The sequence below is a fragment of the Jaculus jaculus genome, chromosome 10 (genome assembly GCF_020740685.1).
Source record: "Jaculus jaculus isolate mJacJac1 chromosome 10, mJacJac1.mat.Y.cur, whole genome shotgun sequence".
In the NCBI taxonomy this organism is placed as follows: Eukaryota; Metazoa; Chordata; class Mammalia; order Rodentia; family Dipodidae; genus Jaculus; species Jaculus jaculus.
In genome coordinates, this window is record NC_059111.1 from 27,102,932 (window position 1) to 27,161,792 (window position 58,861).

Genomic DNA, 58,861 nt, shown 5'->3' on the forward strand with positions numbered 1-58,861 from the left:
AATAAAACAAATAAAAACAGTTAAAAAAGCAGAGAAGCAAGAACACTGTGAGGGTGAAATTTGCCTAAGAGCTCACCTGCCTAGGACCTGTGCTCATGGTCCGGGATTCTGCTTAGCACTGAGAGGGAAACATTTGCTGGCTCCTGCCTGCACTAGTCAGGCACCACCCTGAGGGCTTAATGCCTTCACGCTTCCAGACACATGGACCAGAACTGATGCAAGAGGGCTGGTTGCAGTCACATTCGCATTGCTGGCAGAAAACACCTGACCAAGAGTAGCTGGCGGGGGTGGGGGAAGAGGGCATTTTGGCTTACAAACTCAAGGGGAAGCCCCATGATGGCAGGGGAAAACGACAGCATGAACAGCGGGTGGGCATCACCTCTTGGCCAACATTAGCTGGACAATAGCAACAGGAGAGTGTGCCAAACACTAGCATGGGGAAACTGGCTATAACACCCATATGCCTGCCTCCAGCAATATACTGCCTTCAGGTTTCAATTCCCAAATTGCCATCATCTGAAGACCTGGCATTCAGAACACCTATGTTTATGGGGGGTGGGGGGAGGCACCTGAATCAAACCAGCACGGGGCTCTTGCAAGGGTCTCACTCCAGTGTGGCATTTCAGGGAAGAAAGCTATGCAGGTGAGAAAAAGTGCTAACTAGCTTAATCTGGACATAGCCAGGACACAAGTTCCAGACTTCTGCTTTCTTTGCAAAGTCCTGAAATTGAGGGAAGTTTAGAGGGACATAGGCAGATAGGTAATGGGTCTAGGGGACTGCTGTCATAGGGGAAAGGGGGTACAGATAGTTGAGGATGTAAACAGTCTATTTATAATTAACCACAGGGGCAGAAAACCATAAAAGCAGAAGCTATGAAAGAAAGAAAGAAACTTTAAAGGGCCAGCAGTTTTAGCAGTCTGGAGGAGGTGAGGGGTAGTAATGGGGAGAGCTGAATCCTGATCCCTCATTACCATGGAGGAAGAGAAGGGAGACCAAACCCTAAAAAAACCTAGTCCCAGAGCCTACTCACAAGACCCCCAGTTCCGGGGTCCATCTCTTCTGGAAGGGAGATTATTGCTTGCAATAAAAATGATGTTTGCTACTTTTGCTTTCACTGTACTTCTAAGTCTGTCTTCACGTCCAGAGCTTCTAAATATTTGTTATCTTTACGGAAGGACCCATGGTCCCCTAGATCATTGTGGGAAGGGGAAATTTTTCTCTACAACAAGAGCTGGTGTCAATTTCCCCAGGGACTCTCTTTGCAGACTCTGTGGTGACACCAGGACATCTGATTCTGCCAGATGTGACAGGTTTGGCAAATACTTCCATACAAGAAACTTTGACTTGACTTGAAGTAGTGGCAAGGAATTGTGGTGTGGGGAAGGAAAAAAGACACATCATTCTCTACACCTACAGTTTCCCTTCCTTCCAAGAATCTTCATGTCTTATCTCATCTAATTTAGCCAGGAGCCACAAGATAGTGGGGGCTAGCTAGTCCAGGAACCATTCTGACCACATGCTGGTAAATCTGTACGGACGTGTGGGGTGGTCTCTTTTTGTACCTACATCCTGCCTGTGATGGTTAACTTCTGTTGTCAACTTGATCAGATCAGGATCAAATAAGAGATTCAGCTCTTGGGTTGGCCTGTGAGGGTGTCTTCAGGAAGGATGAATGGAGGGAGGAAAACATCCTCCAGAACGGGCGCCCATTCATGTAATGGACCAGATACAAAGAGGATTAAACCTGAACCTGGCATTGTGGCTGGTTAGCTCAGCCTCCATTCAAAACCTATGTATGACCCCAATTTGGGCCTCTCCCTTCTCAAGAGCAGGAGCTCTCTGTAGCCCAGGCTTAGCCCCCCCCCCCCACATGCCTCCTGGGCATGAGCTCTGCATTCCTTCCTTCTCTTAAATTCCATCTATAATCTAATAAAATCTCTCCAACCCTTAAAAAATAAAAAGAGGGCTGGAGAGATGGCTTAGCGGTTAAGTGCTTGCCTGTGAAGCCTAAGGACCCCGGTTCGAGGCTCGGTTCCCCAGGTCCCACGTTAGCCAGATGCACAAGGGGGCGCACGCGTCTGGAGTTCGTTTGCAGAGGCTGGAAGCCCTGGCGCGCACATTCTCTCTCTCTCTCTCTATCTGTCTTTCTCTCTGTCTCTGTTACTCTCAAATAAATAAATAATAAAAATTAAAAAATAAATAAATAGAAAGAAGGCCAGGCATGGTGGCACATGCCTTTAATGCCAGCACTAGGGAGGCAGAGGAAGGAGGATCGCCGTGAGTTCGAGGCCACCCTGAGACTATATAGTGAATTCCAGGTCAGCCTGGGCTACAGTGAAGCCCTACCTTGAAAAAATAAATAAATAAAAAGAAAGAAGGCAACTCTGGGAGAACACACAGCATTTTGCCTGGCTGCCCTTGCTACTTGCCGGAGCATGCGTCCACCCTGTAGCTGCGGTCCTGCACAGGCATCAGAGCCCAGCTTTAGCAGCCTTCCTATGTGGACTGGAGCACAGCAGCTCTGGGCATCCTCCAGGCCTGCAGTGTGAGATGGGGACTCTCAGGCTGAGGCATATGGCCTCGTGGACTGAGTAGCTACTGAGTTCTCATACTCTACAGCCTGCACACAGCTACTGTTGGACCGCCCAGTCCACATCATATAAATTCCCTTTATAATACATATTTATTTTATAAGTTCTGTTCCTCTAGAGATCCCTGACTAATACTCTCTCAGAGGACTTTTCCTCTCCAACCATGGGTGTTGCAAACTGGCTACATCCAGGTTAGTATTTAATCTCTAATGTTTACCTCTAATCCCTACCTCTAATCTTATCCCTGTCTATCTCTAATGTTTTCCTATTGCCATATTATATTTACCTCTGGATATCATGGTATATATCATTTTAGAATCCTTCCTGGAAACACCCTCTAACCTTAATAGGAAGAAATTTTAGGTCTCACCTTAGACCAACCAAATCAGCATTATACATTTTTTTGGTTTATTTTTATTTATTTATTGGAGAGCAACAGACAGAAAGAGAAAGAGGCAGATAGATAGAGAATGGGCACACCAGGACCTCCAGCCACTTCAAATGAATTCCAGATGCATGCACCCCTTGTGCATTTGGCTTACGTGGGACCTGGGGAATTGAGCCTCAACAGGCAAGCACTTAACTTCTAGCTAAGCCATCTCTCTAGCCCCAGAATTATATTTTAACAAGATTGCCAAGCCATCTACATACTAAATAGGTGGCCATTTTCTGGAATATTTTGGTGGCTACTTGAAATCTCCCACCCCTTAAGTATCTACTTGTTAAAAACATTCCCCTTGCTGTAGACCAATGCTCATATTTGTTAAAAGAAAAACTAGGGCCAGGCGTGGTGGCACATGCCTTTAATCCCAGTACTCAGGAGGCAGAGGTAGGATGATTGACGTTGAGTTTGAGGCCACCCTGACACTACATAGTGAATCTAGCTCAGGTCAGCCTGAGCTAGAGTGAGACCCTATCTCAAACAAACAAACAAAAAAGAAAAACTAGGGCTGGAGAGATGGCTTAGTGGTTAAGGTGCTTACCTACAAAAGGCCCAGGTTCAATTCTCCAAGACCTACATAATCCACATACAAAAAGGTGGCTCAAGCATGTGGAGTTTCTTTGCAGTGGCTGGAGGCCCTAGCGCACCCATTCTCTCTCTATCTGCCTTTCTCTCTCTCAAGTAAATAAGTAAAAAGTATTAAAAAAAAAAAAAAAGAAAGAAAAACTAGTTCTTACAGTTTTTACCAGGGATAATGGATGCTCATGCAGCTAACATTATTTGTGGTAGGGAGAAGGATGAAAGATGTGGCCTAGTTGGAATGTGTCCTTCCTTTATGCAGACTAAGGCTTTCAGACTTATTCTCTAGGCAACAGTGGGCAACCAAAGGCAGTTAAGCAAGTAGGTGGCATGAGCAGGGTTACTTTTAATGGATATAAGGCATGGAAGCAGGAGGATGGCCTAGGGGAGATGGTCACTCTGATATGTCATCTATGCAGTCCACTGGCTCTTACACTAAGTATAGCTACAGGAAGGAGGCCTTATCTTATTCTCAGATTTGAAGAATGGCAAGTATTTAGGAGTCACTGCAGTGTATCTATTCTACATGGTCAACATCCACAGTATCTCAACACAGATCTCCAGAATAATAGTTTTCTTTATCTCTGGGCTTTGGAAGAATTAACTAATACATTTTTTTTTCTTTGTATTTCAGTCCTAAAGAGATGATTTTTCTGTGATAAACCAAGAGTTTGCCATTTGTAGTGGTGGGTTCTTGGGGTATATTATTCACCATTGAAAGAATCCTTTGCTTTGAAAGCATACGTGTATGTGTGCTGTGTGGTGCATGGGGTGTGTGCATGTGCGGGTGTCCTTGTGGTACCCCATGTGCTTACACGTGGCAGGGGGCGCTCCAGAGCAGATTGCCAGGCGCTTCACTCCAGCAGCCTTATGCCCACTCTTGTCTCAGCAAGTCTCTTACTAACACCACAGCTTGCTGCTTTTGACAAGCCCAGGGGCAATTCCCTGGTCTCGGTTTCCCCTTGTGGAACTGGGGTTATAGGCTTGCCTGCCCACACTCAGATGCTTAGATGGATTCTGGAGATACCTGCAGTCTCAGGCCCTCACGCTTGCACAGGAAGTGCACTAGATGGCTGAGCCTTCTTCTCCAGCCCCCCTGAACAAGATTTTCAACCACTGTAATAATGTGTCTTTTTAGCTTGTAGAAATTCCGCTTCTCTCCCCTTTCTCACTGTACCTAATAAATGACATAGCCTGTCCAATTGACAAAGTTTTAAGTTTTTCTTTTACTTTTGTTTATACGATTGCAAATCACATTCTTATCTAAAGGATTGCAGTCTTCCGGGGGGGGGGGGTGTTGGCTTGTGTATGTGTAGTATGTGTGGGGTGTGCATGTAGAGCGCGTGCACATACATGTATTGCCCATGTGCACATGCATGTGGGGACCAGAGGAGAAGCCCAATGTCCTCCTCCATCACTCTTCTGCTTTGTTTCTTCAAAATAGAGATTTTGCAAACCTGGCGCTGTCACCGACCGGCTAGCCAGGGAGCCCCACTGAGCTCTCTCTGTTCACCTCCTTCCATCCTCCCACAAGACTGGGTTACAGACCTGCGGCCATGGCTGGCTTTTTCTGAGTGCTGGTGAGGCAGTTCAGGGATGGCAAGGCCCCGACGTAAACAGCTTTCTTTCGGCAACATGTGGGAATTGTCCTTGAGTCCCCAGGGGAAAATCTGGGTTGCTGCATCTTTACTTTCAGTCAGAACTGATGCCATAAGGCTCGTGCCTTTCCTTTTATCTGCCCCCCCCCCCAGGAAGTCCCTCCACTCCCTTCTGAGAAGGCCCTTCCTTGAGAATTAAAATTTCTGGCAAGATTGCTCTCTTTCAGAAATCCTGACTCCAGACACCTGATGTCTGGGCTAGACTAGCTAAACCAGCTGTTTATCCATGGGACTCATTTAAAAAAAAAAAAAAAAAAAAAAGGTGAGCCAGATGGCTTAGTGATTAAGACACTTGCCTGCAAAGCCAAAGGACCCAGGTTCAACTCCCCAGGACCCACATAAGCCAGAGGCACAAGGGGACGCACACATCTGGAGTTCATTTGCAGTGGCCAAAGTCCCTGCTGTGTCATTCTCTTTCTCTCTCTCTCTCCCCTTATCTATTTCTGTATCTCTATCTCAAATTTAAAAAAAAAAAAAAAGGCTAGACAGATGGCTTAGCAGTTAAAACACTTGTCTGTGAAGCCTAAGGAACCAGGTTCAACTCCCCAGATCCCATGTAAGCTAGACACACAAGGTGATGCATGCACATGTCATACATGGACACAAGGTGGTGCACATGTCTGGAATTCAATTGCAGTGGCTAGAGGGCCTGGTGCACCAATTCTCATTCTCTCATAAAAAAAATAATAATAATAAGCTGACAGAAAGCTAAAAGAAGCCATTCTACATGCAGTTCAATGGGAGAAAGAGATACCACCAGTGAAGATAGTCAACAGTGGACACTGCAAGCCTTATAACTGGCCAGCCAGGCCAAATGAGCCAATGGGTGCAATAGTGGCATGTCTATCATGGTGGAAACAAACTGCCCTCCAATTGGACTGGAGGTCCACTCCATGGGGGGAAAACACATTCCTGATATTAAAAACTTAAAACAGGGGTAGTCATGAGCCCTAGGGGTGTAACATCTGCTGATGTCTGGAAAAATGTATATAGTATGCTTATCAAACTGCCCAGTAAGCTCTTCTCTTAATATTTATACCCTTATATTAATGCTACTCTCACTTTGGGTAGAGAATCTTCTCTTTTCAGATGGCAGTGACCTTGGGATGACTCAGAAGGTATCATAGTGCTGGAAAGAAGTGACTGGAGTACTGGGTAACATCTCAATCACACCTTCCAAGGCTCAGGGTCCATAGCAGAAGAGGTGGCAGAAAGAATGTAAGAGCCAAAGGAAGGGTAGGACTCCGTACAATGTGCTCCCTCCAGACATAAAATGGACTGGACATCCATGACCTCACAGTGCCTGACACTACCTACACAAGACCATCATAAGAAGAGGAAAATATCATGACATCAAAATAAAAGAGAGACTACTGAGATGGGGAGGGGATATGATGGAGAATGGAATTTCAAAGGGGAAAGTGGGGGGGGGAGGGTATTACCATGGGATACTTTTTATAATCACATGGAAAATGTTAATAAAAATTGAGAAAAAAAAGAGAATAGGTGTTCAAAAAAAAGTATAGCATGGTACCTACGCCGCCATCTTAACCAGAAATCTGTTGTTACATTCTTTTTTTTTCTCAAGTTCTCAGGTTGAAAGGTGTTATAACTTAGTGTTCTTCCCTTACAGAATATGACTTCCATATTGAAGACTTCTGATTGTTCTTTGTATAGAGTGTTATATTACATTAAACATAATGTTTATTTCCATAACATTTAAAAAAATAAAATAGTATAATAAAATAAAATAAGGGCTGGAGAGATGGCTTAGTAATTAAAGTACTTGCCTACAAAGCCAAAGGACTCAGGTTCAATTCCCCACGACCCACATAAACCAGATGCAAAAATTAGCATGTGTCTGGAATTCGTTTGCAGTGGCTAGAGGCCCTGGTATGCCCATATTCTCTCTCTCTCTAATAATAAATAAAAATTTAAAAAATAATAAAATAAAAACCAACTCAACCTGAGTCTTGAGATGGGCTTCTCAAGCCTTCTCTTGCCTCCCTGGGCAAGAGCTCTGCAGTTCTCCCTTCTCTTAGGTTTTAGGCTTCTCAACCCCTTCTGGCCTCCTTTGGAAGAAGCTCTGCCTTCCTTCCCTTACGCTCCCCTTCTCTCTCTCTTAAAGCTGAACCTTATCCTCTGCTCTGTGGATTTTACTCTTCAAATTCATAAGACAAGAATCCACAGACACCCTAAAATCATCAGTGTGTTGGTGTATCATACTGGAGCATGGGAGAGGAGCCCCAAAATTCCTGTATCACTGGGGATTGAACTCAGGTCATCTCAGGCTCTCATGATTGTGCAACCAATTCTTTTACCTCCTGAGCCATCTCCCCAGCCTCTAGATCTAAAGTTTTAGATACTTCTACATATATTAAGGGTAAATTAACTCTTAAAAATGTTCTCACTCACTCTAAATCAGTTCAGTATGAGATTATTTTTGAGCCTAAAGCCTTATGAACCACTAGTAACTGATATGCAACATGATAAATAGGCCAATGGCAGAGCCTTTTAAACAAGTAAAGGAAGAGGAACCTGCAAGGGAAGCAGAGGATGACGTCAGGAAGAGACTAAGCAGTGGCAGGCTTAAGGATGCACAGGAGTTTTCCAGATGGACCAGAGAGGGCAGCACTGAGACAGAGGAAAGCATGGTCACAGGGGCAGGGGGCGGGCGCAGCCTGTGATGCTGGGGACATGGTGAAGGAAAAGATGGAAGTGGGGAGAGAGGATAGAAAAGGTGAAAGGCTTATTGCAGGGGATTTTATATACAAGGGAGGTTATTTAGCTATTATATAACTCCCTAAATACTTCAATCAGAACTGTTCAATATTAGACTCTTGCTTTAAAAGATTGCTGGGGAGGAGGGGGTTGGTTCTGGAGAGATGGCTCGGCTGTTAAGGTGCTTGCTTACAAGCCTAACAACCCAGACCCGGGTTCAATTCCCCAGTACCCACGTAAAGCCAGATGCACAAAGTGGCACATGTATCAGGAGTTCATTTGCAGTGGCTAAGGTCCTGATGTGCCCATTCTTTCTCTTTCTCTCTCCTTGCAAATAAGTAAATTAAATTAAATTAAAGATTGCTCTGAAATAAACTGGAGACCAAAGAAAAAAGCATGAAGCCTGCCTGTTTCAGCTGAGAAATGCTGACGGTTAGATGACACAGCAGCAGGATGGCAGGAAGGGAAGGACAGATGCCGATGGTGTCTTGGAGGAAAGACCAGCAGAAGCTGATGACAGGCTGGGGGTGGGGTGCAAGTCAAGAGCCATGCTCAGGAAGACCCCTGGGGGTCTGGTGATAGCACATTCCTTCCCCCACAAAATTATCTCTCCCTGGCTGTGAGGCCATCTGCCAGCGTCCAGCCCAGAGCAACTTTCATTTCCAAAACAGAACCCATAAGCAAACAGAAATAACTCCTAACTTACATCAGACAGTAAATTCCTAAAGGGCCAGAAATGAGAACCAATCAACTGAATGAAAGAATGTCACCCATAAAAGGTTCCCATTCATCAACCACACAGAACTCTAAGGTGAGTAAATGAAGCCATGGTAAGGTGGTAGAATGTTCTTGGAGACCATTTTTACCCAAACCAAGCACTTGCAAATCAGTGTGTAATAGCTGAGTTGGGAATAGAAAGATGGGTGAATTGGAGAAATGCTTGCTGCTCAGGTATGAGAACCTGAGTTTTGACCACAAGGAACCCATATGAATGCCAGGCATAGTGGCATGCACTTCCCAGCACAGGAATTGAAGACAGACATGCCCCAGTGCAAGCTGGCTAGCTGGATGGATTGAATCAGTGAGGGTTCAGTGAGGCATCCTATCTCAGTAAATAAAGGAATCAACTGAGGAAGAAAACCAATGTAATCTCTGCCCTCCATGTTTATGAATGCGTGGGCGTGCACACACACCACACTCACAGACACACATAAGAAAATACTATTAATGACTGAATCTCCATGTGCCCAGGACAGCACATGATGAAATGCAGTGTCCACATCCCCAGCGTGTTTACCTTCCTGCATACTTGTCCAAGCACAGTGCTTCAAGAATACGTAATTTGAACTGCAAAGCACAAAGAGCAACTGATCACCCGGCAGCTTAGCTGAAAATCATGCAGTGATGGCCTCCACCCGAATTCATCTTCTAGTATGCACGCATCTACTGATTCCTAAAGATAGTTTTAATGTTCAATGTGTCGTACTTTGAAACACACTCCATATTCACTAAATGTGGCACTTTGCCTCACTTTTTAAACATATTTTAGTCGTTTATTAATATTATCAGAGAGAACGAGAGAGAGAGAGGAAGAGAGAATTGGCTCACGGGAGCCCCCAGCCACTGCAGTAGAACTCCAGGCATGTGACCATCTTATGCACTTATGCAACGTTGCACGCTTGCAACACCTCGTGCGTCTGGCTCATCCGCGACCTGGAGAGCAGAGCATGAGTCCTTAGGCTTCGCAGGCAAGCGCAGCGCCTTAACCACCAAGCCATCTCCCCAGCCCACTCTGGCTCATTTTTGACAAGGGGAAAACACCCATATTTTTTCTTTACACCGGTGCCCAACACTGGGTATTTGGCTGCAGTCAAGGGGCTTAAAAGGCCAAGGAGTCTTCGTAAAGGACTTCATCCACCTTCACGTCATGTTTATCCACTGGGACCTGGAGACAGATCTGCTCTTTGAAGGCCAAAGCCAGGGTGTAGGGCTTCACTCTCTGATGCTGCAGACAGCGCTTCAGGTAGGTGTCATAGTAGCCCTTGCCCCTCCCCAGCCGGTTGCCATCTTTATCAAACCCGAGGCCTGGCATGAAGACGAGATCGAGTCCACCTGTGGAGAAGAGGAACATGTTTTGAAGTATTAATGGCTTCTGCAAGATCATTTCAGGATTGGATGTGCATTTGTGTTTCTTTCCCTGGTGACATCAGTTCTTTGATTTCTAAAGGAATATATGATCTTTGTAGAAGGTATAAAACAGAGTTGGGCAAGGAAGGACATCACAATGACTCAGCAACTAGGTCCTCCATTGATCCTTCCAGAAATCCTTCTGCATATGTCCCAAGCCCCATCCATGCCCACTTAGACATGGCCTAAGAACTTTTTGTTTGTTTGTTTCACTAGCACCCAAGTGATTTTACATACCTGTCCAGTTTGGGAAACAGTGCCCAGGATACAACAGGTGGAGGAGTGGGAGATGCTGAAGGAGAGGTAGAGAGGCTGGAACTATCTTTGTAGTCACAGAGCAGCCAGAGCAGGTGGCTTTTAAGAGCACCAAGCAGTCGGCACAGCCTGCCCCTCTTCCTTTCCCTCCCACTGACAGGAAGGCTAGGCTGCCCCAGATTCATGGTGTGACCTACCCAGGACCCCCTGTCCCATGGCTAGAATCTTCCTTGGTAACTAGAACTGGCCACCCAGCCTTGGAACAGGGAGAGCACCTGCAGCCTGAAGCTCAGGGTCTTGTAGGCCACAGAAGCCTACCCACAGTGTTGAGATGAATGGATGGCACTCCTACCAGAGAGGCAATGCAGGAGAGGAGGTGGACGGCTTCCATGGTTTTATGAGCAGCTGCCTGCAGGAAGCATGAGGTATCAGAGCTAGTGCATGGGGCCAACCCAGCTATTTGCCCTGGGGTCTTCCTGGACTGGGTCCTTGTTCTGTCCTGGGGTGGTCTAAGTGACCTACAGTTTAGTCACGGATTAACCACTCAGACAGCATGGCTGGCAAGGCATCTCACGATTGGAAGCAAAGGACTCTCTGGAACAGGGTGGCAGAAGTCGAGATATTCGGACTACCTGCTAGGCTGGCCCCTGACCAGAAGCTCTTCTGTGAGGTGGACTAAGCTTCTCCTGGCTCCCAGCACACACCCATCTGCCTGGTCTGCCAACATTGCAGCTTATGGTCGTTGCCTCCCCATTAAACCTGCCTGTACTTTTCAAACACCACGTACTAAACGCCTAGGCCACCAACTTGCCTTCCTCACTGACCCAGTGCCACTCACTTGTCTCCCTGGGAATGGACAGTGGCCTGTGCACTTGGACCTGGAGCCCTCAGGTCATTGTTCTGTGTCCAGGGCATTCTCAGGTGAGAAGTTCCTTTGCCTTCTAAACCTAGAACACCCACACATGATCTTGGATCCCTGCCTCTTTACAGGGTAAAAAGATAATTTTGCAATGTCCTGGGGCAGATGGAGGGGACACACAATCCCTGCCTTCAGGAGATAGTAGTTAACATGAAAGTTATACACATGCAATATCCAGGGCACAGCAGTACCTCTGCCCACTGCCCCCAAACTAAAGAGAGAAAGACTCTCTTGACGGAAGAAAGGTGATCCTACTGGCGTGGTAAGGTCAGGTCAGGAGGGACTCTGACTTAACCTAGATTTTTAAGAATACTTCAGAGTCACGTACATTACAGAAATCCAAAGCAGGGGGTCAGCGTGTGCTAAAGAGAGAGTGGGCATCGGTCTTGTTCACTGGGGAAGAAGGGTAGCAGAAGATAGGAGAATGGAGTTCCCCTCAGCACTGTTGGCAGAAGTGTAAAACCAGTGCAAATGCTATAGAAATGGCACACAGGTTCCCTAGAAAACCAAAAATAGAACTACCGTATGATCTAACAACCTTGCTTCTGGGTGTTCATCCAGAAGAACGGAAATCAGCACACCTCATGCACGCGTGTGTGGAGGCCAGAGAAGGACACGGGGCATGTTCCTCCATGCCTCGTCCACCAGCTTCCTTTAGTCTCTCACTAAACCCAGACCTGTCGCTGTTCAGTCAGCCTGGCTGGCCAGTGAGTGCCAGTGGTTCTCTGGCCTCGGTTCCCCACAGGATTGGGGTTTTGGGCAGCTGTTTATGTGGGTGCCGGGCAGTCAAACTCAGACCCTCCCAGGTCCTCGTGCTTGTGCAGCAAGGGTGCGTACTCTGAGCCATCTCCCAGCTCCCTCAATGAGATGAACATCCTTCCATTACACCGCAGCGTTCTGCGCAATATCAAAGTGGCAGAAAGAGCCTAAATGCTCACCATAGTAGGACTGGGTCAAGAAAAGGTGGGGCATACACAGACAGTGAACTATCACTCCACCATGGAAAAGAGGGAATTGTGAAATGCTGGACCACACTGGGCCTTGAGAACACCAAGCAGAGCGGATGCATCCGTCACACGAACACTAACAGCGTACGTCTCTATTTATACTGTGCATCTGGAGCAGTGCGACTTTCAGAAACAAAAAGTAGAATGATGGCTTCCAGAGGCTACTAGAAGGTGGGAAGGTGGAGATACGGTTCAACAGCTGTGAGAATTCACTCACAAAAGATGAGAAAGTTCTCAAGATCTGTCACATGACACTGTTTACTACAATTGGCACACAAATTTTTCAGAGAGCATCACTCCTGCTTTATATTATTTAACATAATAGGAAATAAAATTAGAAAGAAGAGACCAAACAAGAAGCCAACAAGGACAGCTAGCGTGTCCACCAGAGTCAATTCCTAAGAAACAGAAGACAGAGCTGCGGAGCATCCACAGCTAGGCTGACATGGGAAGACGATGAAGAGAAGAAACCGGCAAAAGAAAACCGTTCTCGGCCCCCGTGGGGGAGTCAGTTCCTGCTTCTCCCTGCCGCGAGGCGTCTGCTCTCCGAGTCTGCCTTGTCCTGGAGCTCAGAGTATATGTCTCTGTCACCCCTCGCTGGACAGCGCATCTCCTTGCAGGCCATAATTTTTTCCATCTCATTCTTCATGCTTGAATTTTTAACAGAACACTGGGCCAAAGAGACCCTGAAAGATGAGTACATTAATCTGCAAATGGATCAATCGTGGGATGACATCTCCCACTTAGTTAACTCCAGGGTACATATATTTGGACTAAGGATGCAACTTTATGAGGCAAAATGAACGTCTGCCCTTGCACAGCTGCTGCTCCGCGCAAGCTCCTCTGCTAAGCAGGAAGGAGATAGAGGCCCTTGCAACCCAGGGAACTGGAGGCTCTGCACTGGCCGGCCCCGGGCGGGGTTCCGGCATCCTGTCTGCGGTGCTGGACTCTTGTCCGCACTGCACTGTTGCCTCCAACCATGGAGCTGGCTGCTGCCTCGGCGTCAGTGACTTCGGATATGCTCTCTCTGGTTGGCTCCAGCTTCTGCTATGTAGTGAGCTAGTTCAAGTGTTTTTCTGAAACACATACTGCATTCCTTGCTTGACTTCACTCACTCACTTTTTAAAAAACATTTTTATTTACTTATTTTAGGGAGAGAGAGAAAGAATGGGCACACTAGGGCCTCCAGCCACTGCAAATGAGCTCCAGATATATGCACCACCTGTGCATCTGGCTCATGTGGGTTCTGGGGAATCAAACCAGGGTCCTTAGGCTTTGAAGGCAAGCATCTTATCTGCTAAGCCATATCTCCAGCCCCAACTTCATCTACTTATTATTATTGCTTTTCAAGTTCCTCCTCTGCCTCACCACCCTCCCTCTCCCTCTCCCTCCCTCTCTCTCTCTCTCTCTCTATCACACACACACACATACACACACACACACACACACACAGGGAATCCTCACACTTCCATAACACAAATGCCTGATGATTCCCTTCTCCAAAAGTGAGGAATAATGGGGCTATAAATTCACGTACGACCCTCCCAAATAAAAAGAAAATCATGAAGGAGAGATTGCGCAGATTTTCCCTCTTGGGACCTCACGCTGGGGGCATCCCCTCTCAGCTTGAGAGTTTCTCTGCTTCTGCTTCTGCTCTCTTTCTTGACTTTGCATGTGTGTGCATATGTGTGTACGAGTTGTGAACATGAGGTCTGGTCACTAATGTTGGCACCACTTTTTGAGTCTGGTTAATATGAGTGGCTTGGGAATTGAACCCCAGGCCAGCAGGTCTTGCAAACAAGCACCATTAACCACTGAGCCATCCCCCATAGTCCCTGCTTCTCTCTCTTCTTTCTGAAAAATATTTATTTGTTTGTTTCTTTGTTTGAGAGAGAAAGAGGTCCAGCATTCTTCTACAGAGTCCCGGATTGTCACAGTTTCCCGGGGGAGGGGAGTGCGGGGGGGGGGACGGGACGCTGGTTGGCTGCTAGCTTTCTGAGGCAAACATATTCAAAACTGCAAAGCTGGGGGCTAGAGAGATGACTCAGTGGTTAAGGCACTGGCCTGCAAAGCCTAAGGACAGGGATTTGAATCCCCAGTACCCACATAAAGGCAGATATAACAAGTGGCGCATGCATCTAGAGTTTGTTTGCAGTGACTGGAAGCCCCAGCGTGCCTATTCTCCCTCTCCCTCTCCCTCTCCCTCTCTGCTTGAAAACAAATAAATAAAATATATTTTTTTAAAAGCTGCAAAGCTAACCTTTGGAAACTGGCCTCATTAAGCCTCATTCATACCTGTGCTTACTCCTAATCCCGTCCTTTCCTTGCTGCTGTCCTGCAGTAGCAGTTGCTGAAGGCAGGTGGGATGGAGATGGGGTGGGGCAGGCTTAGCTGTGTTATCAAGGGCATCTGCTATCTGGTCCAGACTTCCACATGCCCACTCACAAAACAGAGCTGCTCAGGAAAATTAAATGAGATAAGTACTTAGGAACATCCCAGAAAAGTACCTATCTATGATAATTACATTTAGCATGAGACTTTCTTTTTTGAATTAAGAAATATTAGACATTATTTCTTGAACCAGCTGGCAGGGAAAGGGGAAGAGTTCCTCTAGTACCATAAGTGATTTTGACAGACCTCTTCCAACTGTATCTTAGAACTGGCTTGCAAACATTCTCTCATCTCTATGTGACAGCCAAAGAGGGAGAAAGAAACCAGAGGAGAGTGAGGTGATGGGGAAGGAATCAGCAGGTTTTTCCTCTAAAAGGCCAAAGACTAAATAATTTGGCCTGTGAGGCTCTGTGGGCCATAGGCTGTTACCACTCCTTACTGCCATGAAAGCAGTCACAGACAATGCAGAAACAGAAGACAGCAGCTGTGCCCTAGTAAGAATTTATTTCCATCAAGTCATGGTGGCACATGCCTTTAACCCCAGCACTCAGGAGGCAGATGTAGGAGGATTGCCAAAAACTTGAGGTAAGCCTGACACTATATAGTGAATTCCAGATCAGCTTGAGGGAGACCCTACCTAAAAACAAACAAACAAAAAGTTTATTTACCAAAACAGAAAGAGGGCTAAATTGGCCCACAGGCTATAGTTTTCTACCCTTGTCTTATAGTACAAGAAGGAGCTTCACAAACACAGGAGCATGAAGATTAGGAGAGAGAAACTAGCCAGACAGTTGAGGATCACAGGGACTTCAAAGCAACCAGATTTTTAAAAAGCTAGAAATGTCCCTGAGCCTGTAAGGGGGAATCTGGTTTTTCCTTAAAGGAGTTGTCCCTTCTTAGAAACCTGACATAAAGATGACAAGAAGCTTACTCTCTCCCCGGAAATCAGATTAGTCTGTATTTTCCTTCTCCCTTCCTACTTAAAGGAGTTTCCCTTCCCATAAAGGCCACAGTCAGAGAGACCAGCTAAGTTTTCCCATTTCTGGAGATGCTCTCCTGATTTATAGGATCTCTGCCTTCTTTTAATCTTTTATGCTTTTAAGAAAATATAAACTATAAAAAATAAACAAGGGCTGGAGAAGTAACTCAGCATTTAAGGTACTTGACTTGACTACAAAGCCTAAGGACCCAAGTTTGAGTCCCTAGTACCCATGTAAAGCCAGATACACAAGGCGGCACATGCATTTAGGGTTCATTTGCAGAGGTTGGAGACCCTGGCAGGCCCATTATCTTTGTCTGTCTCCTCTTCTCTTCTCTTCTCTCTCTCTCTCTGTTTGCAAATAACCAAATAAAAATATAAAAAACAAAAACAAAAAAGAAACAGAGGGACAGAGATAGTGTCAAAAGTGGCAGAATGGACAATCAGGTAGACACAAAGACTAGATACAGCAACTAAATAATCACTGAGGTAAGAAAGACTGAAGCGGGAAGATGAGAAGGACACAGAGCTACACAGAGTCTTCTTCACTGACCAAAACCTAGGGAGTAGGGTTTGGAAGGAAATGAAAGGGAATCTTCTGGATGTTTCTATCATTCCTCATTCTGGAGCATGAAGTTCTGAGGACAGTGACACCTCTTAGGATATCCTGAATTCATACTTCCTGCCCTGAGCTTTCTGGAGAAAAAAGGAGATTGTCATTGCCCTGATCCTGAAGAGGCTAAGTTGAGCAAGCGTTAGAGCCCAGGAGATTCACGCAGCTTTCTGCTCTGTGTTGAGTAGGTACAGTTCTGACCCAGTTCTCTTTCTCCTGTTAATTCTTCCTAACTCACATTTCATGACTGCCTCTTTAGGAAAGTAATGATTCAGGACCTTCTCCAACTGCCCTCTGCAGTATCATGAGAATTCTCTTGTGATGCTGAATGTACCATTCCTCCTGAAGGTCCAACAAGTTACCCTGCTTCCACTCACTTCTGGTCCTACTCCATCCTAAAATATAGCCTTCATCCTGGCTCCCCTTGCTTAAGAACATTTAGCAGGGTTGGGGATGTAGTCTAGTCAACAGAGTGCTTGCCTAGCATGCAGGAAGCCCTCAGTTTAATCCCCAGAAACACACAAAACTGGGTTGGTAGAGCACCCCTGTAATCCTAGCACTTGGAAAGTGAAGGCAGGAGGATCAGGAGTTCAAGGTCATCCTCAGCCACTATCTCAAAACAAAACAAGCAAGCAAGCAAACAGTCCACTGAAACAGAACATTTAGTTCTGTTTAGAATGACAACCATTGATTGAGCAATAATTCCCAGGCTGTCCTTACCTGACTACACAAAGCCTGCCCCCATCTCCCAGCCTGACGCTCCACAGCAAGTCTGACGATCCTCTTGTGATGCCAGTTATGCGGGTGAATTCCATTTCCCACAAGTCCACTTGTGATTTCCTGCCTGTGTGCCTCTGCTCCACCCCAGGATGTCCTCCTCTGTCTGTCACCTGATATTGTCATGTCTGTAGTCACATAACAATGCACAGGTAACCTTCCACGCAGTCCTCCTGCCCACTCACTTCAGGGTGACTATCTCTCACCCCACGCTGCAAGAATGCCTGGTGACCAGAAAGTAACAGGTCCCTAGGAAGAGAGTTACTGTCTTTCCCCAGAAAAATGCTCAAGGCTCAGTCCTATTGACTATGAAAGAAAGAATGAGAGCAAGGGATACAATGAGTGGCCTATTGGCTGTATTAATCTGTGTCTTGACTATCCACATAGTCAACTTGTCCAGACCCTCAGACACTCGCATGAGACACTTGACTCCAAACCACAGTGCAGCTTGTACAAGAGAAGAAGAGGCAACAACCAACATCTGTGATGTGCCCAAAGGTGTCACGCCCTCCCTGAGCCACAGGAATAAAAGGGTGAGCAAAACCCATCCACATACCAATTGCTCCCCATTTCGCAGATGGAAAGCTGATGTTCAGAGGGTCAAACGACTCCTCATAGGGGGGTGAGGCTGTCCCAGGTGGGTAATGACTCGACAACCTACACTGCACCCACTGCCAACAGGTACAAGTGGGGTTAAGCAAAGGGAGGAAACACAAAGCCACAAAGCCAAGTAAGTGCTTTAGAGACCCCTGTCAGTGCAAAAGCACAGGACTCTTATCCAGATCTCAAACCTCCCCAATTGAAGCCTAATAGCCAGTCTTTTAAAAAGTATCCTTGTCAGCCAGGCATGGTGGCGCACACCTTTAATCCCAGCACTTGGGAGGCAGAGGTAGGAGGATTGTTGTGAGTCCGAGGCCACCCTGAGACTCCATGGTGAATTCCAGGTCAGCCTGGGCTAGAGGGAGACCCTACCTTGGAAAAAAAAAAAAAAGTATCCTTGGATATGTGGATATGATGGAGAATGGAATTTCAAAGGGGAAAGTGGGAGGAGGGAGGGTATTACCATGGGATATTTCTTATAATCATAGAAGATGTTAATAAAAATTGAGAAAAAAAATTTAAAAAAAAGAACAGCACTCACCCCTAAGAGAATAAGAAAATGACAGTTTATTGTGAGCCAAATATGAATGGCCATGGCTTAGGAACATGGAGTCATGTCACCCTAAATATCATGCTCCATTGTGTTAACAATTTCATAAAGCTTTTTTTTTTCAAGGTAGGATCTCACTCTAGCTCAGACTTACCTGGAATTCACTCTGTAGTCTCAGGGTAGCCTCAAACTCACAGCGATCCTCCTACCTCTGCTTCCCAAGTGCTGGGATTAAAGACATGCGCCACCATGCCCAGCCCATGAAGCTTTTAACAAAAGAAAGCTATAAAAAACACCTTAGTGGGTGTCAGACCAGTTACAGCAAAGCAGGGAAATCTCTGGTATAGGTATCACATACTATCTGATGATCTGATGACATGTGTAGCATTTGGATTGGTGGAAGCGAGTGGTTTTCACTTGGTAGTCAGGAGGATGTCAGGTCACACAGAGATGGGCAAGGCATGGCATTAAGAGGGCTACCTGCAACATTCTAGCTTTCCACAATCACATACATTCTAATCAGTTCATCAGCCTTGTAGAATCGTTAATACAGATGTAGTTATTTTTGTAATTTTATGAGCACTTTAGTTCACACCATTGAGCAGAAAGATGGAGTGTGATGCTTCTAGACAGGATGCCTGGCCTGAAATTCACCACTATGATTAGACTCGGCTACGACGCATCAGTCAAAATTGCCTTCACCTAGAACCTTGAACAAATAAACACACATGATGATGTAAGGAGTCCCTGAGCTATTAATACCAAATGCCAACTTAATCAATCGCTGCAAGCTTGCTCCTTGGGTCATGCCGCCGACTGTGGAGATGTACAGACTTGGGCATTTCCATCAAACTTGCTTCCATAACACAAAGAAGCCGAAATCCTAAAATGCAATACAGAGCCAATAACTCAAGAAAGCTCTTGTGGCAAACTTTCGGGAATCAATACTTTGAACTCATTATGAGTGCCTCAGAACAGAGGGAAGCACAACCCCGTTGGATCACTCTTCAGAGTAAAGCAACGCAGGGCAGCACACGGTAATAAGCAAAACCATTCCTGTGACCACATTTATAAGACACAGCCCATTTCTTGTTATGGATACAAATGGTTTGGAGGTCATGTATTTTCTGAGAAACGTGTAAGAATATTCAACTAAACCTCCTACTGGAGACAGATACTATATTTAAGCTCTACAGTGTAAATCCATCTTTGCTAATCACAGTATATTCTGGCCTTGGAAATCTCCAGGTAGAATCAAGCACATCTATGAAAGACAGGATTATCTATGACTGTTCATTTCTTTACTGTTATTATAAAGTCTTTTCATTTTTTATTTATTTGAGAGAACAAGGGAGAGACAGAGAGAGAATGGGCATGCCAGGGCCTCCAGCCACTGCAAACAAATTCCAGATGCATGTGTCATGTTGTGCATCAGGCTTATGTGGGTCCTAGGGAATCAAACCTGAGTCCTTTGGTTTTGCAGACAAGTGCCTTAATGGCTAAGCCATCTCTCCAGCCCATAAAGTCTTTTCTTTAGTACAGGCACCAATGTTTGCAGCAAAACACAGACAGGGTCTGCATTTATCACACGAGACTTGGGCCAAGTGTACCACACAAGTAAGGTGCGTCACCAGGCATGACAGGGCAGTCTACCAACCAACTCATGGGTGCTCAGAACATAAGACAATCCCAGCATCTCTTATATTAAGCCTAAGTGTATTCTGAGTTTGAGGTTTTGACCTATCACCATGAGCACTGACAATGTGTTTACATGGAGGTGGCAGGAAGGCAGGAATTCAGACCTTTCTGGGAAAAACAGCAAACAAATAGGAAATATGAAGAGTGTGTGGGAATGGCTGCTGAGTAGTCACCAAGAGCAGCCCCTCCAGCCCCGCCCAGGCAGCCCAGGCAAACTCAGGGCACTATGAAGACAGTCACCCTTCCTCCTGTACTACCTGTACCTCCTCTAGGGACATCTCAGGAAGGACAAAGAGAAGAGTGGTTGTCTCTGGGTGTCAGGGGGTGAGAAGGATTTTTTTGTTTTGTTTTGTTTTGTTTTTCTAGGTAGGATCTCGCTCTAGCCGAGGCTGATCTGGAAATCATTATGTAGTCTCAGGCTGGCCTGGAACTCTCAGCAGTCCTCCTACCTCTGCCTCCTACGTGCTGGGATTAAAGGTGTGCACCACCACACCAGGCTTGAGAAGGTATTTCCACCTCCTTTGTATGATTTAAATTTTTTTATGGTGATTTTTGTTTTTCTAGCCACTGCACATAACTCCAGAAGCATGTGCACCATGTGCATCTGGCTCACGTGAATTCTGGGGAGAAAAACCTGAGTCCTTGGGCTTCGCAGGCAAGTAACCTTAACCGCTAAACCATCTCTCCAGCCCTGGTTTACATCTTTATCGTGTGACACCCAGAACTGCAGCTTTTAAACTCCCCTTTGCAAGGTCAGCCTTCCAGCATGTGCAGGAAGGAAGGAGGCAGTCTCACTCAGTATGACTCCCACAACAACCATGACCAGCTAAGAACCTGGAAGTTACTGAAGCTTTCCTTAAAGCCCAATTTCTCCTTAAGATGAATGAAAGCAATAATAATGCCACCAACTTTACAGCGTGACTAAGTAAATAAATGAGATGTGTTTAAAAAACTGTAGACATGTGTTGGTTAAATACTGTCTGCTCTTAGGCTTAGGCATGTGGCAGTGCCTACTCTCTGTTACAGAGTCTGAAGGCTATTTCTTTTTGAGTCATCACACTGACCAAAGTGGTGAGATTTTCTATCAGCCCACCTCCAAGAGCGGGCCTAGCTCTCTACTGCCACCTGCTGTCTTCCAGAAATGTGCAGGCGGGAGCCCTCCAGAGATTCTCCAGCACTAGGCAGAGCAGGGGCCATACTCTGAGCTATAGACAGCTGACACAGGAGCCATGGGAAAACAAACCAAGTTTCCTTGCACAGAAGCCCCTCTGGGAAGCATGTGCACATAACTGGGACAATAAAATTTGACATTCCGTTTACACTGGCTTAGTGGCTGACACTGAGCTGACCACAGACACAGAATGCTCTGTTGGATTCACTTTTTGTTTTGTTTTGTTTTTTGAGGTAGGGTCTCGCTCTAGCCCAGGCTGACCTGGAGCTCACTATGTAGTCTCAGGGTGGCCTCGAACTCATGGTGATCTTCCTACCTCTGCCTCCGGAGTGCTGGAATTAAAGGTGTGTGCCACCACACCCACCTGGATGCACTTTTAATGTGGGCTTGGCATTAACAGGTTTAGAGGTGCTGCTCCAGGCTGCCACCTACAGCAGCTTTAGAAGTCCCCTAATTTTTCAGGGACACCAAATTCAGGTAAAACCAGATCCTGGTTTTGACAAGAGAAGAATTTCAGGGTGAGTCAGTACAAAGCACAGTTGGAGGGTAGTAAAGGTATTTAAATACAGATTTTAAGCATGAAGGCTGAGTCAGAGAGGAACCCCTGAAGAAAGTCAGGCACACTGGAGAGCATGGACGTGAACTACTCAAAGTCGAATCCCAATTAAGTGTTCTGGCATTAGCCATACAGACCGTTTTCATGGCTTTTAATTTATATCTCAAAAGGTTGCTAAGAAACTTTTTTTTTTTTTTGAAAGCAACAGACACTGAGAGAAAGACAGATAGAGGGAGAGAGAGAGAATGGGCGCACCAGGGCTTCCAGCCTCTGCAAACGAACTCCAGACGCATGCGCCCCCTTGTGCATCTGGCTAACGTGGGACCTGGGGAACCGAGCCTCGATCCGGGGTCCTTAGGCTTCATAGCCAAGCACTTAACCACTAAGCCATCTCTCCAGCCCGAAACTTTTTGATTAGCAAAATTATGGGGTGGCATTGGATCGGATAAGGTAAAACCAGAAGTGCTTCTAAGGTTTCACCAGGAGTTTAGGACACGTCCTTCTATAAGAGGGTTTTCTGGTGAAAGTCTTAAAATTTGTGGTCCACAACTAGAAAGGGAGACAGTCCTTAGGCAAATATTAATTGTGTTTGAGTTCTTGATTCTCAGGCGAGAGGCTTCAACCAGACTCCTGAGTGAGGGGCTCCTTTCCATGTCCCCATAAGTTTCCCATTTTTCTACCTTGGCTCAAGTTGTCACACTGGACAGCGTCCACACCAGGCAGGCAGGGCCACAGTGTGGGTGGATGGAACACTGTCTGGGTTCAGGAAGGTCAGGACTGTAGTGTGGGGAGACGGCACGCAGCCCGAGGCAACTTCAACAAAGGGACCATATGCAGAGCAGGCAGGGCTTAGGGAGTAACTTCTGGAGACTGCTGACTACCCACAGGTCTGAAGGTTCAGGGGCTGAGGTGGGGAAGAGCATGCTTATGATCCTCAGAACCACAGTTAGAAAGGCAGGAATGGGGCTGGAGGGATGGCTTAACAGTTAAGGTGTTTGCCTACAAAGCCAAAGGACCCAGCTTCTATTCCCCAGGACCCATGTAAACCAGATGCACAAGGGGGAACACGTATCTGTAGTTCATTTGCAGTGGCTGGAGGCCCTAGTGTACCCATTCTCTCTCTCTCTTTTTCAGACTCTCTCAAACAAAACTTAAAAAAAAAATTTTTTTTAAGGCAGGAATGTGGAGCATGACCACTTCACCACCCTCCCCAGCACCCAGCACTGTTGGTTCCTCCTGAAATGGCCCACGTGAGTCAACCTTCTGGGCTATGACAAGAGCAAAGTCAATCAAAGCAATGCCCCAGCACTTAAACATGGCTTTTGTCAGGGGCTACTCCTGGGCATGGAGTCTTGGCTAATTTTTAATTTCTTCTTTTTGTCTCAACTCTATACTTAGATGCTGTAGTATATCTTTTTCCTCTGGGGTATAAAGTGACCATCACCAGCATCATCACATATCACAGATACTGTTGGCCCTTGTAGCCATGGCAACAAAACAAAAACAATGCAGTGACTTCCAGGTCTGTGGTAAGAGCCACTGGTCCTCCCTAGTAGAGTGAGGTACAGGAGGAACACATGCTGCTCACATGGCTTCTGGAAGTGGAGGGTTAACGGAAAGCAGGACTCCATGATGCAGCTTCTGGGAGGTCATCACCCATCCACGACAGGGTAGGGCTTCGTGGTGAAGCAGCTGTTTGGGGGTCATTCACACTCCCATAAGTAATCCTTCACCCCCTATTTCTGTGAGAAATATATCTTCATTTTATTAATATGTCTTTGCTTTTAAAAAATATTTATGGGCTAGAGAGATGGGTTAGCAGTTAAGTGCTCGCCTATGAAGCCTAAGGACCCCGGTTCAAGGCTCGATTCCCCAGAATCCACGTTAGCCAGATGCACAAGGGGGCACACGCGTCTGGAGTTTGTTTGCAGTGGCTGGAGGCCCTGGCACACTCATTCTCCCTCTCTCACTATCGGCCTCTTTCTCTCTCTGTCTGTGACTCTCAAGTAAACAAATAATTTTTTTTAAAGTATCTTTAAAATATATATATATATTTATTTATTTATTTGAGAAAGAAAGAGAAGTGGATAGAGAGAACAAGCACACCAGGGCCTCTAGCCACTGCAAACCAACACCAGACATATGAGTCACCTTGTGCATCTGACTTACATGGGTCCCGGGTAGTCGAACTTGGGTTCTCTGGCTTCACAAGCAAGCACCTTAATGGCTAAGCCATCTCACCAGCTCCACCCCTCTTTATGCAAGCAATAAATTCACTGGCTCAACAAGAAGGACTTGAGTGGAATCTTTACTTTGGTTTTACTTTGGTTTGTCGTTGGTGCCCTATCTGGGATAAACAGACATTTTCACATCTCTCTAGGAAAAGTTAACAGAGCACACAACAATGCTACTGTTCTCTAGCAACAGAAATATTTTTGTGAATATGTCAAGATATTTCTAGTCTTCCTTGAGATACATATATCAAACATATTAGTGCTATTGTCTTACACACTTTTTAAATGTTTTAATCTAGAAAGTATAAAGTTACAAGCCAACAGGTATCAATAACCTGACATTTTCTCTCTTTCTTTTTTTTTGAGATAGGGTCTCACTCTAGCCCAAGCTAACCTGAAATTCAGTATGTAGTCCCAGGCTGGCCTTGAACTAAGCAATCCTCCTACATCTGCCTCCTCAGTGCTGAGATTAAAAGTGTGTGCCACCACACCTGGCTCAGACATTGTTTTCTTAGTCAGCATTACTATCCCCATAAACAACAACTGTAACTAAACATGAAAGGTGCAAGATAGGTGCTACATGCCAGAGAAGTGCTAAGGGCCCCAGCAACATTTTAACAAGGGTTTGCAACCTTCACAACCTACCAGCCAAAGGTGGCTCTAGTTTCACCAGTGCACAGCCAACCTCTGCATTCCCAGTAAAACAGAACTGCAAGCAAGACCCCAAACCTTTACTTTCTTGCCCTTTACAGGAAAGGTTTGCCAACCCCTGCTTTAAAGCATCTCTCATCAGGTCTCAGGGAAGACAATCAATACTTCAGTTTATCCTATCTTAGTAGATATTGACCAAAATAAATCTTCGGGAGGGGGGAGGGTTACATTGTCTTTATTGAAATATGCAAAGAACAGGATAGCATAGGCAGCACTCGCTTCATCCAAATGGCATTTTCTTTCTTTTTTTTTTCATTTTTGTTTATTTTTTTTTTTAATTTGAGAGAGGCAGACAAGGAGAGAGAGAGAGAGAATGGATGACCAGGGCCTCCAGCCACTGCAAACGAACTCCACATGCATGCGCCACCTTATGCATCTGGCTTACATTGTGTTCTAGGTAATCAAGCCTCGAACCTAGGTCCTTAGGCTTCATAGGAAGTGCTTAACCTCTAAGCCATCTCTCCAGCCCCCCAAATGGCATTTTCTAAATGTTACATTTACCCTGGCATTGAGATACTTTCAGTGTTATTAGCAATCAGATGCCCCCCACCCAAATGACAATAAAACTGAGGGAAATAAAGATCTTCATATTTCTCTCTGACCTTATGTAACCTCTGGTTGTCTGATCCTCCTCATGAGAGAAGATGAGTGGATGGAGCCTCTGTAATTTCTCAGACGCATTTAGAATCAAAGCTTAATGATTCTAAGAATGTTAAGGACAACTCCTTGTTCATCTTTGTCACACAGTCTAGAAATAAACCAAGCGAGTCGCAAAGAGACACACACTGCACCTCACGTGCATACGGTATCTAAAGCAATCAGATTCATAGAACAGAGAGTGGTTCAGGTGGAGCTGGAGCCAGGGGGAGAGGAACTGTTGCTCAATAGGTATGGCTGGATGTCTGTAAGAGGAAATTTTCCACAGACCTGCTGTGCAAACAGTGTGAACGCTTAACACTACTGAACTTTGGAATGCATTCGGGAATGGCAACGAGCATTGCGCCACCTAGAATAAATTCTATTGCTGCAAACTTAACATGAAGGAAAAGGACTGCTTTGAAATAATGCCACCTGGTTTTACATGATGTCCTTTTCCAGTGAGTCTGAAGCACCTTCTTCCCTTGAGCCTTGGTCTCTGCTTCAGTAAGTCTTTTGCTCATGGGTAAGAAACTTGCTCTTGAAGCCCTAAATACTCCCTACAACCAGCTTGACAGGAAAAGGAAGCAGGAAAGTTTTTTTTCCCCTAAAAGCTTTACACCTCAATAGAAATTCAACAAATCAAGGAAACAAATAACCATTACTAGTAATCTGATATGTGGAAGGTCAGTCTGACCCAAGGAACTGCCAAGAAAGAGGAGTAATCGGGACCTAAAAACTTGGGCACTAGAAACACACATAAATTTGACTATAAGACAATAATTAAACTATAACACAGGATGGAATAATGTGTCAAGGAAATGAGTAGGAAGAAGGATGGTTGTATTCCATTGTGTATTCACTATGTTTCTCATTGCTGGGATCAAACACTTAATTTAAAAAAAGCAGCTTAGGGCTGGAGAGATGGCTTAGTGGTTAAGTGCTTGCCTGTGAAGCCTAAGGACCCCGGTTCGAGGCTTGATTCCCCAGGACCCACGTTAGCCAGATGCACAAGGGGCGCACGCATCTGGAGTTCGTTTGCAGTGGCTGGAGGCCCTGGCACACCCATTCTCTCTCTCTCTCTATCTGCCTCTTTCTCTCTGTCTGTCACTCTCAAATAAATAAATACAAATAAACAAAATTTTTTTTTAAAAAAAGCAGCTTAAGGGGGCGGAGAGATGGCTTCGTGGTTAAGGCGCTTGCCTATGAAGCCAAAAAGGACCCCAGTTTGATTCCCCAGGACCCACATAAGCCAGATGCACAAAGTGGCACATGCATCTGGAGTTCCTTGAAAGTGGATGGAAGCCCTGGTGTGCCCATGTCTGTTTGTCTGTCTGTCTGTCTGTCTGTCTCTCTCTCTCTCTCTCTCTCTCTCTCTCCCCCCCCCTTTTTCCCTCTCTCAAATAAATAAAAATAAATAAATAAATAAATTTTTTTAAAGGTGCTTAAGGAAGAAAGGGCTTATCTTGGCTTACAGTTCAAGGAGATAGGGTCCATCATGGAAGAGGAAGGCTTAGAAACAATAATTCGAGGCGGTTGGTCCCACTACATCCACAGTCAGGATATAAAGAGAGATGAATGCTGGTGCTCACTTAAATTTCTTTTTATTCTGTTTTAGTTTTGTTATTGTTGTTTGATTGGTTTTTTTCAAGGTAGGGTCTCACTCTAGCCGAGGCTGACCTGGAACTCATTCTGTAGTCCCAGCCATGCAGTGATCTTCCTACCTATGCCTCCCGAGTGCTGGAATTAATGGTGTGCACCACTCCAGCATCTTCTTTTTATTTTGTCCAGGGCCTCAGCCTGTGAGGTATCAAAAGAAAGTGAGCAAAAGCCCATGTCTGAGGAATGTGGCATGTGTTCACAGACAGTGACTGGCTCCCTCAGGAAGGACTTAGGAATGAAACAAAAGTCAGAGGGCAGGGTGGATACACACATGATGAAACCATTTAGTGGCAGAAGAAGAAACCTATTTAAAAAGATTCAGAATAAAAACTAATTTTTTAAACAAAAAAAGCAACAAAAAGAGAAAGAAACCTACTTAATTCAGCAGATAGAGCCAGAGAACCAGGTCAGTCAGCTTAAGAGAAAAATGAGCAGAACCATCAGTAGCTACAGGGGCTAAGTCGAGCCTCCCAGGAAAACCAAACTCCATTGGCGGGTAGGAAGGACAGGAAATGAAAGGCCTTTGAGGCTATAGGGAAAGCGAGCTCCAAGTCTTTCCTACACTATCTAAAAACTCCATGTGACATATTTCTAGTGAAATGTTCTTATTCCTTACAAAACATTATTAAAATATTTTATTTTTACTTATTTATTTGAGAGAGGGAAAGAGGCAGAGCAAGAGCCAGGTGTGGTAGCACATGCCTTTAATCCCAGCACTCAGGAAGCAAAGGTAGGAGGAACACCATGAATTCAAGGCCACCCTGAGACTACATAGTCAATTCCAGGTCAGCCTGGGCCAGAGTGAGACCCTACCTCGAAAAACAAAACAAACAACAACAACAACAACAAAAACAAAGAGGCAGAGCAAGCAAGCGAGAGAGAGAATGGGTGCGCCTGGGCTTCTAGCCACTGAAAAGAACTCCAGATGCATGTGTCACTTTGTGCATCTGGCTTACATGGGTCCTGGGGCATCAAACAGAAGTCCTTTAGCTTTGCAGGCAAGCACCTTAACAGCTAAGCCATTTCTCCAGCCCTCCTTACAAAACATTATTAATAGGGATGAGGATAACAGAGCACATGATGACATTACTGTCTATGACAGACCATATGTGACAGTGGTCCTATATGATCATGATGGAGTGAAAAAGTCCTATCTCATACTACTTTTACTGACCCTTTTCTTTGTTTAGGTACGCAAACACATACCGTTGCGGTACAGTTGCTGGTAGTGTTTAGTTTAAGGTATATAGGCCCAAGAGCAATAGTTCATCTCATACTGCCAAGATGTGTATTAGGCTGGACCGTCCAGGTTTGTGCAAGATCACTCGATGACGGCAGAAGTACAGTGAGAGCACTTAACGGACTTCACAGACTATACACTGGTTGTTAAGCAGGGCACAGCTGTAGTGCCCTCACCGAGGGGCTCCAGGGACTCACGGAGATCCACAACTACGCTTAGTGTTCGAGGAAATAAAACAAAAGCTCACAATGAAGTGTTTTAATACATTCTCAAACTGTTTTCTAAACTATTTATTTATTGGATTTCCTACTGTCTAAAAGTGCCAAATATGGAGGTGTTACTGACATCCTAACCAACAAATCGTTTTCATTCTCATGTGGTGTCTTTTTCTTGTCCCCCTCCCCAAGGGAAAAAAAAAAAAACATTATTAAACTGCCCACCATTCTAACATTCTATCAAGCATTGCCAAGGAAGGCTCCAGAGAAGGTCCTCACCAGCCAATCACTGGGCTGAAAGCAGACTCCTTAACCCAGACACCAGTAGTATTTACCCACAGGCATGCAAGCAGATACTGATTGCCCTTCAAGCCTTTCCAAATCTTTTTTTTTTTTTTAATTTTTTTCCCAAGGCAGGGTTTCACTCTAGTCCAGGCTGACCTAGAAGTCACTATGTAGTCTCAGGGTGGCCTCGAACTTACAGTGATCCTCCTACCTCTGCCTCCCAAGTGCTGGGATAAAAGGCGTGTGCCACCATGAGCGGTGCTTTTCCAAATCTTCAGAAGCAGTAGCATAATGGAGTTCCTCTGTAGAAATGGAACATTCTTGTATCTATACTGCTACAGTGTTTAGAAGAACTTCTATGTGTGATAAAATTTCATAGAAATGTGCACACACACACACACACACACACACACATAAAAGCTGACGGAATCTGAACAAAGCTGAATAAGACTGTTTCCCAAGTCAATTTCCTGGATTTGACAGTGTCCAAAATGTTCCTAAGATGTTACTGTTAAGGGAAGTAGGTTGAAGCAAGCATTCTCTGAACTATTTCTTTAACATTACCTCAAATAAAATGTTTTTAAACTCCCGCCAGAATAAGTTTTAGACCTATAGGAAAATATACTCTGAATTCCAACTCAAAAACTCTAAGACCAAACCAACCCATCCACTTCCCATCTTGATTTTAAACTCTGGGCGTTACGACACAACCACTGTCGGCAATTTCCAGCTTCGCGCCGTGTGTATTACCTTCCGCGTATTTTACTTTTGCAGTTCTGCCCTTCCTTTAGGCTTAGCGCCTTCACCCTTTACCCGCCCTCACAGGCGTGGGCAACTCTGAAGTCCTATGGGCATGGGTGTCAGAGGGGTGCAGCCAGAGCTCCTCACACATGCTCCTCACGAACACCTGCATGACTTAAGAGTTTTTCTCACTTGTGGTTTTGAGAGGGTGGGGCCAGCTGATTAAAGGAAGGCTCTTTTTCTCAAAATGGACACTTCCTACTTTGTAACCTGGTCTTAAGCTGACCCTAAGTGTTTCCCTGGCTTATCTGCTCTGGTTTGTTTATTGGCCATAATGTAGAATGGGGAAAGAACATTTTTCTATTACTTGATGTATTTATTAGAAAAGGTTATATTCTTTGATAGAACTTTTAAATCAAGGTAAAACTGAGTAATATTAGATTACTTCACTCCAACCTAACAAATGGGGCCATGTGCACAGAGGTGGTGGGAGTTACCCCGCCAGCAATGGTGTTAATATAAATATACAAGCCAGTCCCATAGTCAAAATAAAGAGCTAGACAGTTTATCCTAGGTCACTTCCACATCCAGCAACTGCATATTCAGGTAACTGTTTTTAGCCAACTTACTTCAGATATTCACCTAATTATGATAATCCAAGAATCTGTCACCTTATTCCTTAAGGACTGTAGAGACACAGACACACCCAAGCACACTGAACAACATCTGCTCTCTCCTTTCTCCAAAACATACCTCTTACGTGAGACTATGTGGACGATTTTGCTCTCCATAATCTAGGTATCTATCTTTAATCAGTCTTTGGGAGACTGAAGAGCTCCGAATCAAGGACACCTGGATTTCAGCCTCACTGTTGGCTGTGTTACTTCAAACTAACCATTTCCCACAGGGGCCCACTCCCTACTGATACCACTGATAGTCTCCAAATCTCTCCCAGTTCAGTGATCCCCGGTGCACTGATTAAGCTACTGAAGGATAAATAGCCAGGGAGTATCAGCCTTCAGACTAATAAACTTGTGAAATACTGACACCTTCTGGCAACTAAGAAAACCACACAGCCCATTTAAGAACTTGAGTCTTGCATATCTCATCTCATTTTAAAAACTTGTGACTAAAGATGCAGGTTTCTTATGAAGTCAAAGTTTTAATACTTGATTTTACCAAACTTAAGAAAAAATTAAAATTCTTCCAGATCAGACAAAAGCATGTCTGAAACCAAGTAGGGTGAACTCCAAATCTTGCAGCTCCTTGCATGTGGGGCTCATGATGGAATCTCCCAGGCTCAAGGGATGTGGGTGGCCCCATCCCTCCAACTCTGCTGCCTGTAGCACACCCACTGCCTGTCTCTTGGGTGAGCTATGCTCTATACCTGTACGTTTACTCCACAGACATTCCATAATCTTGGGTCTCATCATCACAGCTTTGTACAGTGGCCTCTCATGGCCCCCTTGCAGTGACTGCAACCCTCATCTGGCCCTCAGCAGCTCTTCTAAAACATGGAGCAAGACCATGATCCCCTTAATCTTGCATTTCAATGCTTTCAAAATCAGTGTCACCTGGATGATGCTGCCATGTCCTGCCAGCAGCTTGCAATGTAGACTGGCCTCCTGGATCACTGAGTCCTTTCAGGCTGGCCTCAGCAAAACACTTCTCGAAGGTGATTGTGTTTGAGCATGGTAGCCGTTCTGTTATTTCAAATGAATCAGGATTTTCACAAATTAGAACCTCCAATGGGTAGACTCTTGCCCTCAGGGCATTTTCCTACCATCCCAGTACAAGACATTTCTCTTCAACGGTGCTGAACTCTTTTAACAGTCACAGTTGCTTTCTCACCAGCAGCTTTACTTGAAATATTAAGCTCCTTTTCCACAATAAGCAACATTTTTCATAACTTTTTGTTTAGCTTGTTTGCGCGCGCTCGCTCTCTCAATCTCTCTCTCTCTCTCTCTCTCTCTCTCTCTCTCTCTCTCTCGACTTGGATCAAAGCAGTGAGCAGTAACTATGTCACTACCTGAATGTTACCCTACCTTGAGATTTCTTCCACCAAACAGTGAGTCCAACCCCATCTTTTTTAAATCTAGCCTCATTCAAGTTCTCAAGACATGGGTAAAGTGAAGCTAGCTTCTTTGTCAGAACACAACACAAACCACATCTAACCCCAATTGCTAACAGTCTCTGTTCCCCTCTGAAATCTCATGGGTTGGAATTCTATTGTGCATTTCTCTCAGCATTCTGCTATTCCAAACTCCCACAAAAAATGGCTAATTAGGCTCTACTTGCTGTATGTTAGAATTTTTCCAGCCCAAAGTTCCAAACTCTTCCACATCATTCCCACAAACCAATTCCAAAGGCCTAAGAACCACTTTAATCAGGTTCATCAGAGAGAGAGAGAGAGAGAGAGAGAGAGAGAGAGAGAGAGGAAAAAAACACACTTCTGGTACTAATTTTCTGTATTAGTGAATTCTATACTTGCTGTGACCAATGATCTTATCTGACAAGAAGCTTAACGGAGCCCAGGTTGTTTTGGGAACAGTTCTGGTGATATATCCACCATAACAAGGAAGGCAGTGGGAGGCAGCGGGTCACCATATTGCATCCACAATCAGGAAGCAGTAACAGGAAGTAGGACCAGGCTATAAAATAGTAAAGGCTCACCTCAGCGAACCACTTCCTCTGGTGAGTCTCCACCTCTTAAAAGTTCCACAATCTTCCCAAACAGCACCACCACATGGGGATCAAGCTTCAAATACAGGAGCCTATAAGCACACATTTCACATTCAAGTCTGTAGAGTTACCTTGTGGACCTAAGTAAGGAGCCAATGCTTTTTAGCAAAAGCAGCTTCTAAGTGACCATTTCAGTTTCAAACTTCAGAAGTTCTGTTTGTTTGTTTGTTTAAGTAGGAACTGGGAGTTGGTTTTGTTTTGTTTTGTTTGCCTATTGTGGCATTTTCACAAGCCAGTAGCTAAGAACAAAACCAGTAGAGAACTATGGACAGTCTTCATGAATAAAAGGATTTATATTTATTTTTTTATAAGCAATCCTTATATAGGTCTAGATGATCACTGCTTTGAATTCAAGGATTCCTTTTTATCTTAAGTTTTCTGACCAATTATCTTCCAAACAATAGATTTATATATAAGCTGTATTTGCCAAGCAGGTACACTGATGGGCAGGCTTTAATCCATTCTCCACAGAGAGAGCTCAATGAAAACAGCACTAAGAAAGAGAGCCTGGGATGGAGCTCAAAGAAGCTAGGATCTCAACAGAAACCAAACCCAAAGGGGGAGCCTAAGTGGGTACCTCCACAACATGAGGATGGCAGAGCCACTTTCTAAAACAGCCATGCTGACTATAGAAAGGACTCTAGAGCCGCGCGCGGTGGCGACGCCTTTAATCCCAGTACTTGGGAGGCAGAGGTAGGAGGATCACCGTGGGTTTGAGGCCACCCTGAGACTCCATAGTGATTTCCAGGTCAGCTTGAGCTAGCGTGAGACCCTACCTCAGGGGAAAAAAAAAAAAAAAAAAGGACTCTAGAGGTGTAGATCTACTCAGTGGGGCTAAATTTATTCAATGAACGTGCACAATCAGGAATGCGAGGACCACCATAAAATCTCCAAGACATTTTCCCTCAAGAATTATATAAGTTGGGTTGGAGAGATTGCTCAGTGGTTAAAGCACTGGCCTGTGAATCCTAAGGACCCAGGTTCAACTCCCCACTACCCACATAAGCCATATGCACAAGGTGGCACATGTGTCTGGACTTTGTTTGCAGTGGCATGAGGCCCTGGTACAGGCCTATTCTTTCTCTCCTGACAGGTGTAGTGGTGCACTTCTTTAATCCCAGCACTTGGGAGACCTTTGAGGCAGGAGGATCAATGTGAGTTAAAGGCCAGCCTGAGACTACATAGTGAATTCCAGGTCAGCCTGGTCTAGAGCAAAATCCTACCTTGCAAAAACAAATAAAACTCATAAAATAACCATTGTCTTATTTCACAATTTTCCTACACTCATTAACAATGAGATTCTGAAGAATAAAAAGCCCTAACACAGCTTTGAAATATTCCTGTGCAAAAAGTTTCAGTTCTTTGCTCAGAGCTATCATATGCTCTTGACCAAGTCAGTGGGAATATGAAAGTTAGCAGACCACAGAAACAAAACCTATTCTGGGTTGATCACCACCATCATAGACTGGGGAAGTGATTTCAGGAAGCCAGAGTCAGTGGAATAAAATCAATATGCTGTTTTCAAAGAAATAAGGTTATATAGTGAAACTAAGTACCTAAAGGGATTTTGGTTTTCTGAATGTCGCTTCAGATATGTCTATGCCACATATGAAAATTTTCTCATGCACCCTATGTAAACAGTTTTTCCTATAATCTAAACATCTATTTTTTTATTTATGATTTGAGTGATGTCTTGGTGTTCTCTGAATATTGTACAGTCTGTAGCCTGCGGGCTGGAGATACAGCCTAGGGGCAAAGTGTTTAACAACCTACATGACTACAGGCTCAGTCCCTAGTACCACGAAACAAAGGCAGTAAAACACTAACCAAAGTGTTACAGAATCAAGTAGTGAACAGGGACCCTAACACAATGAGCTCCAAACAGAGAAAAATGTCACAATGGCTATGACATTACTGGGGAAACTCAGATTCATAAGCCAGCTGCATCTTGAAAGAAATAAGGAAACAAACTAATATAAAGGAAAATGAATGTATTTATAGTTTATCCAATCCAGGGAGTGAAAAATTCCTAGTTTCTCTATGCCTTTCCTATAGCAGCAGTACAATTTCAAGAAAAAAAAATAAAATGGAGCTGGAGAGATGGCTTAGTGGTTAAGGTATTTGCCTGCAAAGCCTAAGGACGTAGGTTTAAGTCCCCAGGACCCACATGAACCAGATGCACAAGGTGGTGCATGCATCTAGAGTTCATTTGCCCTGGCTGAAGGCCCTGGCATGCCCATTCTCTCTCTCTCCATGTCTGTGTATGTGTATACATATATACATACATATATATCTGCCTCTTTCTCCTCTTAGTTTTTTTTTTTTTTTAAGAAAAGATAAAATGAAACATGGACATATGACATGTATGAGAACTGTGTGAAATCTTATTGCAGGAGGCAAGTTCCTACTCTGGTATCAGGCCTTGAACTTTGGCCAGCATAGGATTCCTGGGGAAATTTTCATTCTTTAGAGCTGCTAGTCAGAGGGACACAGTGTCCAGATGATGTTCTCCACTTCTGCCAGGGCCTTGCAATAAAAATCAACAGAAGTTTCCCAACTGGATTTACCAAATATCCCTTAGTTATTGTGAACTATCACAGTGCATGCTGGGCATGAAGCTCTCATGTTCTAGGAACTTTTCATAGTCAAACTTGGTATCAAAGTTCCTTCTTCCTCACTTACAATGTGGATTCCTCGCTGGTGTGTGCCCTGTCCTTTGCCCATGTCATACGAATTCCTCATTTAGTGCTGCTTTATGCTATTCAATAAAAACACCAGTGAGTGTCTGTTAGCAGACGCCACAGGGGTATCAGAAGTGGCAGCAGCAAGTCACCTTTGATTTAAACAACTCCAAGGGTCAGTTTTTCTTCCTTCAGGCTCTGCTCTAAAAAGCAGCCAGCCCTTTCTTGTTTAAATGATTCCAAGAGTCAGTTTCTATCATTCTAGGGCAGTGGCCCAACTGGGCAATTGCCCACCACTATGTTTAACTTAACATTCATATGACTACTAAGTGAATCTCTCTGAATGTACTTACAAAACACTGGCTTCCACCAAGCCAAAGGAGAAGAATATCATCAGATAGCGTGTGAGGCTGTTAACAGAGATCTTTCCATTCTGTTGCACCCTGCCTACCTGAAGCTTTTACCAGTGTATTTGAAAATTGCCTTGATTTAAGACTTTTTCTTCTTTATTGTTATGGTGAAAACTGTCACTACATTTCAAATATGTAACTAAATATTTGGGATAACCTAAATCTGTGTTCGAGGCCATGGTCACTCATACTTGGTTCAGAATAAACTATTTCTTATTCCCTTTGGGAGCTTTGTTTTGGCACCAGCAATAGGAATTTTCTCCAAAAAAGAGAAAAAGAAATGGATGAAGAACAAAATATGTCATTATTTTTGCTTTACATTAACCTTTTATCTCCCATTACAATATTATATTAAGTATGCAATCGTGTCGTAGCTTTTTTCCTGATTCTGGAGGGAAAAGCACCCAACCAAAAGCAACTGGTGAGAGGAAAGTATTTGTTTTGACTTACAGTCTTAAGGGGAAGTTCATGATGGCAAGGAAAGCATGATATGAGCAGAGGCTGGACACCACCTCTACCATAGCAGGTAGATAATAGCAGAAAGAGAGAGCGGCAAGCTTTGGCAAGGGGAACTGGCTATAACACCCCTAAGCCTGCCTTCAACACCCCTAAGCCTGCCCTCAACATCACACCTCCTCCAGCAAGGCTCTACCTCCCAAACTGCCACGAGCTGAGGACCAACCATTCAAAACACATGAGTTTACAGGGACATCTGATTCAAATCACCACATTCTGCCCTTGGTCCACAAAACCTCACAACTATCCATGATGTAAAATGCAACACATTCAATCCAAGTTAAAAATTCCCCATAATTTTAATCAATCTCAATACTGTTGAAACATCCCTATAGTCCAAGGTCTCTTAATTGTGAACCAATAAAACTAAAAACACATAAGAGCACAAAGTAAACATTCACACTGCAAAAAATGGCAGTTGGGGGCTGGAGAGATAGCTTAGCGGTTAAGCGCTTGCCTGTGAAGCCTAAGGACCCCGCTTCGAGGCTCGGTTCCCCAGGTCCCACGTTAGCCAGATGCACAAGGGGGCGCACGCGTCTGGAGTTCGTTTGCAGAGGCTGGAAGCCCTGGCGCGCCCATTCTCTCTCTCTCCCTCTGTCTTTCTCTCTGTGTCTGTCGCTCTCAAATAAATAAATAAATAATTTTAAAAAAAATGGTAGTTGGCAAAGCAAGAATGAACCAATGCAAGACTGAAAACAAGCAATTCTGCAGCTCTATGTCCATCTGGGACCCACAGTGAAGTATCTGGGGCTCCAATTCTGCCCCTCCATCTGGGCTGCTCAAAGCCTGGGGCAAACTCCTCCATATGGAGCCATCAGATCTTCTTGGCAGCCATATCATAGTCATGGCATGTCCAAATTCCTGGGTTCTTTACTGAAACCCACAGTTAATCTTCATGGCTCCACCAGGCACTCTAACAACCCTGCCCCACATCACCCAGTAGCCATTTCAAAAAAAAAAAAAAAGGGCAGGGTTATCAATCAAAGACTTTCTTTTCTGCATTTGTGATACTTCAGTAATACCAGGTGGGATACCAAATTTGCTGATCTGGTGGAGGGGGAGGGGTAAAACATGAATTGAAGAGCAGCAAAATGCCTTTAGCATTCATCTTACAGGCTCCCTACTTTTAAAAGAGTCAGCATTTCTCCTGCTGTCCCATTGTAGCCAGTTTCAAATAATTGTAGCTAAACAAGGCTGCTGCCCAAAATTTTCATTTATTTCTGCGCTATATCCTGCTGCTCACATAATGCCATTTCCTAAACTCAACCCTACTCAAGTTCTCAGAACTTGGGAAGAATACAACCAGCCTCCCACACAAACTACCCAGTCCAGACAAAGTTCATTCCTCCCTTCATAAACCAAGCATCACAGCCCACAGTTCTTTCTGCATTTAGGACTTTCAGTTCTAACCAGAATAGTCCATAAAACTCTGCTTATAGCATTGTAAGGCATCGCCTAGGCCAAGGTTTCAAATCCTTCCACATTCCTCCTGCAAATAATCCCAAAAGGCCAAAAGCCATACAGTCAAGTTTCTAGCCGCTATGATCCACACCTCTGGTACCAATTTTCTGTTGTAGTTATCTTCCCTTTGCTGGGAAAAACACCTGACCAAAAGCAGCTGATGGGGGGGGGAGGATTTATTTTGGCTTACAGTCTTGAAGGGAAGCTTCATGAAGGCAGAGGAAAAGTGTGGCAGGAGCAGAGGCTGGACATCACCTTTGCCACACCTGATGAAAATAGCAGCAAAAAACTTGAGCCCTGGCAAGGGAAAGCTAGCTATGACACCCTAAAGCCTGCCCCCCCCCAACCCCAGCAGCACATCTCCTACAACAGGGCTCCAAGAAACTGCCGACAGCTGGGAACAAAACATTCAAAACACATAAGTTTAAGGAGGACATCTGATTCAAACCACCACAAATAGTTAGCTTGGTTTTGCTTGTGTGCTGTTGTATGTATGTGTGTCCACATGGCACTCACCTGCAGTAGGGTGCACTCACCTGTAGGGGCTACAGTGGAAAGTCAGGTGTCAGCTACAGCACTCTTTCACCCATTCTTATTTGAGCCAGAGTCTCTTACTAATCCCAAAATTTTCCTTTTTTTTTTTTTCATGAGCTCCAGCAATTCCCAAGTCTCTGCTTCCCCACAAGAGTGGTGTCACAGATGTGCATGGCCCCATCCAGCTATTTATTTGGGTCCTAGAGATCAAACTAGAGGACGTCTCTCAGGCCTCCCCAGGCCCTCATGCTTGCACAGGAAGTGCTCTTAACCACTGAGGTGTCACTTAAACCCACTTAAACAGTCAATGTGATGCCACCTCCATTATAATGGGCATGATGTTGACAATGAGTAATCATTCGAAGAGCTCTGCATTGAGCATATATTTTCATGCACTATAGTCTTAGGTTCAAAGTAAAAACCTAGAACATATTTTAAAGGGTTTAGGAAAAGGAGAAGTATTCCTTTTTATTTTGTGTTAATTTCACTGAGCCAGAGGGTAAAAAGCCTAAACATTGCTTTTGAATGTGCTTCTGATAGTTGTCATGGCCTAGACAGATATGATGGGTGAATTCACCCTTTAGACCAGGGAAGAAAGAAAGTAGGGTTGTGTTGTGCATTGCAAGGGGCAGTGGGCTAGGCAGTATCAAGAGTAGTGCCTAGAGCAACCTCCACTTTGGGAAAGTTCTTGCTCAGTTAGGGTGAGTTAGTTCGTGTGCACTTTCCCCACATGTAATCCCTTATGAAGGAAGACAGTCCAGATTGGCTGGTATACAGTCCCAGGATGTTAGCATGAACTTCTGTGTGCATCATTTCCAGTCATGCATTTCCTCCTGGCAAGTAAGGGCTATACAAAGAAAAAGGACACTACAACTGCTCAGAGCATCTGTCTATCCTATCTCTGATGGGGATAAAAGCGTCTCTGTGAGGGTCAGAGAACTGATCCTGTTGGAAGTATGCTGGAGGCACTGTTGCTACTACAGAGTCAGGCTTCCTGGTCGGAGTTGAGCTGAGCCACTGAGGCTACAGACATGAAGGGCAGGGCCAGGTCCAGACAGACAAATGTATGAATGGATGGCAAGTCCAGATGGATGAATGAATGGGTGACCTGAAAGCAATTTAAATAGGCCATGTCAATAGAGGGAATCAAGCCAAGCTGAAGGCCCTGGGACATTTTCATACAACAAGTGGCCAGTGGGGGCCATTGCCATCACAGTATTAGATGTCCAACTCTAATGGGGTCCAGGAGAAGGGTGCTTCTCACCTGTTCCTCAGTCTAGTGTGTTCAGTAAGTTCTTGGGTCTGGTTTGCCTGGTGTGATTCCAATATATTGAGCCAATGTGCTCATAATATACTAGAACATAAATGGTCACTTTAAGAGGCTCTGTTGCCCAAGCAGGAAAACAACACTAGTCCCTTGCTGCCAGGGAACCCCAAGGCCATCTGAAATATGGCCTTAGAGCCTATCTAAGAGCACAATGGCAGCAGAGAATCCCTCTTGAAGGACCAAATGGTGTCTCTATCTCCTCTCCATTGCCTCTGTAGCTCTTTGTATCTAGGCTGAACCACTTGATATGACACATTCCCCCTTCTCCCCCTGCAGAAAATCCATAAAAGTTCCTTTGGATTTCCAGAGCCTACCCCAGTCTTTGAACCCCACCATACCAGGTACTATATATATAACTCTCCCAGGAAAACTTTAACTTACAAGAGTAATTTGTCTCAGCTGCCTCTTATTGAGCCAACCTGTTCTCCTTTATTTATCAATATGGTTCCAATTTACCTTGAGAAATTTATAGGGTGGCTTCCTTGCTACATGAAGGAATTTGTTATTTATCAGTCTGTGCCTTGTGGATGGTGTCAGACAGATGGTCTGTTCACATGTCCACCAAGGTGCAGAGTCACCCTACTTCTGCACTGCACTCCACTCAAAATGGAGTCAAATGTAAAATGGAGTCTCTCAAGGCAAGGCATGGCCTGAAAAACTACTATTTTATACAATATGGAGAAACTTAAGGCACAGCCTGATATCAACAAAACCTAATAGGCATTTTAATGTGTCAATTACAGCCAATAAAAACCAACTGGAAGAGTAATTTGAACAGTTCAAGTGTTATAGGTAGGGAGTTGTAAGTGACCAGGGTTAGTTCTCCTAAAGACACTTAAATGTTCAGTAGCACTTGCAATGAATCATTGTGCTGGAATAGAACACTTAGAAGGCTCACCCATCTTGGCAAGAATAAGAGGCCATAATCTCCATGGGAAGTATCGTTTAATCTTAATAGGCTTTGGAGCTAACAAGAAGTAAATTGCCACTCAGGAAAATGAGGATATAAAAAAGAAAGAAAGAAAGAAAATTAGGATGTATTCTATAGTTGCTGTTACCAAAGATAAAACAGAAAGTTCTGGAACAGGTCCAAGGAAAGCTATCATGGGTGCACTTATCATTCAAAGGAAAGACGATAGCTAGTTTTCCTATGTGATTAGTTGACTGAATCAATAGCTTAACTTAATAGCCAGTATAGTTTAGTATACACGGAATTCTGCAAGCTGTTCTTTGGGGAAATATGACAATGTCCCCTTGCATGCAGTTATCAAGGGTGTGTGTTCCATGAGTTACTGGTTTAAGGCTGCCAGGAGAAAGAAGGAAAATTCAGGCAGTGCAGCAATCATAATGACTGAGGTGCTAAGAAAAGAGACAGTGCCTCAAAGGGCACTGGGGTGATACTGGGTGACCACACACTATCATTAAGTGCCTGGGTGTCCTTTGAGAAGTCACTTGACCTCTATAGCTACAGTTGTCTTACTGAAAACAGAGAAGATGAAGCAAGAACAGTGAGCAATTGCTCTGCCTCACAAGGCACCTGAATCTGAAGTACTCTCATGGTTCAGAGAATGAAGCCATTCCAAACTCCCCTCACAACAGATCAAGAGCGCAAAAGCACATTCCAAAATGGCAAGCGCTTTACTGTCAGCTAAGAAAACTTATTTCTAAAATTCAAAATCAAATCGATGTGTGACACTGACGTTGCAGAAAAGAGATGTGGCAAAAGGTTGAGAAACCACTTGAAAACGCAAAGCCATGCAGGACGTGGCAGTCACCATGCAGGACGTGGCAGTCATCACGCAGGACGTGGCAGCCACCCGTGAAGCACATGACGGCCACTCATGCAGCAGTGTTTGAGTTTCCACAAGCTGCATGGAGAATGAGGCACTTTTCCCACAGTGTTCACAGTCTGGAAACTCCCGTCTCTGAGGTGCCATGGGCTTTTTTTTTTTTTTTTTGAGAGAGAATGCATAGACTTGGAGAGACGACTCGACAGGAAAGTGTGCTTCCTGCACAAGCATGAGGGCCTAAGGGGGCATGAAACCACACAAGTTCAAATTTCCAGAACCCACATAAAAGCTAGACATGGCCACACACACACACACACACACACACACACACACACACACACCATTTAACCACAGACACACACACACACACATTTAACCACAGTCCCACATGCCGGGGGAGCAGGGACCAGGGATCAGGGAATCACCTGGGCTTCATATCTCAGTAGAGGGCTGGAGCCAGACACGCATTCTGTTCTAGCCACTTCAGGTAAGGCACGAACAAGCACGGGACACCATGGGGGCACATGCACATGCACACTAGACACACACACACACACACAAAGAGGGAGGAGAAATGGCATCTCATCTGAGGCCTCTCAATGACCTGAGCACACCTGCATCACCTGCCTCCCAGCCACTCACTGTAAACAAGAGCCTGGTGGAGCAGGTTACCCTGACACACCAAAAAGCTGGAACTGTCCTGACATGAATGAATAAGAGGCCATAATCTCCATGGGAAGTATCTTTTAATCTTAATATTCTAAAGACAGACGCTTGTCCCCTTCCTTTGGATGTCAGACTATTGAAACAAGGGAGCCCAAGGAATTAGAATTTCCCCAGGAATCGCATGGTCAGGGGGAAACAAAAGCTAGTGTCACTGGTCTAGGATACTGAGGGAAGGCAGGGAAAATATTCACTACTGAATAAAACGACCATGTATTGTCGGGCATGGCGGCGCACGCCTTTAATCCCAGCACTGGGAGACAGAGGTAGAGAATCACCGTGAGTTCAAGGCCACCCTGAGATTCGACAGTAAATTCCAGGTCAGTTTGGGGTAGGGTGAGACCCTACCTCAAAAGACCAAAAAACAAACAAACAACAACTACAAAACCTGCCATGTGCTGATTCCTAATGACCAGACTATATACTAGGTACGAGATCATCACACTTTATCCTTTCCACAACACAGCATTCATTATTCCCAACTTTTAGGTGAACAAACATATGTGTACTTGCAGCTGTTATGTACTGTGCCCAACTGGTAAAGAGAAGAACTCAGAACTAGGCCAGTGATTCCCAAGCACCAGACTGGAAGCATGGGTCACACTCTGGCCCGGAGAACAGCAGAGACAGAGCAGCTACCAAGTGCTTGCCAGACACCTTGGCACTGAAGCTCGGTAGCAGCCCATCAGGCGGGCTTCGTGACCTGTACTCCCAGGTGGCAACTCTGAGGGGTCCAGTGACCATCCTGAAGCCACACAATCAAAAAGAAAGGCATCATACTAGAATGCAAATCCAAGGAGACTGGTTTCCCACATCTCTGTTCTCAACCGCTGTGGGATGCTGCGTGCAGCAGAGCCCTGTGGCTGACTCAAAGCTCTGCTGGGAAAGCAGGCATCCTGGGAGAAAGGCTTGGCTGGGGCCAGGGTATCTGCATTAATCCAACGTCCCTTCTTCCAGCCACAATGAAACTGCAGGAAGAACTGTCAGCAAGGTATGCAGAACTCTCCAGGTATGGGAAAACAGGAAAACAGCCTGACAAGGTATTTGACCGAAGATATCTGAGGAAAATTTATATGGCCAGGAAACCAATTTGAAATTTATTCTGATGGAATAGTTATGAAGAATAGAACTAGAGCCGGGTGTGGTGGCACTTGCCTTTAGTCCCAGCACTTGGGAGGCAGAGGTAGGAGGATCACCATGAGTTCAAGGCCACCCAGAGATTACATACTGAATTCCAGGTCAGCCTGACCTAGCACAAGACTCTATCTCAAAAAATAAAACAAAACAAAACAAAAAAATTTTAAAAGCTATATGGACTTCTTCCCCATTTGTTTTTTTTAATTAAAAAAAAAATTTTTTTAATTTATTTGAGAGCGACAGACACAGAGAGAAAGACAGATAGAGGGAGAGAGAGAGAATGGGCGCGCCAGGGCTTCCAGCCTCTGCAAACGAACTCCAGACGCGTGCGCCCCCTTGTGCATCTGGCTAACGTGGGACCTGGGGAACCGAGCCTCGAAGCGGGGTCCTTAGGCTTTACAGGCAAGCGCTTAACCACTAAGCCATCTCTCCAGCTCCCCCATTTGTTTTTGACTTTGAAATAGTACCAACTCAGATAGGATTTGATTATAAAATGAATGCAGGTTTTTCCAAAGGTGGACTCTTCCCGTTTAAAGTTCTAGTATGTAAAAGAGTTTACCTAGAAACTTCCATCACAGCAGAAGGAAGATAAGTGATTTATGAAAATTTAATGTTTCTTGAATTTTACTTTTGTTGTTTGTCCCAAAGTAGCCAGTTTGTAATGTTTATAGTTGTTCACTGTGCCTCCTTAAATTTTTTATACTCTTGTTTATGCAAACTATAAAATTTCCCACAAATGCAAAAAAAAAAAAAAAAAAAAGCTATACATATGGGGGGGGGGCTGATGCCTCTGGATATTCCCTTCCATACAGATTCTATTGTTTGTTTGTCTGTTTGTTTTTCTGTTTTGTTTTTCCAGGTAAGGTTTCACTCTACTCCAGGCTGATCTGAAATTCACTATGTAGTCTCAGGTTGGCCTCGAATTCGTGGGGATCCTCCTACGTCCAAAGTGCTGGGATTAAAGGCATGCATCACCACACCAGGATATTTATTTATCTATTTATTTATTTATTATTTTCAAGGAGAGAGAGAGAAGGGGTTGGGGAGAGAATGGGCATGCCAGGGCCTCTAGCTACTGCAAAAGAACTCCATGTGCATCTGCTACTTTGTGCATCTAGGTACTAGGGAATAGAAATTGGGTCCTTAGGCTTTGTAAGCAAGCACCTTAACCACTAACCCATACCTCCATCCCGAGAGTCTATACTTTATTAAAACTTTAGAGCCAGAAGTGGTGGCACATGCCTTTAATCCCAGCACTTAGGAAGCAGAGGTAGGAAGAGCACCATGAGTTCAAGGCACCCTGAGACTACCAAGTGAATTCCAGGTAAGCTTTGGTTAGAGTAAGACCCCACTTCAAAAACAAACCAAAAAAAAAAAAAAAAAAAAAAACTTTTATATTGGGCTGGAGAGACTGCTCAGTGGTTAAGGCACTTGTCTGCAAAGCCTAACATCCCAAGTTCAATTCTCCAGTACCCACATAAGCCACATGCACAGAGTGGCACATGTCTGGAGTTCATTTGCAGTGGCTGGAGGCCCTGGTGCATACATATTCATATTCATATTCCCTCCCCCCCATCTCTCTCTCTCTCCCTCCCTCCCTCTCTCTCTCTCTCTCTCTCTCTCTCTCTCTCTCTCTCTCTCTCTCTCTTTCAGTATCTCTCTCTGTTTGGAAATACATAAGTAAAATTTTTAAAAATCTTTTATATTAACTCCAGTCTGGTAAATAATTTTATCCTGGAATCTTAGATTCATAATTCCAGGCTTAAATCTTACCCATTGTCCTTTGTTCTAGAACAATTCATGTATTTCCTGTGGCAAATCACTCCCACACTCACTCATACAACTCAATTCAGTGGTTTCAGTAGAGCGGCAAATGTCTCTGGTCACAGACAACCAATCAGAAGCGGTCAGGTAGAGCCCAGACCTAAGCCAGTTAACTTATCCTATGTCATTAGTCATAGCAATGAATTTGTGGATGTCCTGGGTTCAATTCCCCAGTATACCCACATACCACAAAGCCTGATGCACAAAGTGGCCCATGCATCTGGAGTTCAATTGCAACAGCAGGAGGCCTTAGTGTACCCATTCTCTCTCCTTCCTTCCCTCCTTCCCTCCCTCCCTCCCTCCCTCCTTCCCTTCCTCCCTCCCTCCCTCTCTCTCTCTCTCTCTCTCTCTCTTTTTCAAATAAATAAACAAATAATTTTAATCACATTTTTTGCTTGAACCAGGTTGAATCAGATTATAAACTCTCAATAGAAAGGTCCTTGGGTAATCTAACTGTCCAGACAGATCTGGTAAAGAGACAGCTTCCTCCATTGCATTTACTAGCTAGATTATTTTGCTATATTCATAAAACAAGAATACCTTATGTGAACATTTTTGCTTAGGAATTTACAATGGAGGACACCCAAAGTCATTTCTGAACTAAGATAATATAAGCAAACCAGAAAAACAAAAAGGCCACAGAGGTTGCCCTGTGGACAAGCTGAGCTCTTATCAGTCTCTCCCAAACACCGTGATACTAGATTTAGGCTGTAGCACTGCAATTGCCACATCCTAAATTGCTGATGCAAGTAAAAATCCACAATGCAGAGTGTGATGCTAGGAACTCTCAACAGACAGAGCCAACTCAAACATTTCTATAAACGGCAAAGATCTTTGGTCCCTGCGCTACAATTGCAAGAAACTAAGGTATCATAGTCTACCCCAATCCAACCCAGACTGCAAGTATCTGCAAAGAAGAAAACAGGAGAAAACCCTCTGTTCTCAAAATTACAGCATGGTAGCCCGGCATGGTGGCGCACGCCTTTAATCCCAGCACACGGGAGGTAGAGGTAGGAGGATCGCTGAGTTCAAGGTCACCCTGAGACTCCATAGTGAATTCCAGGCCTGCCTGGGCTAGAGTGAGACCCTTCCTTGAAAACAAAACAAAACAAAACAAAAAACTACAGCATGGACCATAGTGGCTCACATCTTTAATCCCAGCACTTGGGAGGCAGAGGTAGGAGGATCCCTGTGAGTCCAAGGTCCACCTGGGATTACAGAGTGAGTTCCAGGTCAGCCTGAGCTACAGTGAGACCCTACCTTGACAAACAACAACAACAAAAAAATACATCATGGATAATTGCAAGTGAGGAGAAAATGAACAATCAATTCTGGGGAAGGCTTTTTCTGGTCAGGACCAATCCTTGAACTTCAACAGTTTTCATATTCATTATCTTTTTACTTGACACTTGTATTTGATATAAACTACAAGTTGGAATACTTACTCTATTAACACAAAAGTTCTGTCTCCTCAGCTAGAATGTGATTCCTTTGAGGTCCAGGACTTTACAGACCTAAAACTGTCTATGATACAAAATAGATGCTCAGAAAAATGTCTGTGGGGGAAGAAGAGAGAGAAGAAAGAAAGGACGGAGAATGATAAGGAGGGAGGCAGGTTGGCTGGTCAGTATGGTGGAACTTAAGGAAGCATCCTAAGACATCAATTCTCCCAAACAAACCAAGCCTAACCCTGCTACGCTTCCAAGATCAGTGAAGACAGAGTGCACTTAAGAGTGATGTGTGGGCCAGTCATGGTGGCGCATGCCTTTAATCCCAGCACTTGGGAGGCAGAGGTAGGAGGATCGCCATGAGTTCCAGGCCACCCTGGGATTACCTAGTGAATTCCAGGTCAGCCTGGGCTACAGTGAGACCCTACCTTGAAAAAAGGAAGAAGAAAAAAAAAAGAGCAATGGCCACAGAACCTAAAAGACTAACTCTAACACTGAACCACTCACCCGTTGACAAGGCCTCCTCACGAACATCTTCCTCTCCAGGCTGGTGAATATTCCAGGATGTTTTGGGAAGTAAAGAAATTTCTTCAGGTGACTCTAATTTCACCATATCCATGTGATTGCTCTGGAATTGGTACCGAGGGATGAAGCAGGTTTTGCCTTGTTGGAAAATGTCCTTGATGATCTCTTCTGTGTCAATTTCATCTGGCATGCTCAGGAAGATGGAAATTCTTTTGGAATTCTGATAACGACTGTGGGCAATCACCTACATGGGAAATGTTTACCATTATCATTTCCAAAACTGTACTTTGTGTGTGTGCGTGTACGCACACATGTGTGCACAAGAGCCAGGGCCTGTTGCCACTGCAAACAAAATGTCAAAAGCTTGTGTCACTTTACACGGGTGGCTAACTGAATGCAGGCCAGCAGGCTTTGTAAGTTAAGTGCCTTTAACTGCTGAGCCATCTCCCCAGCTCCCTGAGATTACACTTTTAAAAACCAACAACTCAACAGGCATGGTGGCACACACCTTTAATCCCAGCACTTGGGAGGCAGAGGTAGGAAGGTCAGGCTTGAGCTACAGAGTTCCAGGTCAGCCTAGGCTAGAGTAGGACCCTACCTGGAAAATAAACCAAAAGAAAGAAGAAAAAAAAAACTCTTGTACTGGCACAAAAACAGACATGTAGATCAGTGGAACAGAATAGAGGACCCAGATGTAAGCCCAAGTAGCTAGAGCCACCTGATATTCGATAAAAATGCCAAAAATACTCATTGGAGAAGAGACAGCCTCTTCAGCAAATGGTGTTTTGAAAACTGGATAAATATCTGCAGAAGGATGAAAATAGATTCTTCTCTCTCGCCATGCACAAGAATTAAGTCCAAATGGATTAAAGACCTTAACATCAGACCGGAAACTTTGAAACTGCTAGAGGAAAAAGTAGGGGAAACCCTTCAACATATTGGTCTTGGCAAAGACTTTCTGAATACAACCCCAATTGCTCAGGCAATAAAACCACAGATTAACCACTGGGACCTAATGAAATTACAAAGATTTTGCACCGCAAAGGACACAGTGAAAAAAGCAAAGAGGCAACCTACAGAATGGGAAAAAATCTTCGCCAGCTATATATCTGATAGAGGATTAATATCTAGGATATACAAAGAACTCAAAAAGTTAACCAATAAGGAATCAAACAAGCCAATCAAAAAATGGGCTAAGGAGCTAAATAGAGAGTTCTCAAAGGAAGAAATACGAATGGCATATAAGCACCTAAAAAAAAGGTTCTACGTCACTAGTCATCAGGGAAATGCAGATTAAAACTACATTGAGATTCCATCTCACTCCTGTCAGATTGGCCACCATCATGAAAACAAATGATCATAAATGTTGGCGGGGATGTGGAAAAAAAGGAACCCTTCTGCACTGCTGGTGGGAATGCAATCTGGTCCAGCCATTGTGGAAAACAGTGTGGAGGTTCCTAAAGCAGCTAGAGATTGATCTACCATATGACCCAGCTATAGCACTCCTAGGCATATATCCAAAGGACTCATCTCATTTCCTTAGAAGTACATGCTCAACCATGTTTATTGCTGCTCAATTTATAATAGCTGGGAAATGGAACCAGCCTAGATGTCCCTCAACAGATGAGTGGATAATGAAGATGTGGTACATTTATACAATGGAGTTCTACTCAGCGGTAAAGAAAAATGAAGTTATGAAATTTGCAGAAAAATGGATGGACCTGGAAAGTATTATACTAAGTCAGGTAACTCAGGCCCAGAAAGCCAAGCGCCACATGTTCTCTCTCATATGGGGATCCTAGCTACAGATGACTGGGCTTCTGTGTGAGAATGAAAATACTTAGTAACAGAGGCCAGTAAGTTGAAAAGGAGACATAAAGGGTGGAGAAAGGAAGGGAGGAGGATACTTAATAGGTTGATATTGTATATATGTAATTACAATGATTGTAATGGGGAGGTAATATGATTGAGAATGGAATTTCAAACGGGAAAGTGTGGGGGTGGGGAGGGAGGGAATTACCATGGGATATATTTTATAATCATGGAAAATGTTAATAAAAATTAAAAAAAAAAAAAAAACTCTTCTTTCCTAGTTCTTCCTTTGCTCTCAGCCTTCCTCAAGCAAAGTAAGATAGTGGGTTAAACAGTAAATCCTAATGCCTGGCTTTTAGTTCAAGACTCAAGATTTAAATATGTGATCCCTTTACCACTATGGTTCACACACTCTTATAGATGTGGAAACTCGTGAAAAAGCCACAGAGGGACCAGCTGTCTATCTTCAGAATGCCAAGCTGGATTCCCACCTACCCACTTCATTCGTTGCAGCTGGTGCACAGCACTTGGGATTCCCCCACAGCCTCGGCTAAGTGCCGAGCCTCGGCTTGCACAGACCTCTCCCAACCCTGTACTACTGGACCTCTCTCCTCCCAATTCCACCCACCGGAGCCCAACTCAACCCCTACTTGTTTCTCATCTCTGCAGAACTCTTACTACATTCCAACTGAATGTGCAACTCAGTACTTCTTTTACAGTTACGAGTCCACTAATTATGTCCCCACACGTAGCATTCTGAACCCATCCACCAAGTTCTCTAGGGTGGAGAGCATGCCTTAGCTGTAATAACAACCCTATTCTGTTCAACTGAGCATTAAAATGTTCACTAAATGTGGGAAGAGGTGACCTGGTCAAAGACCCCATATGTAGCTGAATCACTCAAGCAGAGAGGGACTAAGCTTTGCGTGTCATAAAAAGCAATCCTGGGGGCTGGAGAGATGGCTTAGCAGTTAAGGCATTTGCCTGCAAAGCCAAAGGACCCAGGTTCGATTCCCTAGGACCCACATAAGCCAGATGCACAATGGGCGCATGTGTCTGGAGTTTGTTTGCAGTGGCTGGAGGCCCTGAAGCACCCATTCTCTCTCTGTCTCCCTCTTTCTCCCTGTCAAATAAATAAATAAATATAAAATACTTTTTAAAAAAGCAATTCTGGAAACTTACCAGACCCAGAAGTTAGCCCTTTCCTCCCTTCTTTTCTCCATCCCTTTGCCGTTCTCACCTGTCCTCTAAACAGAGGGTAAAAGGAGGACACCAAAGCAGCTTACAGACGTGACTGACAGAGAGGAAAGTTACGTGACACTTCATACAGAGGAAAACAGAGACATGAGTAGTGCATATCAAACTAGGGCTAAGGAAGGGCGTTAACTCCTATGTTCTGAAAAATCCCAAACTGCTGCTAGGCATGGTATATACAAAACAAATGGAAACAAGAAATCCAGATTTGGGGGCAGGTTTGAGGCTTTTGGCATCCAGTTACAATATGAGAATGTGTCTTTCTTACTTTCTTTAAAGCAGAATATAGAAAATCAAGAGTTGGATAAGCAAAAACACCAACTAAAATTCAGTGTGAGACTATGTGCCTATATATATCTTCCTTAAATCCCATTCACATATTTGTAAAGAGAGGAGAAATCAAAGAAAACCCACTATAGAAATGAGGGTAATAAAACAATAACTAGACTAATTCCTGTAGGTCAGAGGATGAACTATATTTATACTTAAAGCAGACGATTACAACTCTATAAAAATGTACACAGAAGAAGGCAGAACCCATTCTTCCTTTTAAATTCCAACAAGTGATTATAAAAGGCAGTGGAATTCTCCCTTAGCTAACACACTTGCACTCACAAATATATAGACACAATGAGGGTTGAGAGTGTATCTCAGTGGTAGAAGGCTTAACTACCATGTGCAAGGGCCTGGGTTTGATGGCCAACACCCCGAGGAAACATAAATGCTGGGGCTGGAGAGAAGGCTTAAGAGTTAAGGCACTTGCCTGCAAAGCCAAAGGATCCTGGTTTGACTCTCCAGGACCCACGTAAGCCATATGCGCAAAGGGCCCATGCATCTGGAGTTCATTTGCAGTGGCTGGAGGCCCTGGCATGCCCGTTCCCTCCCTTTCTCCCCACCTTTCTCTCAAATAAATAAATAAATAAATAAAATATATTTTTTAAAAAACATAAGTGCTATTTATTATACAATAAATAATCATCAAAAATCATAGAAAGCAAAGGAATACAAAATAGAAGGATTCAAAGGATAAACTAAAAATGGAAGAAAGAAATGAGGTGGTGAGAAACTGAGATAATTCAGAGAATAGAGACTGTTTCTGAAATCTTAACTAGTTTTCTTTAACTCACAAAGATAAGTGTATCTATAGACCACTAAGGAAAAAAAGCAATTGCAGACTTGTGAAATAATCATTGGAAATTAAAATTGTGATGATCAAAATGAAAATAATTTAGGAGAAAGACTGACAGTAGAAGAAAAAACAAACAATGGGAAATGAATTTTTTAAATGTTGAGAGATATAGAAAATCAATATAAGATTTTTATAATTTAATTAATAAGAATTCCAGAAAGCCACAAAGGGAACTAATAATCAAAATATAACAGGTAAATAAAGTTATCTGTCCCCAGCTGAATGGAGGCCACAAGTGTTGAACAGAATGATAAAAAAAAATTATATTTGTAATTCAAATTATCAATTAAAGGCTGAAGGGATGGCACCATGTTTAAGGCACTTGTCTGCAATGCCCAATGACCAGGGTTTGATTCCCCAATACCCATGTAAAGCTGGATGCACAAATGACACATGTATCTGGAATTCATTTGCAGTGGCTAGAGGCCCTGGCATGTCCATTCTTTCTCTCTCTCTCTCTCTCTCTCTCTCTCTCTCTCTCTCTTCTCTCTCTCACTTACAAATAAATCAATAATGTATTTTAAAAACAATTCTTTCTTAGTCATACATAGGTAGTGGCATAAAAACTCTCTCTGTGTCCCTCTTCTGATTCTCTACTTGCAAATAAAATAAAAATGTAAAAGATTTTTAAAATTATATATCCTTTTCTTACATATTCATGTATGCAATTTGTGTTTGACAGTGAATATCACCTGACAAATGCTGTAACTTAGAGATTCCATTAACAACAACAGCAACAAAAAGACCAGACCATGAATGGTGGTTCACACCTATAATCTCAGCAGTTAAGAGGCTGAAATACTGAGGCAGGAAGATCATAGTGAGTTTAAGGCCATCCTCGACTACAGAGTGAATTCCAGCTCAGCTTGGGTTATAGCAGGACCCTGCCTTAATAAATTTAAAAAAAAAAAAAAAAGGAGAGGGCTGGAGAGGTGGCTTAGTGGTTAAGGCACTTGCCTGCAAAGCTAAAGGACCTTGGTTCGATTCCCCAGGACCCATGTAAGCCAAATGTGTCTGGAGTTTGTTTGTAGTGGCTGGAGGCCCTGGTGTGCCCATTCTCTCTCTGTGTCTCTTTATCTACCCCTTTCTCTCTCTGTCTGTCACTGCCAAATAAATAAATAAAAATGAACAAAAAATATTATTTTTTTAAAAAGGAAGGAGAAAGGGAGGGAAGAAGGGAAAGAAGGGGGTCCCTGGCACTTTGAAAATAAACAAGCAAACTGAACTCATCGGCATTTCTCCTTACGCCCTTCCTAAATCTGTCCTAACTTCTACATTATTTGTGCTTAGTAATGTTGAACCCCATTATCCCAAGCTCTAAATTTTAGACTCATAGGTGACTCCTGACCTAATATTCTCTACTCTCTATTGCATAGGTCTCTATTTCCTCTCCTCTGGCTATCAAAAGAGCCCCCAATGAATTCCCTTTCCCCCCTTTGCTTATTTCCCAAATCCTAATGTTACCTATTTACTTTCTCAGAAGGACATATCAAAAATAAAAGTTAGACCTAGTGCACACATCTGTAATGGCAGCCCTCACAAAGCTTGAAGCAAGAAAATTTTAAGGTCAGCTTGGGCTGCATAGTGAGATCCTGTCTCAAAAGAAAAAAATACAAGTTTATGTAAAGTATTGAATACAGCCCTTTACATGCCACTTCAACTCTCCTAACAGGCTCACAGGGTCATGTCCATTTGCTAGATAAGGAAGCAGAGGTACACACACACTAGACTTGCCCAAGGCTCAAAAGTTTAAATCCAGATCCATGTATTTCCAAAGCCCGAGTGAAATGCACCCTTGCCCTGTGCATGTTTCCAACTTCATTTTTCCCTTTACCTGACAAAATTCACCTTAATCTGTAAAATTCATCTTGCCTTCACCTCCCGAGAGCCAGAAATACAGGGTGAGCCACTCATACTTATAGAAAATTTCCAATTTTCCCTTCCCCTGCCTAGGTGCTCCACATTTGGTGTTAATCATATTCTGTGCTGCAATTTTGTACTGATTTCTCTGTTTCCTCGTTGAGGTCCTCTACTCCTTTAAGGGACAGCAACCATCTTTCCCATCCTCCAGCCCCCAGTACCTAGCAAAGTGTGGACCATCACTGGGTGTTAAACATATGTAAAATAGCAAATAAATCTGGAGAGATGGCTTAGCAGCTAAGGGGCTTGCCTGCAAAGCCAAAGGATCCAGGTTCAATCCCCCAGGACCCACGTAAGTCAGATAGATGCACAAGGTGGGGCCTGCGTGTGGAGTTCATTTGCAGTGGCTGCAGGCCCTGGGGCGTCCATTCTCTCTCTATCTGCCTCTCTCTCTCAAGAAATTAAAAATACTTTTTAGAAAAGAAATATCTAAAGTTTTAACCCTGAGAAAAAAGGACCGAGCTCTACATTGTCTACATCGACTAATGCACCCAGCAATGCTTCTCCTCATGGCCGGAAATGTCATCCGTCGATAGGAATTAACCCGCATCCGTATAGACGTGAGACTACCAATGGGAACCCAGGGTCTCCACAGAAGCGACGTGTGTGCGCGTGCGCGAGCGCGTCGGGGTGACGTGCGCGGGGCCGGGGCCGCGCACGCGCAGACGGAGCCGGAGCCGCGCACGCGCAGACGGAGCCGAGCCGCCGGGCGTCCGGCGCGCTTCCCGCTGCGGCGTGTGAGTTCCCCGCAGCCTCGCACCTTCTGGGTCAAGAGATGGGACTGGCGTAGCCGTTCCTCGGCGCTCAAGGCCCGCAAACGCTGCTTCAGCTCGGCCCGCAGACTCCGCTTGGCGCTGCTCACGGCCGCCGCCGCCGCCGCCGCCATCTCCCTGCTCCCAGCGGGGTCCGCCGCCTCGGGGAAGTCCGGGCTCACGGGCGCTTCCGGAGGCCCGCGCCACGCCCCCAGCGTGCCCACAGCCTGGACCCTGTGATGGGGAGGCCCGAGCCTGGGGTCCCGCCCCCATGACGTGCCCTGGCTTTTGTGCCCGGTTACTGTGGACCCTGCGCCCTGCCCAGGACACCTTCGCCCTGGTGCGTCCCAGGCTTCTGCAGAGGTACCCATAGTCCTCACCTGTTGCCAGGACCCTGTTGAAGGCCTCAAACGAACAAAGGCAAGACAGCTACGTGAAGTTCATACCTGTGGAAACGTGGCTTCCACTGGTTAAAGGGTTAAAAAAAACAAAAATCCCCTTTAGGGATGGCTTAGCGGTTAAGGCGCTAGCCTGCAAGCCAGAGATCTCAGGATCGACTCCCCAGCATCCACGTAAGCCAGATGCATAAGATGGCGCATGCTTCTGGGGTCCATTTGCAGCTGCTGAAGGCCCTGGCGTGCCCATTCTCTTTTTCACTGTCTCTTTCACGTGTGTGTGTGTGTCTGTGTCTGTGTCTGTCTCTGCCCCCCCCCTTTCTCTCTCTCTCTCAAATAAATAAAATAGCCGGGAGTGGTGGCTCAAGCCTTTAATTCCAGCACTTGGGAGACAGAGGTAGGAGGATCCCTGTGAGTTCGAGGCCACCCTGAGATTACATAGTTAATTCTAGGTCAGCCTGGACCAAAGTGAGACCCTACCTTAAAAAACCAAAAACCAAGCAATAAATAAGATAGATAGGTTAAAAAAAAGATTCTGTGGGCTGGAGAGATGGCTTAGCGGTTAAGCGCTTGCCTGTGAAGCCTAAGGACCCCGCTTCGAGGCTCGGTTCCCCAGGTCCCACGTTAGCCAGATGCACAAGGGGGCGCACGCGTCTGGAGTTCGTTTGCAGAGGCTGGAAGCCCTGGCGCGCCCATTCTCTCTCTCTCTCCCTCTATCTGTCTTTCTCTCTGCGTCTGTCGCTCTCAAAGAAATAAAAAAATTAAAAAAAAAAAAAAAGATTCTCCTTTACTACAAAGAACCTGCCTGTCTCTTTTCCAGTCAGCATGTTCACTGATGATGGACTTTAAGGTTGCGAATGCCGCAAGTGACAAGCTCTTCCTAGTTCTGTTCCGTCCCCTCACCTCTAGAGAACTTAGAACTCAAAATTAAGCGACCTGTGCATTATTGTCTCAGAGTTAACAGCTAGATCCTAGTTGCAAATGTGACCGAACATCCCAAAGTAATGCCACTAGCTGGGGACTAAATGTTCAAACACATGAAACTGAATTGGGGACATTTCACACACATTTAAATCATAATATGTATATATACATGTATGTATATCTTTTATCCCCTCATCCCTGCTCTCATTTCCCTGGGGCGCTCCTGAGTGGGATCATGAAGGCCTCAATCCGGCTCCATTGGGATAGGGGAGAGTGGGCAGGGGAGATCATGCCTCAGGATAGCCCTACCCACTCTGTGGCCCTTACTATCTTTCTGCCCCCTCTTACACAGTGTTCCCTGAGCTATGCAAAGCCTGTTGGCAGTCTGATTTAGTGTTGAGTTCTCAGTAGTCTCTGGATTTTTGTTTTGATGGGTTTGATTGATTATCCTGTCTGTCACCATCACTTGGAGCTAGTTGTCAGGCAGGTAGTGAGAGAAGTATTCCTATGGCCACTTCCTCTGCAATTTTTCGTGGGCCCTGGCAGATGTGATAGAGGTGGCACATCTTATAGTAGGCAGCCAGCTAGCTTACTGTCTTATCTGGAATGCCAGCTGGCCTAGAATTCACTCTAGCACAGGGTAGCCTCAAATTCACAGTAAGCCTACCTCAGCCTCCCCAATGCTGGAAGTATAGGTGTGAGCCACCATGTCCAGCTTACTTGAGTTTTTTGGTGGTGTTTAGTTGGTGGCTTGGTTGGTTGGTTGGTGTTTTTTTTTTGTTTGTTTGTTTTGTTTTGTTTTGTTTTTGTTTTTTTGAGACAGGGTCTTGCTGTGTAGCTTAGGCTATTCAAGAACACCCAGTCCTTCTGCCTGAGCTTCCTGACTGCTGGGATTACAGGTTTGTACCACCATTCCCAGATCATTGGATTTCTAAATGGTATCTCATAAATTGTGGAATTTTCTAATTTTATGAAGTTCTAAATTGCTTTTTTTTTTTCTTTTCAAGTTCAGGGTTTGTGTGCTTTAAGAAATCTTTGCTTACTCCAAGGCTGTGAAATTTTTCTTGTAATTACTTCTAGAAGTTGTATATTTTAACAAAGATTTAGGTCTAGAGTCTATATCAGTTTAAGTTTATGTATACAATGTGGAAGAACTGAGGGTCATAGAAGCCTTTTCCCACCTAAAAGTAAATAAATCACACAGTGAAGTGTATTTTAAAAGTCCAGGTCACAGACCAAAACAAAAAGTCACCAATTTCATGTGTTATTGCAAAAGAGGTAACTGTGATATAAAGATAGATTTTGTGGTTTCTTGTGTAAATATGCTCCTGGTATTAGTGTACATACTTCCTGTTACATCCTTTTCTGACTATTCATTCCCACCACTTAACTCTTATTAACACAAAAATGAATTAAAAGCCAAGCATGTTGGAGCATACTCGCAATCCCAGAAGTTGGGAGGCAGAGACAGGAGGATCAGAAAATCAAGGTCGTCCTTGACTCCATAACAAGGTCCAGGCAAGCTTGTACTACATAAGACCTTACCATACACGGAGATAGAGAGAGGAAGGGAGGGAGAGAGGGGGAGAGAGAGCGTGCAAAAAAAAAAAATACACTCAAAAATAAGACAAAGTAAAACAAAACCATGTGGAGAGAGACAGTTGTTGGCAAGAAGTAAAAGAAAATGTGGATGTCAACTCTTGCCCTGCACCCAGTGCGCACCAACCCCTGGTGGCATTTCAAATGTGATTTCATGATTAGCCAATGCTGCCCCAACCACAAACACTTCCTTCCTTGCTGACTTGCCCCAGTGTCTGGTTGGGAATCACATTTCATAGTGAAAGTGTTGATTACCGAATTCCATGTGAGGATGCGCATGGCTTTGGAGAGAGCAGCTCTGGTGCCTTTACGAGATCTACCAACAGCATCCTGGGAGATGCAATGCAAATCCCGGAGAATGTTGTGCAGCAGAAGACAAGCAGAAGGTCTTCCAAGCATGGCCAACCTCTGTGTTTTAGGCAGAATCTCACTGTAGCCCAGTCTGATTCAAAACTCACACTGAAATTTAGTTATTAAAAAAAGAAGAAGAAGAAGCAAAACAAGGAGGCTGGAGAGATGGCTCAGCAGTGAAGGCACTTACCTGCAAAGCCTAAGGACCCAAGTTTGATTCCCCTGTACCCACATAAAGTCAGGTGCACAAGGTGGCACATGTGTCTGGAATTCATTTGCAGTGGCTAAAAGACCCTAGCATGCTCCCATTCCCCCCACCCCCATCTGCTTCTCAAATAAATATTTCTTTTAAAGATTTTTTTAAAAATCAAGAAAACCCGCATATTTTAAATAAGTTTAAAGTTTTGTGTTGAGCTACATGTATGCATCCTATGGAATAGACACCCTTGACTGAACATGGTATAGGATTCCCTTATTGCAACGAAACTTTTTGACCTAAAAATTAGAACACAGGTCTAACAAAAGACAATTTTCTCATTTGTGAATTTATACAAAAATCAAGTTTAATAATGCCTTTAAATTCAAGTATTTAGTTGTTTTTCTTCAAAAGATTACAGAGTTTACAACCTTATAACAAACATCAGATTAAGAAAAGAATAAATAGATAATGAGATTGGGCCCAGATTTAAAAAAGAAGAAGAAAAGAAAAAGCATGATGAATTTATTTAAGCCTATTGTCACATGGCACATAAAGGTTTGGGTTGAAGACCCAAGGACCAATGCTTCACACTTATTTGGTGCTTGGGCTCAATGAAGAATGGATAACCTTGTGGTATAAAGAAGATTGAACATAGCGTGTGTGATGTAACAGTAATAGATTGAGGGGAAAAGCTCATCAGGACTCTCAATGTTCAAATTCTGTGCATAGCATTCCCTCCTCCCAGGTATGGGGCAGGGCCCCTTCTCAGATGTAGACTTAACAGCCAAGAGGCTAGAGTGATGGCTTAGTAGTTAAAGACACTTGCTTGCAAAACCCACTGCCTGGCTTCAGTTCTCCAACATACATGTAAAACTGCTTGCAGGCCAGACTTGTTTGCAGGGGCAAGAGGCCCTGTCTGGAAGAAGGTGGGGCACAGATCACTCTTCTGACCTCCACACAAATGCCCATACACATGCATCCACAAGCATAAGTGAATTAAATAATTTCTTAAAGACTTGCAAACAAAGGAAGTCAGAAAATTGCGTTATGACAAGTTGAAGAGACTAAGGAATATGTACAAGGTTGATCTCTGGCTTCTATGTGCATGTGCAACACGCAAGTACCCATACTCCTCACATGCACCCACACATACATGTGCACATATTTGCACATGAACCCACATATACATGAATAAATATGTGCACATATATGCTTAAGCACATACACAGGAAATTTTCTTTATGGACAATTCTTATATCAAAATGTGCAAGGGGAAGCTGGGCATGGTGGCACACACCTTTAATCCCAGCATTTGGAAGGTAGAGGTAGGAGGATTGCCAAGAGTTCAAGGCCACCCTGAAACTATATAGTGAATTCCAGGTCAGCCTGAGCTAGAGTCTCACTCTAGCTTGAAAAACAAAACAAACAAACAAAAGGATATAAAGGGAGATGGAGAGAGACTGCTCAGTGGTTAAGGTACTTGCCTGCAAAGCCAAATGATCCAGGTTTGATTCCCCAGTACCCACAGAAAGCCAGATGCACAAAGTGGCATATGCATCTGGAGTTCGTTTGCCATGGCTGGAGGCCCTGGTGCTCCCATTCTCTGTCTGGCTGTCTATCTCTTTTCAATCTCTCTCCCTCCCTCCCCCCCCCCTCCTTGAAAAATAAATAATAAAATTAGGGCTGGAGAATTGCTTAGAGGCCTGCAAAGCCTGAGGACCCAGATTCAATTCCCCAATACCCACATAAGCCAGATGCTTATGTGGTAATACATACATCTGGAGTTAATTTGCAGTGGCTAGAGGACCTAGGGCACCCATTGTCTCTCTCTGCCCCCCTTTATCTCAAAAAAATAAAATGTAAAATAAAAACAAATTAAAGGAGTAAGAGGGGGTTGGGTTGGGAAATGGATCTGTGGTTAAAGGCACT

The 58,861-nt window shown here is 44.3% G+C and overlaps 1 protein-coding gene across 1 annotated transcript; it reads right to left on the reverse strand.

Moving 5' to 3' along the window:
- Positions 1 to 9,519: 9,519 nt before the first annotated feature.
- Mthfs (methenyltetrahydrofolate synthetase) lies at positions 9,520 to 53,618 on the reverse strand. The gene is made up of 3 exons (XM_004660385.2): positions 53,473 to 53,618; positions 46,520 to 46,781; positions 9,520 to 10,104 (listed from the first exon to the last, which is right to left on the reverse strand). The coding sequence occupies exons 1-3, from the start codon at positions 53,596 to 53,598 to the stop codon at positions 9,872 to 9,874; spliced, it is 621 nt and encodes a 206-aa protein (XP_004660442.2). The 5' UTR covers positions 53,599 to 53,618; the 3' UTR covers positions 9,520 to 9,871.
- Between the last annotated feature and the right edge of the window lie 5,243 nt (positions 53,619 to 58,861).

Excerpts from the sequence above, each read along its gene's own strand:
- Mthfs (XM_004660385.2), bottom strand. The coding sequence starts at position 53,598 with ATGGCGGCGGCGGCGGCGGCGGCCGTGAGCAGCGCCAAGCGGAGTCTG. Across the intron at positions 46,782-53,472 it reads CCCATCTCTTGACCCAGAAG|GTGATTGCCCACAGTCGTTA; the intron begins GTGCGAGGCTGC and ends TTTCCCATGTAG. Across the intron at positions 10,105-46,519 it reads TGAGGAGGCCTTGTCAACGG|GTGGACTCGATCTCGTCTTC; the intron begins GTGAGTGGTTCA and ends TCTTCTCCACAG.